This window comes from Coregonus clupeaformis, chromosome 14 (assembly GCF_020615455.1).
Source record: "Coregonus clupeaformis isolate EN_2021a chromosome 14, ASM2061545v1, whole genome shotgun sequence".
NCBI lineage: Eukaryota > Metazoa > Chordata > Actinopteri > Salmoniformes > Salmonidae > Coregonus > Coregonus clupeaformis.
In genome coordinates, this window is record NC_059205.1 from 23,586,653 (window position 1) to 23,658,741 (window position 72,089).

General features: G+C 43.1%; 3 protein-coding genes across 8 annotated transcripts; 1 reads left to right on the plus strand and 2 right to left on the minus strand.

The window, feature by feature from the left end:
• Positions 1–24,436: 24,436 nt before the first annotated feature.
• LOC121581252 (cysteine-rich with EGF-like domain protein 2) lies at positions 24,437–31,223 on the minus strand. 4 transcript variants are annotated; one of them, XM_041896751.2, is made up of 11 exons: positions 31,124–31,223; positions 30,271–30,353; positions 29,978–30,088; positions 29,654–29,745; positions 29,390–29,566; positions 29,131–29,229; positions 28,934–29,017; positions 28,670–28,765; positions 25,414–25,554; positions 25,074–25,145; positions 24,437–24,868 (listed from the first exon to the last, which is right to left on the minus strand). In XM_041896751.2, the coding sequence occupies exons 1-11, from the start codon at positions 31,184–31,186 to the stop codon at positions 24,810–24,812; spliced, it is 1,077 nt and encodes a 358-aa protein (XP_041752685.1). In that variant the 5' UTR covers positions 31,187–31,223; the 3' UTR covers positions 24,437–24,809. The 4 variants fall into 4 exon arrangements, with proteins under 4 accessions (XP_041752685.1, XP_041752684.2, XP_041752686.2 ...); XM_041896750.2 differs by lacking the exon at positions 31,124–31,223 and adding an exon at positions 30,778–31,111; XM_041896752.2 differs by lacking the exons at positions 25,074–25,145; positions 31,124–31,223 and adding an exon at positions 30,778–31,111.
• A 65-nt stretch (positions 31,224–31,288) lies between these two features.
• Positions 31,289–36,743, plus strand: LOC121581251 (dol-P-Man:Man(7)GlcNAc(2)-PP-Dol alpha-1,6-mannosyltransferase-like). Of its 3 annotated transcripts, none has more exons than XM_041896746.1 (9): positions 31,289–31,473; positions 31,716–31,848; positions 32,052–32,225; positions 33,907–34,101; positions 34,382–34,485; positions 34,723–34,946; positions 35,180–35,349; positions 35,651–35,726; positions 35,818–36,743. In XM_041896746.1, the coding sequence occupies exons 1-9, from the start codon at positions 31,315–31,317 to the stop codon at positions 36,056–36,058; spliced, it is 1,476 nt and encodes a 491-aa protein (XP_041752680.1). In that variant the 5' UTR covers positions 31,289–31,314; the 3' UTR covers positions 36,059–36,743. The 3 variants fall into 3 exon arrangements, with proteins under 3 accessions (XP_041752680.1, XP_041752681.1, XP_041752683.1); XM_041896747.1 differs by having other exon boundaries at positions 33,907–34,086; XM_041896749.1 differs by lacking the exon at positions 32,052–32,225.
• Positions 36,744–36,945: 202 nt separating this feature from the next.
• On the minus strand, positions 36,946–43,682 carry LOC121581253 (zinc finger BED domain-containing protein 4-like). The gene is made up of 2 exons (XM_041896754.2): positions 43,423–43,682; positions 36,946–41,763 (listed from the first exon to the last, which is right to left on the minus strand). The coding sequence occupies exon 2, from the start codon at positions 41,565–41,567 to the stop codon at positions 37,743–37,745; it is 3,825 nt and encodes a 1,274-aa protein (XP_041752688.2). The 5' UTR covers positions 41,568–41,763; positions 43,423–43,682; the 3' UTR covers positions 36,946–37,742.
• Positions 43,683–72,089: the final 28,407 nt, after the last annotated feature.

Genomic DNA, 72,089 nt, shown 5'->3' on the forward strand with positions numbered 1-72,089 from the left:
GCCTCTTACAACGCATGCCTCAACATGTGTTAATGAGCCACAACAATACCATATACCCACAAAAAAAAATTTGGGCACTCCAAAATTACAGTATGGTACTGAATTACAGTAAATTACTGGCAGTACAGTAGCCAGTAAGTTACTGTCGATTTACAGGATAAATATAAATACCTGAAGATTTACAGGAAAAGGTTTGTAGATTCCAAAAATACAGTATGGTGCTGTATTCTGGTGCTGATTTACAGTAAATTACTGGCAGTACAGTAGCCAGTAAGTTTCTGTCAATTTACAGGACAAATATACGGTACGGTACTGTACTCTGTGGGGTACAGCATTCTCACTAATGGGTGCAACAAATATAGCCTCTTACAAGGCACGCCTCAAAATATGTTAATGAGACAGAGATGCTTTCCCCCCACAACCCTAATTCACAGTATGCTGCTGTAAATATAGAGCAAAACCGGTAATACAGTACTTTACTGTAAAATGGTTTTCATTTTACAGCAGTGTAGCAGAATGCCATTGAGCCCCCATAATGCATTGCTCTTTACAGTACTGTACTGTAACACATAATTACAGTAGCTAACTGTAAAAGTTTTGCTGTGAATTTACAGCAATTTGTAGTATGTTTTCCACCCATTCTTCTTCTGAAGTTTTAATGAGTCATGCGCTCCCTGAGTGTTTTTTATATGACACTATAAATAAACCCAAACGTATCTGCTCTGTTCATGTGTGCATGCGAGTGCTCACTGAACTGCACTGCTCACCAAGTGCTTAATTATTCAAGACGTGGAAAAGGCTGTGTTTTCTTAGAGGGGAGAGTGCCTGCGTCATCTCTGAGTGCGTGTCACTGTGTCATTCGTTCATACGTGCCTCTGCCGGGTGATAATAATAGAAAGGATCGTGGCACTTGTCGTTGTCACAAAGCGTGTGTGTTTGTGTGAGTGTGTGTCATCTGAAAAACAACCAGTGTGACTCAGAGCTAGAAGCCAGGGTCGTGGTCAGGATGAAGAGACCTTCTGCGTGACACAAACACACACATACTGCGAAATCCGCCCCACCGCCTCAATGTGACTGCATGGGGCTGAATCGTTCAAACACCATATAGTCTCTATAGCTCTGGACCCGGTTTCCAATAGCGATGGAATTTAGCCTTACCAGAGTTTTAACGATGCATCGTAAAAAAAATTACGGCCGAAGATGTCACACCGGATTCCCAAAACACCACACAGTGCACTCGTTACGAAGTGTCATTACAGGAGCTGTCTCGTGCTGAAAATAATTCCAGAATAGGCTAAAGAGCTCAATGGAGATCTTACATGATTTATGGCTATTCAGTCACCTTTCTTTTTTATTTATGTTTTACACAATACAGTTTTCCCATCAAGAGAATAAATGTTCTGTAGCCTAGTATGTATGTAGGTTTAAGTCTTTTCTATTAGCCTATGATTGCCATGTGTTATGCATTCAGTTTTCTCATGCTATTTTGTATGCAATGTATGATTATGTAAATTCTGCATTTCTTCAGTTTGTGTAAACTGTGAGCAAGACTGAATAAAGCCAAAGTCAAAGTCGTTCGATCCTTTGTTTGCTATTGAAAATATCAAGGTAACCTAAAAATAGGATATGATGATAATTGTTTTCATAATTCCTGAACAAATCATTGTAGTCTAATGGCACATTTCCTCATCTGCTTGCATATATCAAGGTGTTTTGGTACTACCTTTATGCACTAAGCTTTTCCATGTGGTAACTCTTACTATACCACAGGTCAGTATAGTCTACCAGTCTAAAGGTCTATCCTGCCTGCTATCGACCATTCATGGTGACAATAGTGGCAGGTGGATCGTTTGTCCAGCTCTGCAATAGGCTAACTAGCAATCACACCACATATATGAATTGACAATAACAAATAGGAATAGCTGATAGGCAGCGGACAGGCCAGGTGCATCATTACACATGAAAGCACAGTGCAAAAGCCTGTCCTATAATAATGTGGCCACATTATGCTACCTCCTGGCAGGCCCAGTTATTCAGGAAAGCTTAACACGCGCTCTGCCTCCTCTCCAATCCCAGCAGCTATTCTTCGCGCACCTAGAACCTAATGCTTCAATAGTGCCTAAATATGTATCATTTAACTTCTAAAATGTATTACCTTCTATATGTGGCAGAAACACAACCAGTCACAATGTTTTAATCTGATTCGGCTTCTTCAAAAGCCTCCTGTAGGTATGCGCACGTTCATCCAAAATACAATTCCAGCATCATCAAAATGGCTTGACATTAACCAGGTTTCCATCCAACCTTTTTATGCAGTAAAGTAGCCTACATGTCGGGTAAAAAATTTAATGACATCATGGGAAAGCAAGCAGTTTATTAGGCTACAGATGAAATAAGTTATGATGAACTTCACAGGGTGGTGAAAGTGCACAGTGATCAGGTTGATGCTCCTTTCAATAAATAAGGAGGGTCTTATTCTTGTCACATGATGATCGATGCTTGGCTGCCATTTGACAAATAAAAATAATATCATACTTTTGTCCATAATAGTCTCATCATGTACAGTTGAAGTAAGGAATTTTACATACACTTAGGTTGGAGTCATTAAAACTCGTTTTTCAACCACGCCACAAATTGTTTTCGTAAGTCGGTTAGGACATCTACTTTGTGCATGACACAAGTAATTTTTCCAACAATTGTTTACAGACAGAATATTTCACTTATAATTCACTGTATCACAATTCCAGTGGGTCAGAAGTTTACATACACTAAGTTGACTGTACCTTTAAACAGCTTGGAAAATTCCAGAAAATGATGTCATGGCTTTAGAAGCTTCTGATAGGCTAATTGACATCATTTGAATCAATTGGAGGTGTACCTGTGGAAGTATTTCAAGGCCTACCTTCAAACTCAGTGCCACCTTGCTTGACATCATGGGAAAATCAGAAATCAGCCAAGACCTCAGAAAAAGGATTGTAGACCTCCACAAGTCTGGTCCATCCTTGGGAGCAATTTCCAAATGCCTGAAGGTACCACGTTCATCTGTTCAAACAATAGTACGCAAGTATAAACACCATGGGACCACGCAGCCGTCATACCGCTCAGGAAGGAGACCCGTTCTGTCTCCTAGAGATGAACGTACTTTGGCGCGAAAAGTGCAAATCAATCCCAGAACAACAGCAAAGGACCTTGTGAAGATGCTGGAGGAAACAGGTACAAAAGTATCTATATCCACAGTAAAACGAGTCCTGTATCGACATAACCTGAAAGGCTGCTCAGCAAGAAAGAAGCCACTGCTCCAAAACCACCATAAAAAAGCCAGACTACGGTTTGCAACTGCACATGGGGACAAAGATCGTACTTTTTGGAGAAATGTCCTCTGGTCTGATGAAACAAAAATAGAACTGTTTGGCCATAATGACCATCGTTATGTTTGGAGGAAAAAGCGGGTCGCTTGCAAGCCGAAGAACACCATCCCAACCGTGAAGCACGGGGGTGGCAGCATCATGCTGTGGGGGTGCTTTGCTGCAGGTGGGACTGGTGCACTTCACAAAATAGATGGCATCATGAGGAAGGAGAATTTTGTGGATATATTGAAGCAACATCTCAAGACATCAGTCAGGAAGTTAAAGCTTGGTCACAAATGGGTCTTCCAAATGGACAATGACCCCAAACATACTTCCAAAGTTGTGGCAAAATGGCTTAAGGACAACAAGGTAAAGGTATTGGAGTGGCCATCACAAAGCCCTGACCTCAATCCTATAGAAAATGTGTGGGCAGAACTGAAAAAGCGTGTGCGAGCAAGGAGGCCTACAAACCTGACTCAGTTACACCAGCTCTGTCAGGAGGAATGGGCCAGAATTCACCCAACTTATTGTGGGAAGCTTGTGGAAGACTACCCGTTTGACCCAAGTTAAACAATTTAAAGGCAATGCTACCAAATACTTATTGAGTGTATGTAAACTTCTGACCCACTGGGAATGTGATGAAAGAAATACAAGCTTAAATAAATTATTCTCTCTACTATTATTCTGACATTTCACATTCTTAAAATAAAGTGGTGATCCTAACTGACCTAAGACAGGGAATTTTTACTAGGATTAAATGTCAGGAATTGTGAAAAACTGAGTTTCAATGGGTTTGGCTATGATGTATGTAAACTTCCGACTTCCATAGAACTGAGACATGATTGTGTCAAGGCACAAATCTGGGGAAGGGTACCAAAACATTTCTGCAGTATTGAAGGTCCCCAAGAACATAGTGGCCTCCATCATTCTTAAATGGAAGAAGTTTGGAACCACCAAGACTCTTCCTAGAGCTGGCCGCCCAGCCAAACTGAGCAATCGGGGGAGAAGGGCCTTGGTCAGTGAGGTGACCAAGAACCCGATGGTCACTCTGACAGAGCTCCAGAGTTCCTCTGTGGAGATGGGAGAACCTTCCAGAAAGATAACCATCTCTGCAGCACTCTACCAATCGGGCCTTTACGGTAGAGTGGCCAGACGGAAGCCACGCCACCAGTAAAAGGTACATGACAGCCCACTTTGAGTTTTCCAAAAGGCACCTAAAGGACTCTCAGACCAGGAGAAACAAGATTCTCTGTTCTGATGAAACCAAGATTGAACTCTTTGTCTTGAATGCCAAGCATCACATCTGGAGGAAACCTGGCACCATCATTACGGTGAAGCATGGTGGTGGCAGCATCATACTGTGTAATCGCTGCCAAAGGTGAAAGTACTGAGTAAAGGGTCTGAATACTTATGTAAATGTGTTATTTCAGGGTTTTTTTTATATATAGATTAGCACAAATTTCTACAAACTTGTTTTTACTTCGTCATTATGGGGTACTGTCAGTGGTGTAAAGTACTTAAGTAAAAACAATTTAAAGTACTACTTATGTAGTTTTGGGGGGTATCTGTACTTTACTATTTACTTTTACTTTTACTAAATTCTAAAGAAAATCTTGTACTTTTTTACTTCATACATTTTCCTTGACACCCAAAACTACTCGTTACATTTTGAATGCTTAGCAGGACAGGAAAATGGTCCAATTCACGCACTTGTCAAGAGAAGGTTGAGTGTGTTACCTGTGTTTGATCTATTTTAAATCATTTCTAAAGATTGGACATAAATTAAAGTAGACATCAGAAGTAAATCCGTTAAAGTTTATTAATTATGTTGGTAGTCTAAAGCAGTACTTAAATGTTTGTGTGAGATCTGTCTTGTAGCATGTGGAGGGGCGTGGCCACCAAGTGCACAGGTGACCATGGTCTGCTCATTAAGAAGGGACACACCATTACTAATTGGGGGGAAAGAGTTTCTGCTCTAGTCCAGCTCTTTAAAAGTATTCTATATATTTCTGTATCGTACAGGTTATAGTATCTAAACTGTTCTTGTAGAGTTGTTTACTTTGCTAAGTGTTTAATGGCTTAGTTTGACAAAGTGCCTTCAATTACAAGTGTTTCCTGTCACCTGGTCTCTGCCACGTTATAAATGTTCAGGCGTAGAGCTTTATGGGGGATTAAAATGGCAGCCTGTCTCTGAAGGGGTTTGTTAGAGTTGTTCTGAGCCCTAGGGGCTAGTCAGACTGACTTTGTATGTATTGTAAATACCTGTACCTGCTTCAAGAGCCTTAAAGTAAAAACCTTGCACTGGATCTTCTACTTCCTGCCTCTCTTTGCTCACCAACACCAGCCAGAACCATCCAGTCAGGTTTGTAGGCCTCCTTGCTCGCACACGCCTTTTCAGTTCTGCCCACACATTTTCTATAGGATTGATGTCAGGGCTTTGTGATGGCCACTCCAATACCTTTACCTTGTTGTCCTTAAACCATTTTGCCACAACTTTGGAAGTATGCTTGGGGTCATTGTCCATTTGGAAGACCCATTTGCGACCCAGCTTTAACTTCCTGATGATGTCTTGAGATGTTGCTTCAATATATCCACATAATTTTCCTTCCTCATAATGCCATCTATTTTGTGAAGTGCACCAGTCCCACCTGCAGCAAAGCACCCCCACAGCATGATGCTGCCACCGCCGTGCTTCACGGTTGGGATGGTGATCTTCGGCTTGCAAGCGACCCCCTTTTTCCTTCAAACATAACGATGGTCATTATGGCCAAACAGTTCTATTTTTGTTTCATCAGACCAGAGGACATTTCTCCAAAAAGTACGATCTTTGTCCCCATGTGCAGTTGCAAACCGTAGTCTGGCGGTTTTGGAGCAGTGGCTTCTTCCTTGCTGAGCGGCCTTTCAGGTTATGTCGATATAGGACTCGTTTTACTGTGGATATAGATACTTTTGTAGCTGTTTCCTCCAGCATCTTCACAAGGTCCTTTGCTGTTGTTCTGGGATTGATTTGCACTTTTCACAACAAAGTACATTCATCTCTAGGAGACAGAACGCGTCTCCTTCCTGAGCGGTATGACGGCTGCGTGGTCCCGTGATGTTTATACTTGCGTACTATTGTTTGTACAGATGAATGTGGTACCTTCAGGCGTTTGGAAATTGCTCCCAAGGATGAACCAGACTTGTGGAGGTCTACAATCCTTTTTCTGAGGTCTTGGCTGATTTCTTTTGATTTTCCCATGATTTCAAACAAAGAGGCGCTGAGTTTGAAGGTAGGCCTTGAAATACATCCACAGGTACACCGCCAATTGACTCAAATGATGTCAATTAGCCTATCAGAAGCTTCTAAAGCTATGACATCATTTTCTGGAATTTTCCAAGCTGTTTAAAGGCACAGTCAACTTAGTGTATGTAAACTTCTGACCCACTGGAATTGTGATACAGTGAATTATAAGTGAAATAATCTGTCTGTAAACAATTGTTGGAAAAATTACTTGTGTCATGCACAAAGTGGATGTCCTAACCGACTTGCCAAAACTATAGTTTGTTAACAAGAAATGTGTGGAATGGTTGAAAAATGAGTTTTAATGACTCCAACCTAAGTGTATGTAAACTTCCGACTTCAACTGTGTAATCAAATGGTTGAAAGGTCAATGCTGCTGAAGACAAATTCATTGGTGTTACTTTAGAAATACTAAAAAGAGACAATGTCAAAGACCTTGAAGAGGAGACATTGTAAAGTGTTGACAATCTCTGTCACCGGTGCTCAACACATTTTCAAGGTGAGATGCCATTGTCTGAGAGTCGGCTGTGTGTGTCTTTGTGTGTGTATGCGCTCGTGTGTCTTTCTGTCTGTGTGTGCGTTTGTACACTATTAGGAAAAAATGGGCTATCTAGAACCAAAAAGGATTCTTTGGCTGTTCCCATAGGATAACCCTTTGAATAAACCCTTTTGGTTCCAGGTAGAACCCTTTTGGGTTTTAGGTAGAACCCTTCCCACAGAGGGTTCTACCTGGAACCCAATAGAGTTCTACCTTGAACCAAAAAGGGTTCTACCTGGAACCAAAAATTATTCTCCTATGGGGACAGCCACAGAACCTTTTTGGAATCCTTTTTTCTAATAGTGTATGTGCGTACGTTTGTGTGTGTCCTCAAAGTGTATGACTGAGAGGGTGGTCGTGCATCACACTCTCATCAAACTCTCGTCTCTATGACGAGGCTGAGTCATAAAGGCCATAGCCTGTGTCACATCTCTGTCTCTCTCCTATCACAACACAAGCTGCTTCAACGTCAGACCGGCTGCCAGCCATCGCAGCCACACACATCACTGTCAGAGACACAGAAACACACAGAAATAAAGGCGGGTTGAACTCACACAAAGCATCATATCCGGAAGTCTCTGTTTTCAAGAAGTAAAAAGAATAGTCTGATAATTTACACATCAAAGAAAAGTGTCTCAGCTAAACAAAATCTTCTTTACAAAGGCTTAAATGCATAAACATCTTGACAGCTTTACGAAATGAAATATTAAAGCCACACAATATAGGCTTTCAATCCACACCAAAGACCATAACTATACTGAACAAAAATATATACGCAACATGTAAAGTATTGGTCCCATGTTTCATGAGCTGAAATAAAAGTTCACAAATGGTCATACTGTATGCACAAAAAGCTTATTTCTCTCAAATTTTGTGCACAAATTTGTTTACATCCCTGTTAGTGAGCATTTCTCCTTTGCCAAGATAATCCATCCACCTGACCGGTGTGACATCAAGAAGCTGATTAAACAGCATTACCTTGTGCTGGGGACAATAAAAGGCCACTCTAAAATGTGCAGTTTTGTCACACAACATAATGCCACAGATGTCTCAAGTTTGGAGGGAGCGTGCAATTGACATGCTGTCTGCAGGAATGTCCACCAGAACTGTTGCCAGAGAATATAATGTTCATTTCTCTACCATAAGCTGCCTCCAACGTCGTTGTAGAGAATATGTCCAACCGGCCTCACAACCACAGACCACGTGTAACCACGCCAGCCCAGGACCTCCACATTCGGCTTCATCACCTGCGGGATCGTCTGAGACCAGCCACCAGACATCTGATGAAACTGAGGAGTATTTCTGTCTGTAACAAAGCTCTTTTGTGTGGAAAAACTAATTCTGATTGGCTGGGCCTGGCTCCCCAGTGGGTAGGCCTGGTTCCCAAGCCAACCCATAGCTGTGCCCCTGCCCAGTCATGTGAAATCCATAGATTAGGGACTCATTTATTTATTTAAATTGACTGATTTCCTTATATGAACTGTAACTCAGTAAAATTCTTTAAATTGTTGCATGTTGAGTTTTTATTTTTGTTCAGTATATATTGACAAATGATACATAGCCTAACTATAAAACATGGGCGAGCATCCACGCTGGAGGAAAGTTTATCGTTCTACATCTGTCAGTCAACTGATGTCCCAAATCAGCCAGCGAAACAGAAGCCTATTATCGGTTTTCACACATTTTACATTTTAGTAGACGCTCTTATCCAGAGCAACTTACATGAGCAATTGGGGTTAAGTGCCTTGCTCAAGGGCACATCGACAGATGTTTCACCTAGTCGGCTCAGGGATTAGAACCAGCAACCTTTCGGTTACTGGCACAACGCTCTTACCCACTAAGCTACCTACCGCACATCTTACATTATGTGATAATGGATAGGCTAACGGGTAGCCTACAGAGTCTATTGGAATATAATCAAATAACAAGGGGCCTAGAGTAACCATCAATGGCACTAGATTATCACCAGCTGATGTCTCCTTAAACCATCAATAACGCTAAATTCACCCGTACAGCTGATCTCAATTGCAAACATTATTGGTCACCTCAACTCATTACCGCTCCCTAAAAGATGATTTCGGTTTTAAAGCCGATTTATGGTCATTCCAGTATCTGCATTGGCAGTACAGCACTTACTGCGATGCGGCTTCTGCAGAAGTCAGGGCATTTATACTTCATGCGCTTCGCAGAGCAGAGCTGTTGTGAAAGAAGTTGTCAAGGAAGTGAGTTTGTTTTATACAGGACGTACTGCTCACACCTACCGTCAACCAATCATATATGGAGCTATATGGAGCACTCCACATTGTTACAAAATTTGGGAGGCACACAGCAATGCGGTATGGAGCTCGATTTGGCCTCCGGAGGCGCCGCAATGGTGTCACACCCTTCCTACGGAGCCTGCGGTCCACATTTCCAGATCAAGCATAAAACCGAGTTTTACCTTAGCGTTAGTCCTGCTTACAACCAAAGTCTTTCAAGATCTGGTTGGTGTTGTATTCGGAACAACTTAGTCCTTTTTTAACAGACTAAGGGCGATTTATCTATTTGACAAGCACATCGTGCAATATTTCCTCGTCTACCACGGTAAATCTACTGTGGCAATTTACTCGACATTTTGTATGAATGGAAACTAATGTTGGTGTAGCCCAGGTTCCCCAACTGGTGGCCCGCAGCCCTCATTTGGCCCACGGGTGGTTTTATTTGGACCCCAAGTTCTGAGCCCCCCATAAAAAATAAATAAAATAAAACATTTTGAGGGGGTCATAGCAGACTGTAAAAACACCAGGAAATCAGTTCCAAGTGATTTTAAATTTGGAAATCTGTTCCCAAATATTCCCATGCATAATAGAGAGAATGTGATCGTATACAAATGTAAGCAAGGTTTGAAATGATTATGTTTCCCGGTAGGCCCGGTAGGCCTTTATGTGCATGCTGAAGTCAGTGACCCTAACCACTAGACCACTCCAGGCCAAGATTTAACTGAATTTTGACCTTAGGATACACTTGATACTTGCATGCCGTAACCTAGTGGCTATATAAAATGACGGTTGTTGATGTGTATGGCTGCATTTCAGATACATTTTTGTACATTTGAATGATGCAGTAATAGGGCCTAGGCCTAACGATTGAGCGAGCAAGAGTGAAAGTTATTTTGATGAGAGCAAGCCATGATCCCAATGAATCGACTGCCCACGCATGGAGAGAAAGAGAACTGCTCATTTTCAGGGACTCACCAGGCTCATTTGAATTTCCTATGCAGCAGGTAAATTCTCAGCAAAAAAATAGTGATCAAGTTAAGATCTGTACTAAGCAGGATCAATGAGTTAGCCAACTAACTTTGCTAAACAACCAAAAATATCTACTGATTTTCAGGAACACTTTCAACTCCATTGTGTTCTCCTCCCAGAGTGCAAAGAACCTTGGCGTGACCCTGGACAACACCCTGTCGTTCTCCGCTAACATCAAAGCGGTGACCCGATCCTGCAGGTTCATGCTCTACAACATTCGCAGAGTACGACCCTACCTTACCAGAAGCGGCACAGGTCCTAATCCAGGCACTTGTAATCTCCCGTCTGGATTACTGCAACTCGCTGTTGGCTGGGCTCACTGCCTGTGCCATTAAACCCCTACAACTTATCCAGAACGCTGCAGCCCGTCTGGTGTTCGACCTTCCCAAGTTCTCTCATGTCACCCCGCTCCTCTGCACACTCCACTGGCTTCCAGTTGAGGCTCGCATCTACTACAAGACCATGGTGCTTGCCTACGGAGCTGTGAGGGGAACGGCACCTCCTTACCTTCAGGCTCTGATCAGACCCTACACCCAAACGAGGGCACTATGTTCATCCACCTCTGGCCTGCTAGCTCCCCTACCTCTACGGAAGCACAGTTCCCGCTCAGCCCAGTCAAAGATATTCGCTGCTCTGGCACGCCAATGGTGGAACAAGTTCCCCCACGACGCCAGGACAGCGGAGTCACTGACCACCTTCCGGAGACACTTGAAACCCTACCTCTTTAAGGAATACCTGGAATAGTATAAAGTAATCCTTCTACCTCCACCCCCCCATAAAAGAAAAAAGTGGTTGTCCCACTGGCTATCATAAGTTGAATGCACCAATTTGTAAGTCGCTCTGGATAAGAGCGTCTGCTAAATGATGTAAATGTAAATGTAAAGCCAAACTTCAATATGTGTTTTTGGTTGTTGAGTCAATTAGACAATGCTCATTTCAAGCTATCCTTTCAAAAAAATAAAAAAAATATTTCAGAATATTTAGGCAAGTTAGCTGGCTAACTCATTGATTCTGCTTTGTACTATACCCCTCAGATGTTGCGCCCCTATCTTGTTGTGTGCCTGTTTTATTTTTGTTGTTATACCTGCCAACTGACCAGGTGTGGAGTGGGGGAGGGGAGAAGAGGGGAGGACAGAGATCCGACTCTCGAACACTTGGTGCCCTGTGGTGAGGAAGTTCATGTTCTATCATAGACTCTGGGTCAATGAGGGCACCAAAGGATTCTTCTCTCTGTATAACCTTGTTTTACCTCACTTGCTGTCCGCAGTCAAAGAGCAAATGTACTGTAAGGCCCATGACAGAATGACATATAGGACTATAGTACCTAATAACCGAGAGCTTTTTCTGATCAGGAACATCTCCAGTCCCTGATAATAAGAGGTGAGAATTGGTGAGAGCTGGTTGTCAATAGAGATGCAATACTTTATTATAAGGACAATGTAAAGAGGCCTGGTGTAAAGAGGTCATTCAGGTAATCTACTGTCACCCAGGGTGTCACACAGAGCTGGCCCTGTCCCCACCTCGGCAGGAATGCTAAGAATGGACATTTACATTCACAGTTGTGAATGGTGTTTTTGTCTATTTGTTTGTTTTATCAATTGGACTCAGGCCAAGACCTGCAGAGGGTCTTTGTCATTGGTCAACACCAGCAGGCAACCTTTGTCATTGGTCAGAGCATGTTCTGTGAACTGTGAAAGAACATATGACCATCAGCAACATCATCAGCAGCTCTGCCATTATACTGGGCCAGGGCTACATTTCCTGCAACATGGCAGCTGCATTATCATACTCTACAATACCACAACACAGGGACATGAGCAGATAATCCATCAAATACAACCCTTCTCTTTCATACCAGACAGTACCATACCATACTAACCTACCTTCAATAGGTACACTACAGTCTTTCTGTTTCACTGAAAACCATGCCGTTCACCTTTGGTTCACCCACCAACCACTGAGTGTGTTTCCTGCTATATTAAAAACAGATGTTTGAAGCAGAGGTACACTAGAAACACATAGCCTACAGTTCTTGACCAGGGGAGGGATGGATAAATGACTGAAAGAACAAGAGCTCTGCTTCAGTTTTCAGCAGCAGCACCTTCAACAAGCCAATTACTGCCCCATGTGTTCCTCTTTGTATGACAAGATCGACCAGATGGAGATGTTTGTGTGAGAGGGGGGTATTTTGTGTAAGAGGTGGGTATTCCACTTCAGTTAAAACAAAGAAGTTCCCTTCACAAAGACAGATCTTTGATTTATATTTTGTGCTTGACCTGGATGCCCCCCTGGCAGTGGCGATTTTAGCATGTAAATCTTGGTGGGGAAAACAAAACAACAAAATGTGCGGATGCATGCCAGCAAAGCCACTACACAACACAACACTAAACAATACATTAATTGCACTATAACAGTGACAAACGGTGCCCACAAACTGTTAGGGCCTACATAAAGCTGTCCCAACAGCAGAGCTTTCTTTTCAGCACCATGGAGTGAATCCTTACCATTGCTACACCTGGCTATCAGCGGAGCCTTGTCTGGCAGTGAAACAGTTCATTCAGCTTCATTTACTGCCTTTAAAAAAAACATTGCTGATATGGCTGACTTGCTTAAACAAATGTGGTTTCTACTGACAATTGAGATGTACAAACTATGGCATAAGGGGATGACGAGCAGATAAGATGCAATCCGAGCTAGGACGGACTTAGTCAATATAACTATTTGTTCAGCACTTTTGAAATGTACAGCGACAGAATTCAGAACAAGGGCCGTTCTTACAGTATTCTCCCTGAACACCAAGTCAGAACCGTAGGATAAATAAAGGGGGTATATAAGCAGACAATGAAAGCTCTTACAATATTCGATGATGACATTTCTTTAAAACAGGCTATAGGCTACATGTGCACCACCAAGTCAGAACAGTAGGCTGTTATGGAACCAAATTATTGGAGTGAGGCACATGGGCTACTAACAGCTTACTACACAACATACACTTATTACTTTCTTAGCTACAGTATACATATCTCCCTGGCATATTACATAATGTATGCAGCAGCATACAATACATTTTTGGACTCACCTTGTTGTGCTGTGCTCACTTGAACAGGAAGGTGGCGCGGCGGTCCATCTTGTGGGCAAATTTTGTCATCAAACTTTGTCATCAAAGTCTGTCATTCTCTGTGAACTCTGAAAAAAACAAGGTTGAATGATGACGTCAGTGATCTTCAGGTCAGAGCTCTAGAAAGAGGCCCGAGTTCCCGACTTGGAATTCCAAGATGGATGACTGTTCAACATGTATTTGCCCAGTCAGAGCTAATTTATTTTTGAGTTCCCAGTTTTCTTGAACTCACTGAAGTCTGAGATTTCCCAGTTCTGAGTTTCCAGTTCTTTTGATCGCGGCAGAAGTCATGCTGGATTGACTGCATGGCCAATGTATTCAAAGTTTTCTGGCCCATGGTGTTGAATGTTTATCCTTTTAAGCTTGGAAAAGAGACCCTTGAACTCAGACATGGACCACACCCACTCCACTGAATAGCAGGCTAGTGATGGCTTTGCAACGCTTGCAGTTAGCCACTGATTCCTTTCAAACCACTTTTGTTGAATTTGCGATTTCCAACTTGTGTAATGTTTATGTCCAATGGCTGATGAGCACTGATACGTTTTATCTATAATTTCTCTTTTTTTTTTACAAGGATTGAAAAGGATTTGGCAGTAGATTGTCGATGTGATTTATGATGATGACTGCTTGTCTAGCTTGCTAGCTAAGATTTTGAAAGTGTGATGTTGACATGATCAGTCCAATCTAAGCTACGGTAGATATAACGTGATTTGATGTCATTTTATCTGTGGCCAATGACCTTGAGCCTTCTTGGATGTGCACTTCTAATGTAACTCTATGGCAGCACCCAAGGGGCTTGCATTTTCGAGCTCTCCCTGTAGATTTTGCAGTGACGTAGTGTCCCCATGAGTGACAGTACACTGACCCAATCACGGCACAAGTAGAGAACATTACCAACCCCTACGCTCCATATTTTCCGCTAGCTGCCACACCACCACAGAAAGCACTGAGCTAGGCTGAAACACCTGCATTTTGGAGCTGCCTTACTCAATAATGCAAAAAAGAAACCATGTTTGTATGCGGCTTTATTAACTCAAATATTTACATTGTTTGCAAACTGATATGTGACACACATATTAATGCCAAAATAACATGCAAAACAGGCAACAAAACAAAATATATATACACTACAAGTCAAATGTTTGGACACACCTACTCATTCAAGGGTTTTTCTTTATTTTTACTATTTTTTACATTGTAGAATAATAGTGAAGACATCAAAACTATGAAATAACACATATGGAATAATGTAGTAACCAAAAAAGTGTTAAACAAATCAAAACATATTTTATATTTGAGATTATTCAAATAGCCACCCTTTGCCTTGATGACAGTTTTGTACACTCTTGTCATTCTCTCAACCAGCTTCATGAGGTAGTCACCTGGAATGCATTTCAATGAACAGGTGTGCCTTCTTAAAAGTTAATTTGTGGAATTTATGGCAAGAAAAGCTCAAATAAGCAAAGAGAAACGACAGTCCATCATTACTTTAAGACATGAAGGTCAGTCAATACTGAACATTTCAATAACTTTTTCAAGTGCAGTCGCAAAAACCATCAAGCGCTATGATGAAACTTGCTCTCATGAGGACCACCACAGGAATGGAAGACCCGGAGTTACCTCTGCTGCAGAGGATAAGTTCATTAGAGTTACCAGCTTCAGAAATTGCAGCCCAAATAAATGCTTCACAGAGTTCAAGTAACAGACACATCTCAACATCAACTGTTCAGAGGGGACTATGTGAATCAGGCCTTCATGGTCGAATTGTTGCAAAGAAACCACTACTAAAGGACACCAACAAGAAGAAACACGACCAATGGACATTAAACCGGTGGCAATGTGTCCTTTGGTCTGGAGTCCAAATTGGAGATTTTTGGTTCAAACCGCCGTGTCTTGATGATCTCCGCATGTGTAGTTCCCACCATGAAGCATGGAGGAGGAGGTGTTATGGTGTGGAGGTGCTTTGCTGGTGACACTGTCTGTGATTTATTTAGAATTCAAGGCACACTTAACCAGCATGGCTACCACAGCATTCTGCAGCGATACGCCATCCCATCTGGTTTGGGCTTAGTGGGACTATCATTTGTTTTTCAACAGGACAATGACCTAACACACCTCCAGGCTGTGTAAGGGCTATTTTACCAAGAAGGAGAGTGATGGAGTGCTGCATCAGATGACCTGGCCTCCACAATCCCCCGACCTCAACCCCTTCAATGCTGCAGAAATCCCAGATCTGTACCTTGACACAATCCTGTCTCTAAGACCAATTCCTTCGACCTCATGGCTTGGTTTTTGCTCTGACGTGCACTGTCAACTGTGGGACCTTATATAGACAGGTGTGTGCCTTTCCAAATCATGTACAATCAATTGAATTTACCACAGGTGGACTCCAATCAAGTTGTAGAAACAGCTCAAGGATGATCAATGAAAACAGGATGCACCTGAGCTTAAGCTTAATTTCGAGTCTCATAGCAAAGGGTCTCAATACTTACACTACCAGTCAAAGGTTTGGACACACCAACTCATTCAAGGGTTTTTTATTTATTATTGAGATGGTTTGGGATGAGTCGGACGGCAGAGTGAAGGAAAAGCAGCCAACAAGTGCTAAGCATATGTGGGAACTCCTTCAAGACGGTTGGAAAAGCATTCCAGGTGAAGCTGGTTGAGAGAATGCCAAGAGTGTGCAAAGCTGTCATCAAGGCAAAGGGTGGCTATTTGAAGAATCTCAAATGTAAATATATTTTGATTTGTTTAACTATTTTTTGTTCACTACATGATTCCATATGTGTTATTTCATAGTTTTAATGTGTTCACTATTATTCTACAATGTAAAAAAATAGAAAAAATAAAGAAAAACCCTTGAATGAGTAGGTGTGTCCAAACTTTTGACTGGTACTGTATATATATATATATTTTAGAATTTTTAATTTTTTAATTTTTTATTTTGCTAAACAGGTGGGGATCAAAACAGGTGGGGCAGAGCGGGTCGCCATTGCCCCCTGGCTGCAAGCAGGTATATGTTTGTGAGGGAGAGATGCTCGGTTCTCTCTGGTCAAGGTCATTATGTCTACTCCATGTCTCCACCAGGCGTATATCTCTTATTTATATTTATGTAATGTATGTGTGTGAGAGTATCCATGACCGAGTGAAAGAGAAAATGTTGTATTTTAGGTTTGGGAGGTTTAACCTCAGCTCTCACACAGGCTCCCTCACTTGGCTCTGTGTTTCCAGGCCAGGCAGGCCAGGGGAACAGCCCAGGGAACAGGTCTGGGGCTCTGTGTGTGGAAACTGGGGCCTGGTGCAAAAGAGCAAGGTGACGCCAGGCACCACAGAGAGCCTGTTGTTAGACTCGCGTAGCGCTGGGGAGAGCAGGGCTGCATCCCAAATGGTCCCCTATTCCCAGGGCTCTGGTCAAAAGTAGTGCACTACAGGGAACAGGGTGCAATTTGGGATGCAAACCAGGGAGAGCTGGGGGCATAGCTGTGTGTGGCGGGAGCCTCTACATCTGGTTCTAGTTAGGAACTCTTTCAGTGGACTTGGGTTGCATTTCAAAACAAGCGGCCTGCGTGAACGCAGCAGACACACAGGAGCAGGGAGGAATGGCACATATAGGCACACACACAGGCACAAGAACACTCTCTTTCTCCCTCTCTCTATCATCTCCACCCACTAACTAAATGGTCACATTCTGCGAGCAGTGTGAGCTACAGGGGAGGCAGAGAGGGGAGGCAGGGAAGAGAAGGGAGGCAGAAATGGCAGGCAGGAGGAGGAGGGGAGGTGGAAAAGGGGCCAAAAGCCGGCTCTTTGACTGACTTTCTCTCTCACAAAATGAATATTGAAAGATACATTTCTGTCCCCATGCATTTTGGATAAGAAAGTGTTCTCATCCATGCTTTGCCACCAAGTTTTACTCTAAGTTTGAAAATTGGCCTGAAATGTTAGTGCTGCTTTGTTACATAATGTCAATTCTGATTCCGAAAGCATCCATCTGGGCTCCAGTGTGTTCCAGTGTGTTCCAGTGTGTGTGTGTGTGTGTGTGTGTGTGTGTGTGTGTGTGTGTGTGTGTGTGTGTGTGTGTGTGTGTGTGTGTGTGTGTGTGTGTGTGTGTGTGTGTGCATACTTGTGTGTGTGTGTTGGTTCCTTTTGGCTTGGGTGCAAGTGTGTACAAGTGTGTGTGGGCAAGAGCCGGATGGAGAGAGTGGGAAGTAAAAGAAAGCACCATTCAGTTCCACAGTCAGTAACACACAGACAGAGAGCCATAGTGCTCCACCAGTACCGGCTGCAATGACACACTCATTGTTGAATCAATGCGGAGCCAGAAACAAACCAAATCTTGGCCAAGCAAACAAGCACAAATGCCATAAACAATTATATAAATATCTGTGATCAAGCTGACTGCTTATTGGCCACACAGACACTCCATTCAGGCATTTCTCTACAGATGATTAGAGGTAGTAACAAAAGTATTCTGACCCCCCTGATGCATGCTTTACCCTGAGGTCAGAGTGCAGGGAAAGGCTAAGAGGGTGTTGTGAAAATAATCACGGTGCCTCACCAATTATTCTCAACATCTTAGCTATTTCATTCACCGTCGGCCAATCGCTGAGCCATTTTCAAGTTGTCAATCGGACCATTGAGAAGGGTTTAGAGTTTAGGCAATAACATGTAACCACACAAAGGAGAAGAGGGAATGGAGTAGACATGTGGAAAGGAAAAGCACTTGTTGACCGGACTGGAGGGAGGGGAGAGAGGGAGGGATGGAGGGGGAAGCCGCTGGATGGCTTGTTATTCTCCTACGAATTAGGCCTGTGTACACAGACAGCAGCAGTAGGCCAGGCTTGTCCTGTCTCTCCTCTGAGGATTGTGGACTCACAGGGCCCACCTCCTACCACTTTACTACTGGCTGGACACGATACACAGGCCAGGCACATAACCATCCTACTCAGGTAGAGGAGATGAGAGGATGAAAGGAGGAAAGAGGGAAAGGAGAACATGAGAGGGTAGAGGGGAAGAGGGGGGAAAGAGGCATAAAAGAAGAGCAAAGAGGGAGAGGAGGATAGGGGGAAATGAAATTAGGAGGGAGGGAGGAGAGGGTAAGAGGAGAGCGGTGGAGGGGAGAGAAGGACAGGAGGAGAGAGGTGGGGAGGGGGAAAGGATGTTAACCCCGGGGGCAAAGATATGGACTGATACAGGTGTCTGAATGGGGGCTCAGCAGGGAGGAAATGAGGGGGTGTTGGTGACACACATCTCCCATTCGATCTTAGACACTGGTCAGTTTTGCATTTTTTCTTCTAATGGTTTTGGTTAGTATTGGGGGAGGGTAAGCTGATTCTAGATCTTTGCCTAGAGGCAAAGTCTACCTGGAGCGTTCCTAAAGGGAAGCTCCCTTGTCGCATACATAAGAGCAGCTAGATCAATGGCTATAAGCTGGGCCACAAACCAAAGTGTTTGGTCCTGAGGTTAAAGCCCAACAGTAAAAAAAGAATCTTCTGAGTCTGACTAGGAAACGGTCCTTAAAGCGGCAATCAGAAGCTTAAAGCTGAGGGATGGAGCTGGAGAAATGTAACCACTCTAAGATTCACAGCGCTATGGCAGCAAGGACTTATCGTCCATGGTATCAAAATATAGTTTTAACCATGTTTCGATGGTATCTAGAGTTTGTTTACATGAACTTTGTTTACAAATATCGGAGTGAAACAAGCTTATATTTTGGGTTCTGATGAGGTAGGATAATTTCACAAAGCTCAACAAGTTTTATTAGTCAAGAATCAATTATATTTACGTCATTTAGCAGACGCTCTTATCCAGAGCGACTTACATGAGCAATTAGGGTTAAGTGCCTTGCTCAAGGGCACATCGACAGATTTTTCACCTAGTCGGCTTGGGGACTAGAACCAGCGACCTTTCGGTTACTGGCACAACACTCTTAACCACTAAGCTACCTGCCGCCCTATGTGGGTACATATCAGTGGAGGCTGCTGAGGGGAGGACGGCTCATAATAATGGCTGGAACTGAGTCTTTTTGGCTGGAATGGAGTGAATGGAATGGTATCAAGCACATTCATGGCTGGAATGGAGTGAATGGCCATTCCAGCCATTATTATGAGTGGTCCTACCCTCAGCAGTCTCCACTGGTACATATAATTTATTTATTTAAAAAAATATTTATGTATGTAACGACTGCAGATTGCCCCTTTAAGACGACTGCGGTATATGGCTGGTTTGGCTTTGAATTGTTAATGTGGCCAGATTATATTAGTGACACTGACATTTAATTCACTGGGTTACAGTATGTTTGTCTAAACAAGTTCGCCACCTAGTGGAGAATAGGCACTTGAACAGGATCAATGCCAGCGTCAAATTAGTCTCGTCCACCAGCCGGATACTGTATCTCGCTGCCGAGAGTAATTAGCCTGGGCACAAGGTTAGGATCAAATAACCATAGAGAGAGAGAGAGTATAAGGATGATACTCAGATTAGCAATAGGTTGACATGTGTAAACAAGTGTGCCCAAAAGAGCTGCTGATATATGCCCCAAATTGCTGACCTGTTAGAAGGCAGCTAGCTGACCCAGCACTGCTCCCTGCCTCCCTCTCTATCACTGTCTTTCTCTCTCTCTGCCCCCCACCCCACCCAACACCACTCTCTAATACACACATGCGCATAAACACGTGTACATGCTCACAAAATGTGATTATTTCGAACATCACTTTCATTACAGCTGCTGATTAATTTGCAAGGGCAATACACACACATGCATGGTGACATAACTGTCTGACAAGTGGTAGATGTACTGTACATTCACATAGCAGTATGAAAAGTACCCTGAACTCTTGATGTACTCTTCTGAAGGGAGAGGTAAGGTACACATGACATGGTGGAGTGGCTATCCACTGTACTATGTGACTAACAGCAACACAATACAAACCTACATACTATTTTCACAGGATTTCATGACAGTGCGTTGTCATAAACACAGTCCTTTGAAATCTCATTCAATGTTTTGGTATTTCAATTTCATCTTCTTTAAAAAATGTAAACAGTCAAACGTTATGTGCTCATGTTACGTAACATCCAGTAGTAGATCAAGGTGGTCAGAATGACGATAAAGTGTGAATTACTCTGCTGAGCCCTCATAACATTTTCAAAGAGGAACTGATCTTATTCTCAATCCCACTCAGGGTCACCATCGAGATCAAACAGAACCAGATGATATCGATATTGGTCAGGAAATGAAAGAGAAGGGATAACGCAAAGCAAAAACCAACGTCCCAAATGGCACCCTATTCCCTATGTAGTGCACCACTTTTGATCAGAGCCCCAAGTAATGCACTATATAGGGAATAGGGTGCCGGCAGGCCCTGGTCAAAAGTAGTGCACTATATAGGGAATAGGGTGCCATTTGGGACACATACACAAGATCTGGATCACTATAAAGCCTGTTTTAATAAGCAGCATAAGAGCTGGTACCTGCTTTGAAACTGTTGTGGCTATGGCTTTCTTTGATGTGGTGACTGGGGTTATTACAAACAGACTTTACTCAAAAGTCCAAACTAATTTCCCTGCTTATACAGTCTCAATAGTATGAAGTGATGTAATCAACAACAACAAAATCAAAAAAGCATAACAGGTTATGATTAAAGAATGTCGTCATGGCATAATTTAGATCATAACATGATAATGCTGATGTTTCAATGTTATGATTCGATGGCTCAATGTTATGCTGACTAAACATTATGATTGATTTTATATTGAAGGACTGCGCATCCAACACACCATTCCATAAAGTAGACATGTACAATTTTGCCCAAATGCCTAAAACAGACTGATGGCCAGTCTCGAGAAAATGCTTCAAACATTTCGTGAAAATGTCTGAAAGATACTGAAGGCCAGAAAGTAGCTCTTCAAACATCCTCCTATTCCCTCCTAGTGCCTCATGGACTGGATACATCATCTCATCTCACACAGCTTCCTTGTTCCTACTCCTCCATGTTTGTTTACATCCTCCATCATCATAAACATGGCCCAGACACCACGCCAACACTAATAAACGCTGAAGCCATGGCACCTCTCTTCTTCGACCAACCAATGCAGTCGATGATGACTGACCGCACTGAGCTGAGGCTGGCGTGCAGCTCTCGTCTAGAGGTGGAAACAAGACAAAGCCTTCCTGAGAGATCAAAGTCAAAGTCCTTTAATTCCTGATGTGTGTGTGGGTTAGAGATCAGAGCGGTGACACTCACGCAAACATGTAAGGGTGTGTGCACACACACACACACACACACACACACACACACTGGCTCAGAGATCAGAGAGAGGGGCAACATCAAGTCCATCTGACCAGTCTGTCCGCAGAGTCTCTCGGTAGCGTTGCGCAGCAGAAGTGTGTGTGCCAACACCACTCCCTTCAGTCTCCTGAGAAATGTGCTGCTGTCTGCCTCTGACTCAGGTCTGGCTCAGGTCTGCATCAGACTGCAGCAGACAGCACTGGTTACATTCAGACTCACTCCTAGGAGCAGAGCACAAGTCTCAAATGACTTTATATGCCCTGCATAGTGCAATACTTTTCAACAGAGTAATACATCATATAGTGCACTACTTATGACCAAAGAAAGCAGCTGTGAATAAGTGAAAAGATTATGGATATTTGTGATAGGTCTTTTCAGTGGCCTTGATGTATCACCTTAATTTAGCTAGAAGGGAGGGTGAGTGACTCATAATTGGGTCATGATGGAAAGGCAGAAGGGTTGGTAGTCCACTGTATAAACAGGCTGTGCTCAGCTGCTCGCGGGTGTATATGAGCAGCATTCAAATTATAACACAGAGCTCCCTGTATCTCAACAATAGGGGTCAGCCATGTTACAGAGGTCACAGGGAAGGGGAGTCAGTCAGGCCAGGACATTAATTCACTTCACACAACAATACAATTTCCCAGCAAGCAGCTCCTCTACTCTGCCTCAGGCCACAATACAGGCCCCAGCTGGTTTCTCCTCTACTCAAACTCAGGGCCCGTCCCAAAGGCACTCTATTCCCTATGTAGTGCATTACTTTTGACCAGGGCCCATAGGGCAGTAATGCACTATATAGGGAATAGGATGCCATTTGGGATACAACCAGATACATCCAAGACTGTATCCATTCTCAAACTGTGTCTGCAGGGCTTTAAATTTGTCCAGGCTTTATTGATGGACGGCGGTTTCTCAGTCCAGCTGTGTGTAGAAAAAGCAGACCTGACCACATCAGAAGAGTACAGAGGAAAGAAGCGAGCCACATCACAGGCAGTAGCTTGAGCGAAAGCACATGGTACAACTGCTTCACTGCTTTGCAGCATTCCGAACCCCAAACCACAGTTGGAGGAGGAGGGGTGAGAGGAGAGGGGGAACGAGTATCCTGCATTGCACTGCCGTGGCCCATCATTGACCCTACATCCATGGGCACACTGCCCTCTGAGAAGTTAATTCAGATCATAGCATGACATTCATTAAGGTCAGGCCCATCCAAAACTCCACAACCAAAGAGTCATCATCATGCCCAACCAGCTGGTCAGCCTAGAGATGCATGTACAAAGTATCAATGGATGACACCTGTCTGTCTTGAACTCATGAATACATTTCTGAAAGAAAATATAAACATTTTCAGCGTCCCCAGCTCATGCTCCCAATTTCATCATGCCTTGGGAAGTCTGTCTGTACTCCCTGTCCTTGTGATCACCCTGAGTACAACCGGACCATGTGGACCACAGCTGGCCTTTACTGGCAGCACACAACCACAACAGAGAGGTGGAAGAGAGCCTAGCACCCCTTCAACCAACCCACACACACACACACTTGTGGACTTCTGAGGCCATTTGACAGTTCAGGCAGGGATTTACTCCACAAAAGGGTTAGAATGCATGCTAAAAATAACATCTGAATGGAGTGTACTAGTTCCTTTTGAAGTGCCTTGGTCTGGGAAAGTCAGCTGCAAAGACTTCCATGTCAATCTTCACAGTTTATTGTTGTTTCCGAGCTTGAGAGAGCGAGCGAGAGAGAAATGCTGAAAAAGAGCAAAGTTGAAGGACTACTCATGGCATCACTAAGTCTCCACAGCAACCTGTTGTGACACAAACACATACTTTCCTCACTGACTGCAATATACTGTTGAGTTGGTGGAGTGTTGCAAGTGGAGCTTTCCTTGTGTTTCCGAGCACTATTAGGGCATCACAAAAACGACTACTACTCCCCCTAACCTATCTACTACTTATCTATACAAACCTGAATTGCATTTGTTGTATTCCACTGTGTGTAGGCCTATTTAGCACAAGTAGAGAGATCTTGGTCCATCTAACTTTACAATGCTGACATAACATCTTGCATCTGGGTGCAAAGAAACAATTGTCTTCAGTGGAAAGCACCAGCCAGGACAGGTTTCAACTGGATCCTCTTTCAGCTCTACGGCTGCAAAGACAGTCAAAACAACTTACATCATCCCTGAAGGTGGTGAGAAGCAGGTTAGTGGGATATGCTGCCTTTGATCAGGAGCAGAAAACAGTTGAAAGATGATTATTTAGGATCAGGGTCATACAAACACATACACATTTCACTAGTTGATCCACAAGACATGGTCGTCAAGCTTTTCAATTGCCTAACCCTAAAATAATACCATATTTGATCAATTTTATATCAAACAAAACAAAAACAGTACATTTCATTCTGACTATTCATCCAACCAACAGCTGATTTGAGATGTATTCTTTGTGGTTAGGGTGCCACTCTGTGTTCAACTTTGGAAACTACAACAGTATTTAAATTGCATTGACTGCACCCAAGAAGATGTCATAGGCACTGCTAATCCAGAAAGATCCATAATCAGACATATGCACCATCATTTCTGTTCTCAAACTTTATTAGAATTATGATCAAAATCCTGCATACATTTAAAAACCAGACAACAATAGACAACACTTGTTGGGTTAACCACAGCAACAACAAGAACCAGAGTATTTGGGGGTTGAACCTTTATTTTCTCAGCCATTCTGTTGGCTGTCCATCCATGATCCACAGGTATAAAAAGTCTGTAAAGACTGCAGTATGCATGTCGAGTGTTCAATAAATGCCATGTAGTCCCAATGCTTTAAAAGGAGTGGCCTCAAGATATTCTGATGCTGTGAGCTATAGGGGTGTAGTCTCACGGGTGACACCCACTTCTTAATACTCCAAATGCTCTTCCTGGTTTGTTCCTATTGGTTCATTTCCTGAGGTTAAAGGTCCTCGTGCTCTTCTGGACGTTTCACTGTTTCAGCTACTTCCTCATTCTCCTCTGAAGTTAACAAAGACAAAACCACAAGCACTTGAAAATAAGAACTGACCAGGGCTGGAAGTCCCACACCCCTCAACTCATCTGCTGTACAAGGCAACACAATATCCTTTCCTTATGTGTTTATTTTGTCTTTATGTATAGTGTATGCTGCAAAAGGAATGACCTCATTGAGGACATTGAAGTTTCTCTAATTCTAAACACATACTTGCTTGATCATGCACTGATGTCAAATACAGCTTCAACCAAGAGAACCAAGAGTCATCTGATACAACTGCACCTGCAGTATTTCATAGAGAGTATACTGTTACTGTAGTAGTAACTACAGTGTACTTAACCTGCCAAGTCAGAGTGATTTGATTTGGATTTAACTACATTCATGGTTGTGGTCGACAATACTTATTATGCAGAATGCAGTTACATAAAAAAAAACAATATTTCAATAACACAAGATAACTAACTACACTCAATTAAAGTCTGTTGTCATCATGTATAAAATGCATTTTAAAATCATAAATCAACTAGTTCAGATTGTTATTATTGATTACCTGGCTCTGGTATTTTGACACAGACTCCGTCCTGTTCCTCGTACCTGCTGGCACAGATACAGATGTAGCTTCCTTTGTTGTTCACACACTCCTGGTTCTCCGCAGTACACACAGCGTCAGGCTGCTCACACTCGTTCACATCTGTACAGAGAACAGATCAACAATCAAATTGGTTTTCAGCACTGTCTTTTTTTACATTTATTGAAAGCATTAACTCTCCTCAGTGTACTCATTTCATGACTCTAGAACCAAGATAATGTATTCAAAATAGCTTCTGAAGTTTTATAATTGTATGTTCGTTAATGGGAAAATATGGTGATTTTTGTCAATTGCATGAAAAGTTTTTGTTTTGGAGATAAGAGGTTTTCATCAGACAGCGATGTTTTATAAAGCCCTTTTACATCAGTACTTTTATAGTAACAAACAGGACCCTCCTCCTCAGTGAATTTCATAAAAAAGTGAAACATTAAAACAAGTTATCCTTTTTAGATAAAACTATACTAAATATATTCACGTCACCAAATAATTGATTTAAAAAAAAACACTGTTTTGAAATGAAGGTCTACTGTAGCCTCAACAGCACTCTGTCGGGTAGCACGATGGTGTAGCCGGAGGTCAGCTAGTTTCCGTCCTCCTCTGGGTACACTGACTTCAATACAAAACTTAGTAGGCTCATGGTTCTCATCCCATTCCAAAGACTTCCACAGTAATTATGACAACTTCCGGAGGATGTCCTCCAACCTATCAGAGCTCTTGCAGCATGAACTGACATGTTGTCCATCCAATTAAAGGATCAGAAAATGAATCTAGTACTGAAAGCATACGCTACAGCTAGCTAGCAATGCAGTGCATAAAATGTGGTGAGTAGTTGACTCAAAGAGAGAAAGACAATAGTTGAACAGTTTTGAACAAAGTTATTTATTTAAAAATGGAGAAACAAGAGAGAGAGAGAGAGCTAGCTATATTTAGTTGTATTTCTTTCATTTTCACTTAGCTAGCAAATGCAGCTAGCTAGTTTAGCCTACTTAAACAGAGAGGAATGCTATGTAACAAGCTAGTTATGGCTATCCAACACTGGAACTCTTCAAAGTCAAGGTAAGCTTTTGGTTTTATTAATTTATTGCCACCAGGGCCCACCGGTGCAACTGCTAAACTGCTTGCTGACTGTACACTGTACTGCATGATTGTAGCGGGTTTACTAATGTGTTGGTTCTAGTAGCTATGTTGGCAATGACGTTAGCTAATATGGTGACAACAATGTAGGCTGTGTGTAGCGGTTATGATATGAAGGTTTAGCTTGGAAAGTTTTATTTTCGCCTAGTCACAGACAGCTGATGTGTTGTGCACTGAAGTCCACAAGTGAAGGGAAAAAGTGAGGAAGAGAGTGCGTAGATGCGAGAAGGAATTATACAACGAGCAAAATTATCATGCTGTTCGTATGTGGCTGCTATGAAAGTGAACTGTGTTTGCGTGTGATCAGGGGTGTATTCATTCCGGCAATTCAGTTGAAAAACGTTTCTTAAACGGAAGCAATCGGAATGGGGATAAACATACCTGAGTTTGTCCAATAGAAACTCTCGTTTGCAACTGTTGGACTAATGATTACACCATAGATCAGCTAGATGAAGGCAAGAGTGTGCAAGGCAGTATTGAATGTGTCACGGTCTGTCACCTTGATTACTTTAATTTCTCTCGACCTCTGTACCTACGTTGTAAACTTTCATTCGTAGACTAGGTTGTAGCAACCTCATGATGGGTATAGGGAACATGTGAGTATTATCTATTAGCCTAAACCTATCGATGTTACATTGAGCTGGGTGAATAGAATATGAATGACAGTCATCCAATATGCTGTAATAGAAATAAGGCCATGCTCTTAAAACAAATAATCGTCCTCCCTCATCATAAACATCACCGACCGCCAAGGAGTTACAAGCACGTCAATAAGCATTCAACAACATCCATGTCATTCCCATTTCATTTAAAGCTGCAATTTGTAACTACTTGGTCGACCCAACCAAATTCATATAAAAATGTGAGTTACAGATCTGTCATTCTCATTGAAAACAAGTCTACGAAGCGGTAGATCTGTTCTATGTGTGCTATTTCTATGCTTCCCATTTTTAAGTATTTTACTTTCGGTTTTGTACACCAGCTTCAAACAGCTGAAAATACAATATTTTTGGTTATGGAAAATATATTTCACAGCAGTTTAGATGGTACAATGATTCTCTACACTATACTTGCTTGTTTTGTCACAAACTGAAATTATGCAAGCCATTAGAATTTCAGCAACCAGGCAATGGTGGAGCGATTTCTGCATAGTGCATCTTTAAAGCATAAAAAGGATATTTAAGCAAAGTATCTGACTGTCTGTTAAAACATGGATCTTGGTTTAGCATGTAGAGAAATGTAGGGATAGCATTGCAGTGCGAGGGGTAATGTACTGTATCGTCCTGCCTTTAAGGTAGTGTCCAGACTATGGACATACCTCCATTGTGGACGAGTTACTCTATGTCCAAGACTACTGCCTCTCTGTTACTGGCCAACAGGGTACACAGGCTGGACAACTGACAGTGGCTACATCAGGGAGGGAAAGAAGGAAGGATAAAATAATGAATAAATATAGTCCCCTGTAGCTTAGTTGGTAGAGCATGGCACTTGCAACGCCAGGGTTGTGGGTTCGTTTCCCACAGGGGGCCAGTATGAAAAATGTATGCACTAACTGTAAGTCGCTCTAGATAAGAGCATCTGCTAAATGACTAAATGTAAATGACAGAAAGGATGAAGGAAGGAAGGAAGGAAGGAAGGAAGGAAGGAAGGAAGACAGATACTTCCTTAGTATTCCACCAGGGCCATGCTGCAAGGTGAGATGTCCTAGTTGCAAGTATGAGTAACTGTATTTGGAATGTGGGCGTGTGGGTGTGTCGAAACCTAACAGCTAATTGGGCAGATTGGTTGCCACTCAAGACTTTTGGCTGCTTCCTTGTAGCATTTTAGCTAAGCCAGTTAGGCACGTTAGGAGAACTAACGTGGCACGTTAGGAGAATGAGGTTAAGGTTAGGAAAAGGGTTAGGCTTAGCAAAAATGCTACAAGGAAGCAGCAAGCAGCCACGCAAAACGGTCTTGAGTGGCAACCAATCTGCCCAATTAGCTGTTACTTTTCGATACACCCACTTGTGTTGATCCTCCCACTTGTTTTGCAAAGCTCACTTTCAGACACACCCCACGTATGCAGTTACCTATGTCTCCCTACCTGTGCAGGTGCCCTCTGAGTCCTGGTACCCAGGAGCACAGCTCTGGCACTTATCAGGCCCTGCCCCAGTACAGCCTGAACACACCTTGTCACAGCCTGCCAGAGAGGAGAACACAGAGGTCAAATGTTAATACTTGTTTAAAGTTTATTACAAATAGCTTAGTCATGTTTATATTTTCAGTCCCTAATACAATAGCTGTATCCATCCAACAACATAGTAAATATGGTCCTCTCACTAAGTAGTAGACCACAGTTTTACAGTACCTTTACAGGAGAACGAGCCATCTGTGTTCAGACAGTACTGATCCTCTTTGCAGAGAGGAGGGTTGTTCAAGCACTCGTTCACATCTAGGGTCACACAATGAGAAGCAACAGGAAAAGTGAGTTTGATCTTGATGTCAAATTCATGACAGGAAAAGTACTTATTATGCCATGGAAAAGTATCAAAATGTCTCTCTCACCAAGACAGGTCCCCTCGTCATCCTCCCCCCAGCCCGTCTTGCACTCCTCACAGTCCTCATTGGTTAGACCAGTGCAGGTCTTGCAGGAGGCGTGACACTCTGTAGTGTAGGGGATTGAGTGGGAAAGGTGGTCTGAGATGCATGCCCTGCTCCAAATAGACCCCTAGACTGTCCCCTATGCACATTGCTTAGATCTAAAAGGACTGGATTTGTGTAAACCATTGTTAAAAATAACATGCAAACATAATAAACCAAGTACCTGTGCATAGTGAAAACGTGTCGTTCCTAATTTCATTGAAGTATCCGTCGATGCAGTCCAGACAGAACTCCCCCTTGTAACCATGGTCACAGTTGCACCTGCCGTTACCCCCTCGTGTTCCATCACCGTCACACACACCGTTGCCATGGCAAGGCCTCTCGGAACCCCCCACACAGGCTGTCAGAAGGAAAAGTTGGTTCTCATTCACCCATGGCTGGTTGGTATTAGTCAAATAAATGTGGTTTTGGAGGACTATGTCTTTACCATTGCAATCAGGGCCAAATGTTCCCTTCGAACAGCACACCTTGATGGTATCAATGCAGAACCACTTATACAGATCAGGATGCTTCTTTTGCCTGGATTGGAAGAGGGTGAGGTCAAAAATCACAATACACATTTGAATTGTAGCCTGGAAGTTCAGAGATTCCACAAGGACAAAGACAGTGATAAGGGGTCTTGAAATTGATGTCAATGGCCTATACTCCAGGAGAAGTAAAAGGCCTAAGTAAGTAAGTAGTAAGGGGTTTTGTGCTGATGGGACATGTGCTGCCCTCTTGTTCTAGCTGAGCAGTCAGGTCAAGTACTCACCTCTTGAACCACCAGGTCTCAAAGTGGTCCTCCTGCTCCTCTACCATGTGGTTACATTCAAAGCTGCTGCTGTCACACAGATTCTCCAGAATCTCAACTAGGCGGATCTCACTGAGTGGGAGGAGGGAAAGGGAAGAGGAGACAGAGAAATCAGCTTCTATTGTGCCACTGGGTCAACAGAGAATACGTGGTCTGGGTCAGCATGACAAATAGGTTTAGCAATCACTGATCAGAGCAAACAGATAGGTGATAAGCACAGCAACATGATGATGAGTGGTGTATAGGAATCTTACCTCGTCTCATATTTGGAAAGTGCCCTCTCCTCCCAAGCGGTGTTTCCTCCACCAAAGTTCTGCTTTTTCGTTCGGTCCAATCCCTGTTGGAACAGTAGTGTGAGGATGAAGACTAGCTAACCAGACACAGATTATGGCAGTCATTTGATCAATGGTGAAAATGTACTACAGCACTGTGTCTGATAATCTGGGTGTAAACAGCACACATATGTAAGCTAGTTATTAGGTCTGACTCCCACATTATAAACTGGTCTAACGTTAACTGACTAGCTGACTGACTAGTATACTGGTGTTGTGATGCTCAGTCACATTACATTGCCTACATCAAGGTCAGAAGAGGAAGGCTTAGTTACATGAATGTATTACAAGAACAATACACCATCATTGGTTGCCCACTGGTAAATAAAAGCACATCAATTGGTTGTGGTTTGAATCAGACCAATTGATAGTCCAGTCCAGCCCAGCTAGCCAAGGCAAATTATACATAGAAGAACATTTCAAACTTACCTTACTGAAGTTATCAGCTATCTGTTTGCATGTATTACATGGGCTTTTTAAGTCTTTTGCATATGTGCATTGTGATAGTAAAATAAAAGCTAGGCTACAAAATAGCCACAATAATTGACTGAACGATAGCATTTTGGCTAGCTACAGTAGCTGGATAGCAGTTGAATGACTCGAAGTTTCATATCATAGCTAACGTTACACCTTAGCCACTTGCCAGCAAGCTTCCTATCCCTAAAAACTTGCAGCACTAGCCACATATACAACACTTTATTGGAAGTTAGCTAGCGTTATCTATGCAAAGCGTACGAAAGTAATATTTACATGCAGGTAGAAAAAAAAGAGCTACCTTTTTTTTTGCGTCATCCTCTTGGTACGATTGTGGCTTGTCGTGATTTGCCATTTTGCCCATCAATCACTGTGAGTACCAATGATATTCCGCCACGAGCGGGACAACCGTCTTCTTTCTACCCACGCTGAAAAATATGTTAACGTTTCCAGATTTGTGCGCATGCGTCAACTTCCTATAAACTTCACGTCATGGCAGAGAAGAGGGCTGCGTCTGGGCAATCACTGTTGTTTTTACTAATTTCGGTGACTCTACTACATTTGTTTATTTGTCCTTTTACAAAAGTTGAAGAGAGTTTCAATTTACAGGCAGTGCATGATATTCTTTATCACAGACTTGATTTTGAAAAGGTAAGACTGAGAGCTACACATACATCAGCCAACTGACAGTAGCTAGCAAACAGTTAGCTAATCTTCTTTACACATGCATTGTGCAAATGCTGGTTGAGAGTGTTAATCTAGATCTTTTTCATCTCTTGATAAAGCCTTCTTCAACATTACCTGCCCGTAAATCATTTTGTGCCACCTAAACAATGACAAATGCCAGAACTCCATTGCTGATGTTAATAGTATCTTTCCCACTGTCTCACCAGTATGACCACCATGAATTCCCTGGTGTGGTGCCACGGACATTCCTTGGACCTGTGTTCCTATCAACGGTCTGTTCCCCACTGGTCTACCTGCTGTCACTACTGGAGGCTTCCAAATTCTACACACAGCTGATGGGTAAGTCTTGCTGCTATTATATGATACCCATGAACAACAGCAGTGCAATAGAGCAGACCTGGGTCCAATAGATTTTTCACTTTTGGGACTACTCAATTGTTTCCATAGTGCCAGACAATCTAAATCAGCTTGATAGGTAAATGACAGCTCTGTCACAAATCAGTCCACTCAAATGTATTGATGTGTACCTTTTTGCTGTCCAGTGCGAGGTTGCCTGGGAGTGTGTGTGACGTTAGCTCTATGGCGCATGCAGAGGGAGGTTCGGAGGCAGTTTGGGTCGACAGTTGCGGGACTGTTCTGTCTCACCTGCGCCTCACAGTTCCATCTCATGTTCTACAGCACGAGACCCCTCCCCAATGTATTTGCACTGCCAATAGGTAAGAGACACTGATCTATTGAAGACATGATTGTAGTATTAAACTATCTTGGATGAAAATCTTCCATACACATTTTTGCAGCATAACTTATGTATCAAAATACTGTTGGAGACAAGCCTCATGTAGGATAAAATCTATAATAAAAATGTCTACCAATGTGTTTAAGGTGCTACACAAATGATTTTTTTGCATTTTTGTATTGTAATTTCAGATAATGTCCATAATATATCTGCAGTAATAGTGGAATGATAGTGTTTCACAGTATTACTTACCCGCAGTGTTGTGATTGGCTGTGATATTCGCCTATTGATTTCTCCTGCCGGTGTGGCACCTGTTGTCAAAATAGGAAAGCTGTTTTGACTTTGTGGCTATGTTATGTAGTGGATATCGGATCAAGTGGCCAATGTAAAAATCGCTCTGCCATTTCTTGGTTGCTACAATTCTACACTGTTTGCTCAATTTCAGTGAGGAAACAAGCACTAAATATTAAATATTGTAGGGAATCATTGTACCATCTAAATCAATGTGAAATATATTTTCTATAACAAAAACTATTATTTGTACAGCTGTTTTAAAGCTGGTGGACCAAAACCAAAAGTAAGGCTCAATCGTGAATCTCTCCCATGTTACGGGAAAATGGGATGTGCTGAGGGGGGAGATTTGTTTTGAATGCAGCCTAGTGCTGTTGCAATTCACCTAGCTTACATATAGGTGAAAAATTATTGGTGTAGCACCTTTAAAATACACTACATGACCAAACGTATGTTGACACCTGCTCGTCGAACATCTCATTCTAAAATCATGGGCATTAATAAGGAGTTGGTCCCCCCTTTGCTGCTATAACAGCCTCATGAGCATTAGTGAGGTCAGGCACTGATGTTGGGCGATTACGCCTGGCTCGCAGTTGGTGTTCCAATTCATCCCAAAGTGTTCGATGGGGTTGAGGTCAGGGCTCTGTGCAGGCCAGTCAAGTTCTTCCACACCAATCTCGACAAACCCAGATTCGTCCCTCGGACTGCCAGATGATAAAGCGTGATTAATCACTCCAGAGAACGCATTTCCACTGCTCCAGAGTCCAATGGTGGCGAGCTTTACACCACTCCAGCCGACGTTTGGCATTGCACATGGTGATCTTAGGCTTGTGTGCGGCTGCTCGGCCATGGAAACCCATTTGATGAAGCTCCCGACAAACAGTTATTGTGCAGACGTTGCCTCCAGAGGCAGTGTATATGATTTCTACACGCTTCAGCACTCGGCGGTCCCGTTCTGTGAGCTTGTGTGACCTACCACTTCGTGGCTGAGCCGTTTGTTACTCCTAGACGTTTCCACTTCACAATAACAGCACTTACAGTTGACCGGGGCAGCTTTAGTAGGGCAGAAATTTGACGAACTGACTTGTTGGAAAGGTGGCATCCTATGACGGTGCCACGTTGAATGTCACTGAGCTCTTCAGTAAGGCCATCCTACTGCCAATGTTTGTCTATGGAGATTGCATGGCTGTGTGCTAAATTTTATACACCTGTCAGCGACGGGTGTGGCTGAAATAGCCGAATCCACTAATATGAAGGGGTGTCCACATACTTTTGTATATAGTGTATTTTAGGAGAGTCCTTTCTTCCAGCAGTTTCTCTGATGATGATAATGTTATGCAGTAAAACGGTCTGTTCTGTTTTCTTCCTAGTCCTGTTGGCGTTCACTGCATGGATGGGGCAGAGGTACGGGTCCTTCATCTGTCTCTCTGCTCTCGTCATCATCGTGTTTAGATCAGAACTGTCTCTCTACCTGGGTCTTATGCTGCTCATGTCACTACTGAGCAGGAGGCTGGGGATCCTCCAACTGCTCTACTATGCCATTCCTGCAGGTGCTCTGTCACTAGGTGAACGATAAGATATTGATACTGACTATAACCTAAATGTTGCTATTTTGTGTTCCCACTGTAAATCTGTTATCAGCAACATTAATTCTGGTCCTGGAGAACTACAGGGTGTGCAGGCTTTTGCTCCAGCCCAGCACTAACACAGCTGGCTAAGCTATAGTAGTTAGATGAGTTGGGTGTGCTGTAGCTTGCCTGGAACAAATACATACATACCCTGTAGTTTTTCAGGATTAGAAGTGTCTTTAGATGAACGTCTAATTTTATATTCTGTCTCTTTCAGCTTTGACTGTCGGCATTGACTCATTATTCTGGAATAAGCTGATTTGGCCCGAGGGCCAGGTACTCTGGTACAACACCATCCTGAACAAGAGCTCCAACTGGGGAATATCCTTCACTTCACTAAATGCTTGTTATAAACTCATAACAACAATGCCCACACAGTCAACTAATTAAATCATGCAACGCAGCTTTAGACACCTGCTTCTCCTTGATCGATTCTGAGTTAGTATAAACGTTTGTGATAATATTATGAAAGTAATGGGTTAATTTTCCACTCATCACGGCGAGCCCACTTATGAAAACAACAACTTGCTAGCTTTCCTTGACTTTCTCCCCCAGTAAACCTCCCCCTTTCTGTGGTACTTCTACTCTGCTCTGCCCCGTGCCCTGGGCTGCGCAGTGCTGTTCGTCCCCCTAGGCCTGCTGGACAGACGGACACGCATCCTGCTGCTGCCTACTGTAGGATTTATCCTGCTCTACTCTTTCCTGCCCCATAAGGAGCTACGCTTTATCCTCTACACCTTCCCTGTGCTGAATATAGTGGCCGCACGGGGCTGCTCCTTCATGTAAGGAGAGAAAGCCTGTTATTGACATGATTGTTGTCTGTTCAGGGAGGTCAATTTAGTATAATAATGTTGCAAAAACATGATTAGTGCTTATTTTGACCTTCAGGATGATGGAGTCACAGTTCAATTGTAACAATTGTCTTTCGGGGGACATACGGTATGGGCTTTAAGTGTGGACAGAGAAACCACATTATATAATAATGTTGAAAACCTTTTAATTCTCGGTCCGACAGTCTGAACAACTACCACAAATCTTGGATGTATAAACTTGGCTCCTTAATCGTGGTTGGCCAGTTGGTGACAAATGCTGCATACTCCAGCATATCTCTGTACGTGTCCCATCACAACTACCCTGGAGGCAGGGGGTTGCAGGTACTACATAAACTAGTACCGTCTACATCAGGTAAGAGCAATGATGTAGTGAAGGGTAAATGCACGTCAAGGCTATTTACACACCTTTCTTATCTTGAGGGAGTATTTAACCACCTTTTGCAGGAAAATGTATTGAAAGTATAGTAGGGAGTGTTAATTTACTCGCTATCAGTGTTTACCCACCTATTTTATTTTTTTACCACTATATCACTTGGTAAGAGGTTATACATTTTTAGTTATCATCTCAGTTATAAAATCAGACAGTGAGGAAAGTGTCATGGTTGCAAAAACACTGATTTAAAGGCTGTATGTAATCAATTGCTTCTCCTCAGATGTCTCGGTTCATATTGATGTATTTGCTGCCCAAACTGGAGTGTCACGTTTCTTAGAACTGAACAGAAACTGGAGGTTAGTTTGACTAGGTATTCTATTCTGGAATATAACTGTTTCCAACCTTCTAAAGGCATTCTAAGGATTCAGCTTTGTGTTATATTGTCAGGTATGACAAGAGAGAAGACATTGGCCCTGGACACCCTGATATGAAGACATACTCCCATGTTCTGATGGAGGCCAATGCCACCCAGATAGCACTACTCAAAGGCTCCCACATGCCTTTGGTCTTCATCCAAGGTTACAGCAACATGACGTTGAATGCCTTTCGGTTTCCTTTCTTCAGTATAAACCTGGGAGGCAAACTGGTGTTGCTAGAAAGAGTACCTGACCCTGAGCATCCCAGTTGAACTGAGGACAGTGATGGTAGTTTTTCAGGATTTAGTATTTTCTTATGACCAAATTGTAAATAACCTAAACTAAATTGCAGTGTATTGAGTGTTCTGTTGTTTTCAATCACTCTTTTGGGATATAAGTTGGTTGGAGCCAGGTATTGGTAGAATACACTGATCGGATCACCTGCTTTATTTTTTAATATGTGAATGACTAAAATGTGACTGGCCAGGCCAGCTTAGATCTCCATTCACATGCAAAGAAAGTGTATATAGGCCTTTCATTACTTCAACTGAAAATTATCCATGACAATGCACTTATCCTCCAATTTTACTCCACCAAACCAGGTAACTGGTTTACTGTCTTTAACACTTCCTTCAAACAAAGTGGTCAAATAACCACAGTTCAATAATTGCCATCCTTCAAAACTGCATTATTTTCTGAAATAGGTTCCAAGAACTCATTATGCTATTGCTCCATTTAATGTGTTTTGTATGTATTTATAATTTCCCATATGAACAAAACAGCTCATCGTGAGCTTTGGAATAAAACTGAAGAGGAAATGTGAAAAATACATTGTCTTGTTTGTTGACTTAGAAGGAAGTACTTGTGCCACTTGAGGCAATATTACATGCTTCTAGAGACCACTGTTTTCAGAAAGGTTACATTTAAATGTTGCAAATAAACAACATTCCCTGGTGACTCTGTGCCCATGACAGTGTGATGTATGGGTCATGTTTAGTAGGGAGAACACTAAGTGAAACTGGCAGGTAGTGCCTGAACTTTTCTAGTAAGAACATATTTTCTGTTGCCAAACATTTTGCTACAGTGTCCCCTACCAAACACGGCCATTTTTGTACACAAAACATTTAGAGAAAAAAAAAAGAAAAACAGGAACAAAGGATTACATAAGAAACCTTTATTTACAAATGACCACAATATTTGCATGGTTTCAGTGAATGCTTCCACATTCATCAAATTAAGTTCAGAAATCATTATTTATACAAATGTACAGTACATTTTACTTGACAACCCATAACTTAATCCCTTGAAAATAAACTTAATTGTGCTAAAGACTTTATTTCAAACAAATTGCTTCTGAAAAATACAGCAATTTCTTGCATAACATTAAAAAATATTTTAGCAAGTTAAAGTTATTTCTAATCGACAGTACCATGAGCCACATTCACAATGAAATAATTAAATAACAAACAACATCTTTCAGTCACAGCATTTATTTTTGGGCCGTGTTCATTTAGAAAAAAAACAACCCAGCATCTTGTTTCTAATATTTTAAGCCATCATTTAAATTGAAAGACTTGATTTGCGCATCAAAGTATTTACAGCATTTTGACCTGAATTAGTTTTGGATAAGGCACAAGAAGAGAGAAGACAAAACTTTGACATTTAAAAAAATTAAGACAGGAACAAATATTCACAACCCCTACCACTAAATACACCCCTCCCTCCCTGACACTTCACTGAGTCTCTGACTGATGCAAGTTCTAAAGTGTTGACAGTAGTACACAAAATGCAATTAAGAAAAACCTCTAACAATTCCAAATGCGCTCATGTTTTGAAAATGAACCTCAGTGTATTATTTATTCTCCTTTAGTTACCCCTGAATCTCAAAAAAGGGTCATTTCACAGTTCTATGAATTGGACCTTGATAAGGAGCTCCTCATAAACAATGGTTTTAAATCAGTGCTGATAATAAATTAAAGGTAGGTTGACCTTTAGAAAGAGAAGCCCCTCCATGTTTTCTAGCAATGGCATGGGCTGATTCAGAGTGCAGTTCACACTGGCTGTGCTGAACAGAATCTCTGCTGGGACAATGCTGGGAGGGCAGCCCACGTAGCGGACAGCGACCTTGGCAAGGTCAGGCCACAGTAACTTCTTCAGGTTCCAATAGTCCAGTGGATCACAGCTTTGATCAAGTATGTCCTCCTCCAAGTATTCCAGCACTGCCAGCTCTGACGATTTTGGTTTGTCCTCCTGTTTTATCTTGTGTCTGATGTCATCCATGAGCGCCCAGAGGTTGTCCTTGTTGTTTGAGGGAGAGCCGTTTGATGAAGCTGGGACCTCTCCACCACATCCGTTGGATAGTGAAGGCTTTGTCTCAATTGAGGTAGAAAGGGACACCTGAAGTTCACTGATAAGGTCTTGTTTGCATTGCTCCGCCTCTTCCTCTGTGAACAAGGAAATCTTGTACCGTGGGTCCAGCATTGTCGCCCAAGTGTACCTGGGGTCATGTAGGGTCGACGACATCCTGCTCACCATCGCTTCCTTCAGAGACTTGAGCATGTTGTCGATGCCCATCGTCTCGTCGAAGAGCATGTCTATCTTCCGGTTGAGGATGTGTATCAGTGGTATAACTTGGCCCAGAGTGGCGGTGCGATTGCTCATCTCCCTGCAGGCCACTTCGAAGGGCTTCAACGCATTACACACCGACTGCATCACTTCCCACTGGTCGCAACTGATCATTTCCCTGAAGTTGCACTCTATCGACATCTCGTCGACCGCTTTCTTTTGTTCTACCAAACGTTCAAGCATGAAGAAGGATGTCCTCCATTTTGAGGGAACGTCCTGGATGAGGCCATTTTCAGGTAGCTGGTAAACCTTCTGCAGTTCAGCCAACTTCTCCTTTGCTTTATCTGAGCGATACACGCGCTCAGAGATCTTCCGAGCGATGCTTAGAAGGTTCTGGACCATCCTCTGACTCTTTATGGCTTCGCTCACAATTAGGTCTATGGTGTGTCCGAAGCACTGCACAATGACATGGTCGTTGTCCTCCAGGACATTTGCAATGGCATTGTTGTCGGTTACAGTGAATCCTTTCTTCAGCCCTAAGGAGCTGATCCAGGTGTCCCAGAAGTATTCAAGCTGCTTCTGTATATTGAGCACGTCATGGTCACAGTCCATCTGTGACACACTGAGGAGAGCAGAGCAGTGGAAGTCCTCGCCCTGAGGTCTAACACATGATTCGTATGAAACCCAGTGGGCAGTAAGAGTCAGATATTCCCGAGTCTGGCTAGTGACCCAGATGCTTGTTGTGAAATGGACAATACCATTCTCAGCCTCTTTCAGGTGTGTTAAAACAACCTCCTTCACCCTCTCATACATGTCTGGTATGGCAGTGCTGGTGAAATACGAAGAGGAGGGTAGAGAATACTGAGGTTGAAGGTACTCCAGTAATCGGTTCAAACCAGTGTTCTCTACTAGGGCTGATGGCTGAAGATCCAGTGCAAGCATTTCGGCAACGAGTTTGGTAATTTTTTTGGCAACCGGGTGGTATTCATCAAATCTTTCACAGTTTTCGTCATACACAGAAGAAGTGTCCATGAGTTCGTGTTTAACGTGAATTTCAGCAGACGGCACATCACCTGAGATAGTACTGTTACTTTCAAGAACATTTCCATGAAATCTCTGCATGTGCCTGAATAAACAACTAGTTCCAAGGTTTGTCGTCTTTTTGCCCCGACTTATTGTGCGGCTACAGTGCAAACAAACCACCTTAGTGGGATCGGAATGGGAAATAGAAAAATGATTCCACAACTTTGATGTCTTTTTACTGAACACAGAGTTATGTGGCTTTTTCTCTTTGGCAGGGCTGTTAGTTAGTTTGGCTGGAACAGCCTCAGCGGCAGAGAGAGTAGCGTAGGGATGAGGTGAGGAGTCCTTATCATTTGTGCTTTTTGGGTTTTTGAGGACATCAGGGTGCCTTCTCATTAGATGCCTCATCAAACAGCTGGTTCCGAAGTCTCCCCGTTTCCCCCGGCTGATGACACAGGGGCAGTATCGGCAGAGGGCTTTAAGCTGATCCACTGGAGAGACGATGAAATGGTGCCACACTTCGGATTTCACCCGTTTCATGATTTTTTTGTTTTGTTGGAAAATTGAACTCGCCAGATCTTCTTTCAGGCCTGAGCCCTCTATTGACAGATCGCACAGTGAGGAACGTAAAGGATCATCCTCATCTCGGAGTCCAAAGCAGAGATTGAGGGAGGAATCCTGTTCTGATTGGTTTATTGTGTCATCAGAATCCTTCACATCCATGCTTTCATCTTTGTTATGGGGCACTTCGTCAGATATTGTTTTTGGGGAGGATGGAGCGAAGGGGGATTCTTTTTTAATGTCCACTACTGAGTCCTGATGCAGCTGAGAGCGAGACAATAGCGTTGGTGGGTTTGTATATGGTGGTGGGATGTTCGAGCCCTGTCCATTTTCTTCAATTACAATTTCTCTGTGGGCTCTCCACATATGGCGAATCAGACAGCTAGTGCCCAAGTCCTTTCCATTTTTACCCCTGCTAAATTCATTCATGCAGTGTATGCATACTGCTTTGGAACTGTCAGCAGGTGACAGGTAGAAATGCTTCCACACAGCTGATCTTCTACGAGAACTTGAGTTTTGGGGAGTTGCAGTGAGGCGCTCACACCCACCTCCATCCATCGCTTCTTCATGGTTGTTGTTGGAATGTGAGGATGAGACTGTACCAGTGTCATTTTTGGCACCCTTTTCTAGTTTTGGTTCGAGTTTTGGTAACACTTCTTTGGATGATGATATGTCAGAGCCCTCTGCTGAAGAGGTGGACGGTGAAGAGTTATTTTGTGAGGCAGGAGTAGTAATGCTAGCTGCCAGGCTTCCATTATTTGATGAATTTGAGGGGGGTATTACAGATGAGGCAACAGAAGCAGTCAGAGTATTTGAGGAGAGGTCGCCATCTTGTAAAAGCACAGTGGGGTGAGCCCTTCGTATGTGCCTCATTAAACAACTTGTACTGAGGTCCTTCTCGTTCTTACCTCGACTGAACTCCTTCATACAGTACATACAGATTGCTTTGGTACTATCACGTGGAGATATGCAGAAATGGTTCCAGGCAGGGGATTTCTTCCTGGGATTAGCGTTAGCGGGACTTCTCATGGATGACAATAGGCTTTGAGTGACAGCATCCATCGCAACATCATAAAGAGTGCTTGTGTACCCACTAAGCATACTACTGTAATCATCTGTATTGTCATCTGCATTGTCTCTAGCAACATAGGGGCCTACAGAACTATCATCCTCTTGGGTCCCCTCCTCCATACTGTTTGGATCCTCCTCTTCCTCAATGTGTTCAGATGTGTCATTTTCTATCTTGACCTCAGTGTTTAGACTTTTGTTTGAAATGGCTGGAGAAGTAGGCCTAAGAGAGTCCTCTTTGTCACATGCCTCATCTGCTTCATTGACAGACTCATTAATTGTTAATTGTCCATCAACCTGAGAAATAGATAAATTGTCTGGTTCCTCCTCGTGAATAGAAGCCACGGGGGAAGAGTCTTTAGCCAGTGTTTTAGACGGACAATAGGTTTCTGTGTCTGTAGTGTCATGGGGGGTGATGCTGTATGATTTAAACACGTAGCCATCTTGCCCCTCAATTTTTAGACATGTTCCTTTTGCCTCTCTTTTCTTGTTTTCTATACCATTAGTTTCTGAGTCTACTACATCTTCTTCACTCTTAAGAGAGAGGTCTTCCTCTCCATCCATGTTAGCCGACCAAAGTTCTGCGAGAAAATCAAATGTTCTTATCTAATGCAGCTTGCCAAAAGTTCATGAGTCATGGGTGTGTGAGCATTTCTCACGCCAACGTTTCAGTCTGTTTGTCCAGATCAGAAGGAGCAAGCTTGTAGTCCATTTTCTCCATTTGTGTGTCAAGAGAAGTTTCCACCTTTTCTAGTAGGATCTGGAATGAGATTCAATAAACATTGATGATATTTCAGCAAATAGCAGATAAAAACAAGTTGACAGACTAGAAACTGTTTAGAACATGTCAGGCTGCAATCCAAAGGACCTCACATTACCCCTAAAACATATATTGTGTTAGGTTGTAATATATATTAGCCATGCTTAGCAGTACGACAGTGTAGAGCAGGGGTATTCAACTCTTACCCTACGAGTTCCGGAGCCTGCTGGTTTTCTGTTCTACCTGATAATGAATTGCACTGATCTGGTGTACTAGATCTAAATCAGTCCCTGATTAGAGAGGCACAACAACAACAAAAATGCAGTGGAACTTCCTTCGAGATCCAGAGTTGAGTTTGAGGGGTGTAGAGCGATACTAGCCTGCCATTATTTAGGTGGTACCCCACCCAAAACATTTTAATTCAATTGGTTTCAATGTTGGTGCGCATTGCTTCCAGCAATGAATTTAACTTTGGGGTCCTTTAAGCCCCATATATGACAATGTATAGCCTAACATTCATTGGTGACATTTTATCAATATTCAAAGTAGGCATGTTGATATTTTAATGTAAATAAATCATGGGAGTATAACTATCCAATTTATGATTGAAATATAGCCTAGAACACAATACATTGTTATTGGTTATAAAATTACATTGGTTTCATGGTTGCCACACTAAGTAACCTACATGGTAGCCACAGTAAGTAAACCTTATTTTATTAGCAACAATGCCTTAATTTGCCTATAAATAAAACTGCTTATTACACAGATACATTGAGTGTTCTTTAAGATCAACTAACCCAGAACAAGAGACAAATGGGGAATTAATCGTTATTCATGCATGCAGCCAGTCAGCTACCAGCAAACCACCACGAATGTTATGTTTCACCAATACTGTAGCAACCACAGACATAGTCCGATCTCACAGGTGATCTGATCATAATTATGTCTGGAATGTAGACAAAACAGCTACAGTAGTATCATACTCCCTTTCTAACGAGAACGTTATCCAACTGTTAACTAGCTAGTTAGCGTAACAGCTAGTTAGCTTGACAGCTAGCTAGCTACAGTAGCCTTATTTCCTGATCCAAGCTAGCTGGCTAGTCTTTTCCGGGTAGAGTTAGCTAACGAGCAACATCCAGGATTAAGGTGTGACACATTGATTTGCTTTAAAATAGTAGCTATTTCACTCACAACTCATAATTTGGAGCCCATTGGTTAATGCTAAGTGCTAACCCTAACCTAGCTAGCCAGCCAAGTTAATAGCAGTGTCTGAGTGAGGCTAGCTAGGTATCACATTAAACCTAGCTAGCTAGCTATCTAGCTAGCTACACAAAAACAAACATGCATACACACACACTTCAGTCATATGGGTTTCTAAAACAGAAATCTGAAACCATAACTTCACAAACCGACTATCCTTTCAACTACATATATGAAGCAGCCTATTTATTAATTAGGGACAGTGTCCGATACAGTACGGACCCTGGTCGTGCCAGTTAGCTAGACCACACAGGGCATAACCTGCCTGGTGAGACAGAACCAGATCCTGCCCTGGTAATGGAACAGAAGAACCGAATCAGCCCAGCACATTACTCACGACGTTATTTAAAAAAAGAGACCCCTAGAAATAATTTTAGACCAAGATAGTATACATACCTTGAAATTTTGGTATATCATTCACTGGGTTTCAGTTACTAAACAGTTAAATACGACACATTTGATTGATCCAGAGTGAGAATTACTTCGTTGCTTTGTCTCCCAGCAGTTCACATTCAGCTGAAGCAAGTCCACACAGCGTCGGACAGAAGGCACACGCTTTATGATGTCACTGGGTTGAACGGTTTTCCAATATGGCGGCAGGGACAATAAAAAACTAATCATTCGTCGATAAAGCAACACTTCTTAATAGATCAATACGTGCATAATACTTCTTGACAGGCGTTATGATGCATTGTGTACATATGCCATCGCCAATACACTAACAATAATACATTTCCCCAACGGTGTTGTTTGTTTTCATGCTGTTATCACTGCTCTTAAATTTTAACCTTACCAACGGGGTTTCTTGACCTGAAGGGTCTCTCCCAGGGGCACTGAAACCATCACGGGTGGGCATATGGTTTACATAACAAAAGTCGATACATTTATGCATATGAACATATTTGGCTTGTCTTATTTCTAGAAGCACAGGCATAACACATTGTTATGAAAGGCTTGCTGTATAATAGTCATTGTTCACTAATCACTTCTGAGAACAATGTGAATGTGAAATTTAAATGTTACTATATGTGGAGTGAGTCTAAATTTAGACAGTCTGTCTCAGCCAGCATGAAACGCACATTAAATGAAAATTTGAATGTTAACACAGACTGAATTCTGAACAAATTACTAGGCTGCATGTATGTAAATCCTCATGCATGCTTTGAGGCTTCACAGGTAAGGGGGCAGATGGGCCCAAAGATAGTGGATAGTTTCCTCTGGCTGTTTATTGTGTAGGTGGGCGTTTCCTCTCTCGTGTGAGCCTGCTTTCCCATGTGAGCTTATGGTTACTCCATAATATCTGCAATGCTCATGCAAGAGAGGCAACAGCTGGTTCAGAGGTATTTTTGTTATTTTATTAGGATCCCCATTAGCTGTTGGGAAAGCAACAGCTACTTTTCCTGGGGTCCACACAAAACATGAAACATGACATATTACAGAACATTAATAGACCAGAACAGCTCAAGGACAGAACTACATACATTTAAAAATGGCACACATAGCCTACATATCAATACATACACACAAAATATCTAGGTAAAATAGGCGTTGTGCCGTGAGGTGTTGCTTTATCTGTGTTTTTTAAACCAGGTTTGCTGTTCATTTGAGCAATATGAGATGGAAGGGAGTTACATTTTACATTTACATTTACGTCATTTAGCAGACGCTCTTATCCAGAGCGACTTACAAATTGGTGCATTCACCTTATAGCCAGTGGGATATCCACTTTACAATATATATATATATATATATATATATATATATTTTTTTAAGGGGGGTGGGGTGGGGGTAAGGGGGGGTAGAAGGATTACTTTATCCTATCCCAGGTATTCCTTAAAGAGGTGGGGTTTCAAGTGTCTCCGGAAGGTGGTGAGTGACTCCGCTGTCCTGGTGTCGTGAGGGAGCTTGTTCCACCATTGGGGTGCATGCAATAATGGCTCTACATACAGTTGAAGTCGGAAGTTTACATACACCTTAGCCAAATACATTTAAACTCAGTTTTTCACAATTCCTGACATTTAATCCTAGTAAAAACTCCCTGTTTTAGGTCAGTTAGGATCCCCACTTTATTTTAAGAATGTGAAATGTCATAATAATAGTAGAAAGAATGATTTATTTCAGCTTTTATTTCTTTCATCACATTCCCAGTGGGTCAGAAGTTTACATACACTCAATTTGTATTTGGTAGCATTGCCTTTAAATTGTTTAACTTGGGTCAAACGTAGCCTTCCACAAGCTTCCCACAATAAGTTGGGTGACTTTTGGCCCATTCCTTCTGACAGAGCTGGTGTAACTGAGTCAGGTTTATAGGCCTCCTTGCTCTCATATGCTTTTTCAGTTCTGCCCACACATTTTCTATAGGATTGAGGTCAGGGCTTTGTGATGGCCACTTCAATACCTTGACCGTGTTGTCCTTAAGCCATTTTGTCACAACTTTGGAAGTATGCTTGGGGTCATTGGATTTGGAAGACCCATTTGCGACCAAGCTTTAACTTCCTGACTGATGTCTTGAGATGTTTCTTCAATATATCCACATAATTGTCCTTCCTCATGATGCCATCTATTTTGTGAAGTGCACCAGTCCCTCCTGCAGCAAAGCACCCCCACAGCATGATGCTGCCACCCCCGTGCTTCACGGTTGGGATGGTGTTCTTCGACTTGCAAGCCACCCCCTTTTTCCTCCAAACATAACGATGGTCATTATGGCCAAACAGTTCTATTTTTGTTTCATCAGACCAGAGGACATTTCTCCAAAAAGTACGATCTTTGTCCCCATGTGCAGTTGCAAACCGTAGTCTGGCTTCTTTATGGCGGTTTTGGAGCAGTGGCTTCTTCCTTGCTGAGCGGCCTTTCAGGTTATGTCGATATAGGACTCGTTTTACTGTGGATATAGATACTTTTGTACCTGTTTCCTCCAGCATCTTCACAAGGTCCTTTGCTGTTGTTCTGGGATTGATTTGCACTTTTCGCACCAAAGTACGTTCATCTCTAGGAGACAGAACGCGTCTCCTTCCTGAGCGGTATGACGGCTGTGTGGTCCCATGGTGTTTATACTTGCGTACTATTGTTTGTACAGATGAACGTGGTCGCGTCAGGCATTTTTAAAATTGCTCCCAAGGATGAACCAGAGGATGACCCTCAAATTAAAGTTGACAGTCTGCACTTTTACCTCAGTCATTGTTTGATTTCAAATCAACACTTTTGGAGTATAGAGCCAAAATAAATAAATACAAATCACTGTCCCAATAATTACGGAGGCCACTGTATATGTTTTGACCATGACAGTTTAAAATCTAAGGTAACACCAAGTAATTGAGTCTCCTCAACTTGTTCAACAGCCACACCATTCATTACCAGATTCAGCTGAGGTCTAGATTGAGAGAATGATTTGTACCAAATACAATGCTCTTAGTTTTAGAGATGTTCAGCACCAGTTTATTACTGGCCACGCATTCCACAACTGACTGCAACTCATTGTTAAGGGCTTCAGTGACTTCATTAGCTGTAGTTGCTGACACGTACAGGCTTTGTTTAATGCCAGCGGCAGGTCATTGGTAAAAATAGAAAAGAGTATTGGGTCTAGAGAGCTGCCCTGCGGTACACCACACCCTATATGTTTGACATTAGAGAAGCTTCCATTAAACAAAACCCTCTGAGTTCTATTAGATAGAGAGCTCTGAATCCACGATGACAAAGGTTGAAAAGCCATAACACACATTTTCTCAACAACAGGAGATGGTCAATAATATCGAAGGCTGCACTGAAATCTAACAGTACAGCTCCCATAATCTTCTCATTATCAATTTCTTTCAACCAATCATCAGTCATTTGTGTCAGTGTAGTACATGTTGAGTGCACTTCTTTATAAGCATGCTGAAAGTCTGTTGTCAATTTGTTTACAGAGAAATAGCGTTGTATTTGGTCAAACACAATTTTTTCCAACAGTTTGCTAAGAGCTGGCAGCAAGCTGAAAGGTCTGCTGTTAAAACCAGTAAAGGCTGCTTTGGTAGCGGAATTACTTTGGCTTCCCTCCAGGCCTGAGGACAAACACCTTCCTCTAGACTCAGATTCAAGAAATGACAGATAGGAGTGGCAATAGAGTCAGCTACCATCCTCAGTAGCTTTCCATCTACAGTACATTGTCTATGCCAGGAGGTTTTGTCACTATTGATGGATTACAATTGTTTTTCCACCTCTCCCACACTAACTTTACAAAATTAAAACGTTCAATGTTCGTTTTTTTAAATGCATGAATACGATGGCTCACTGTTCATTGTTGGCATTTCCTTCTTAAATTTGCCCACTTTGCCAATGAAGTATTCATTAAAATAATTGGCAACATCAAATGGTTTTGTGATGAATAAGCCATCTGATTCGATGAAAGATGGAGTTGAATTTGTCTTTTTGCTCATAATTTAATTTAAAGGAGTCCATCATTCTTTATATCATTGATCATTTTGTTGAGTTTAGTCACATAATTTCTCAATTTGCAGTAAACCAGCCAGTCAGATGTGCAGCCAGACTTATTAGCCACTCCTTTTGCCCCATCTATTTATACCAGGGGTGTCAAACTCATTTTAGCTCAGGGGCCACATGGAGGAAAATCTATTCCCAAGTGGGCCGGACCGGTAAAATCATGGTATATATAACTTAAAAACAACAACTTCAGATTGTTTTCTTTGTTTTAATACGATCAACATAAAACATAAAGCTGGAGCCTGAGGACAGTGTGTCCAAAATAGTACAAGCACAACATCACTATTAATCATAAAACACCTCAAGTTTATTTGAAAATTCTAAAGAAAAAGAACACACAAACACACAATGCCTCAGTGATTAACAGAACTGTTTCACAGATCACAGAACTATATCAGGGTGTCATTTCTCAGGCAGAAATGTAGATAAAAATAATGAAATCCTGTTCCCCAAACAAGTGCAAGAACCACAGAGTCAAGAATAGGTTAAATATACAAATAAAATAAAAACATTTAATAACAATAGCACATCAACATAAAAACATATAAACATAAAGCTGGAGCCTGAGGACAGTGTGTCCAAAAGCACAACATCACTATTATTCATAAAACACCTCAAGTTATTTGAAAGTTCTGAGGACAAAGAACACACAAACACACAATGCCTCAGTGATTCACAGAAGTATATCACAGATCACAGAACTATATCAGGGTGTCTCATGCAGCACTTTAAGTGGGGTTGCATAGTTTATTTGACTCCTGATACCTGGCATCTTTTACCTTTCACCAGCGCATCATTATCAGGCGTCACATCCTGAGTGGCAGCCAACTTCAGGATGTGATTCAAGTGCTTGTTCGTGAGCCTTGAGCGCAGCTTTGTTTTATTTATGCTCATTACAGAGAAAACTTGCTCACAAAGATATGTGGTTCCAAACATGCACAACAGTTTTGCAGCGAGGGCTGTCAAGTTGGGGTAACCTGGCAAGAGATTCTGATAAAATGTGTCCAAGCCAGCTGCGGCAAATTTGCCCTTCAAATCCGAGTCACACTGCAAGTCTATTATTTCAAGTTGGATGCTGACCGGCAGATCAGAGGGATTCACGGTGAATGGCGAGCAAAAAACGTTGAAGTCTTTCTCCAGTTCACCAAAAATCTGAAAGCGTTGCTCAAACTCCCGTAACAGTCCCGTTATTTTATCTTTGAACTGCTTCATGTCTGCCACATGTTGGGTCGCGCACACATTTTTCAGACAGGGGAAGTGAGCTGCATCACCACCGGCGAGTTGCGTCTCCCACAATGACAGCTTCAACTTGAAAGAACGTATGCTGTCATAATACTGCGTGACAACTTTGTTGTCCAGCGCGCCGACGAGTGCGGTGAAAATATCAGCTGCTGTCATTGTATCTGTCATCGGCACCAACTCCACGAACTCCTCGGTGACGGTCAATGTGTCATCAACACCGCGGATGAAAATTGCCAATTGTGCAACATCTGTAATGTCCGTGCTTTCATCAATTGCAACCGAAAACGCAATAAATGACTTTACTTTTTGCTTCAACTGGCTGTCCAAATCCACTGAAAGATCGGAAATCCTGTCTGCAACTGTGTTTCTTGTCAGGCTGATATTTACAAAAGCCTGACGCTTTTCAGGGCACACAATCTCCGCTGCCTTCATCATGCATGTTTTTACAAATTCACCCTCACTAAATGGTTTTGAAGCCACTGCGATTTCATTAGCAATGAGGTAGCTAGCTTTCACTGCAGCGTCACTGATGTCTCGGCTGTGAGTAAACACAGACTGCTGTTTCTTCAGACCCGCCAACAGTTCATTCACCTTCTCTCTTCTCCGCTGTCCTTGAAAGTTGTCATATTTGTCGGCATGAAGACTCACATAGTGGCGACGAAGGTTATATTCTTTCAGCACTGCAACATGCTGTGAACACACCAAACATACAGCTTTCCCATTCAATTCCGTGAATAAATAGGAGGATTACCATATTGGGGCAATGAGGGTGCCAAAGCACATAATGTTAAAAGTAGAAGCCGTAATAAATATTGCGGGCAAAACAAAGTAGCTCATCCGGACTGGCTGCACGTGCTTGACCTACTTGCTCTGCCCCGGTATAAACAGTTTGCTTGCTTAACACAATTGCCATTGCGCCATCCAGTGGACGCAATTGGAACAGCAGTTTATTTTATTGAAAAATTGCAGTGCATTTTTATACTTTACAAAATCATCTCGCGGGCCAGATTAAACCCGTTTGCAGACCTGATCCGGCCCGCAGGCCAGACGTTTGACACCCCTGATTTATACCATACAGTTTTTCAATTCCTCATCAATCCATGGAGCCTTAACAGTTCTAACAGTCAGTTTCTTAACAGGTGCATGTTTATCAATAATTGGAAGAAAGAATTTCATAAATGAATCAAGGGCAGAGTCTGGATGCTCCTTATTAATCACATCAGATCAACTAATATTTTGGGGTGTTGCTATAGGCCACCAAGTGCTAACAGTCAGTATCTAAATAATGTGTGTGAAATGCTTGATAGTGTATGTGATGTAAACAGAGGTCTACTTTCTTGGGGACCTGAGTATTGACTGGTTTTCATCAAGCTGTCCGCTCAAGAGGAAGTTTCTCACTGTAACCAGTGCCTGTAATCTGGTTCAGGTTATTAATCGACCTACCAGGGTATTTACAAACACATCAGGAACAAGATAATCATTTACATTTACATTTACATTTACAGTGGGGGAAAAAAGTATTTAGTCAGCCACCAATTGTGCAAGTTCTCCCACTTAAAAAGATGAGAGAGGCTTGCAATTTTCATCATAGGTACATGTCAATTATGACAGACAAAATGAGATTTTTTTTCTCCAGAAAATCACATTGTAGGATTTTTTATGAATTTATTTGCAAATTATGGTGGAAAAAAAGTATTTGGTCAATAACAAAAGTTTCTCAATACTTTGTTGTATACCCTTTGTTGGCAATGACACAGGTCAAACGTCTTCTGTAAGTCTTCACAAGGTTTTCACACACTGTTGCTGGTATTTTGGCCCATTCCTCCATGCAGATCTCCTCTAGAGCAGTGATGTTTTGGGGCTGTCGCTGGGCAACACAGACTTTCAACTCCCTCCAAAGATTTTCTATGGGGTTGAGATCTGGAGACTGGCTAGGCCACTCCAGGACCTTGAAATGCTTCTTATGAAGCCACTCCTTCGTTGCCCGGGCGGTGTGTTTGGGATCATTGTCATGCTGAAAGACCCAGCCACGTTTCATCTTCAATGCCCTTGCTGATGGAAGGAGGTTTTCACTCAAAATCTCACGATACATGGCCCCATTCATTCTTTCCTTTACACGGATCAGTCGTCCTGGTCCCTTTGCAGAAAAACAGCCCCAAAGCATGATGTTTCCACCCCCATGCTTCACACTAGGTATGGTGTTCTTTGGATGCAACTCAGCATTCTTTGTCCTCCAAACACTACAAGTTGGTTTGGTTTCATCTGACCATATGACATTCTCCCAATCCTCTTTTGGATCATCCAAATGCACTCTAGCAAACTTCAGACGGGCCTGGACATGTACTGGCTTAAGCAGGGGGACACGTCTGGCACTGCAGGATTTGAGTCCCTGGCGGCGTAGTGTGTTACTGATGGTAGGCTTTGTTACTTTGGTCCCAGCTCTCTGCAGGTCATTCACTAGGTCCCCCTGTGTGGTTCTGGGATTTTTGCTCACCGTTCTTGTGATCATTTTGACCCCACGGGGTGAGATCTTGCGTGGAGCCCCAGATCGAGGGAGATTATCAGTGGTCTTGTATGTCTTCCATTTCCTAATAATTGCTCCCACAGTTGATTTCTTCAAACCAAGCTGCTTACCTATTGCAGATTCAGTCTTCCCAGCCTGGTGTAGGTCTACAATTTTGTTTCTGGTGTCCTTTGACAGCTCTTTGGTCTTGGCCATAGTGGAGTTTGGAGTGTGACTGTTTGAGGTTGTGGACAGGTGTCTTTTATACTGATGACAAGTTCAAACAGGTGCCATTAATACAGGTAACAAGTGAAGGACAGAGGAGCCTCTTAAAAAGAAGTTACAGGTCTGTGAGAGCCAGAAATCTTGCTTGTTTGTAGGTGACCAAATACTTATTTTCCACCATAATTTGCAAATAAATTCATAAAAAATCCTACAATGTGATATTCTGGATTTTTGTTTCTCATTTTGTCTGTCATAGTTGATGTGTACCTATGATGAAAATTACAGGCCTCTCTCATCTTTTTAAGTGGGAGAACTTGCACAATTGGTGGCTGACTAAATACTTTTTTCCCCCACTGTACGTCATTTAGCAGACGGTCTTATCCAGAGCGACTTACAAATAGGTGCATTCACCTTATAGCCAGTGGGATAACCACTTTACAATGTTATTTTTTTTTTTTTTTGGGGGTGGGTTGGAGTAAAGGGGGGGGGGTGGGGGTAGAAGGATTACTTTATCCTATCCCAGGTATTCCTTAAAGAGGTGGGGTTTCAAATGTCTCCGGAAGGTGGTGAGTGACTCCGCTGTCCTGGCGTCGTGAGGGAGCTTGTTCCACCATTGGGGTGCCAGAGCAGCGAACAGTTTTGACTGGGCTGAGCGGAAAAAATGCTTCCGCAGAGGTAGGGGAGCCAGCAGGCCAGAGGTGGATGAACGCAGTGCCCTCGTTTGGGTGTAGGGACTGATCAGAGCCTGAAGGTACGGAGGTGCCGTTCACCTCACAGCTCCGTAGGCAAGCACCATGGTCTTGTAGCAGATGCAAGCTTCAACTGGAAGCCAGTGGATTGTGCGGAGGAGCGGGGTGACGTGAGAGAACTTGGGAAGGTTGAACACCAGACGGGCTGCGGCATTCTGGATGAGTTGTAGGGGTTTAATGGCACAGGCAGGGAGCCCAGCCAACAGCGAGTTGCAGTAATCAAGACGGGAGATGACAATTAGGACCTGTGCCGCCTGAATTAGGACCTGTGCCGCTTCCTGTGTAAGGCAGGGTCGTACTCTCCGAATGTTGTAGAGCATGAACCTTCAGGATCGGGTCACCGCCTTGATGTTAGCGGAGAACGACAGGGTGTTTGTTGTCCAGGGTCACGCCAAGGCTCTTCGCACTCTGGGAGGAGGACACAACGGAGTTGTCAACCGTGATGGCGAGATCATGGAACGGGCAGTCCTTCCCTGGGAGGAAGAGCAGCTCCGTCTTGCCGAGGTTCAGCTTGAGGTGGTGATCCGTCATCCATACTGATATGTCTGCCAGACATGCAGAGATGCGATTCGCCACCTGGTTATCAGAAGGGGGAAAGGAGAAGATTAGTTGTGTGTCATCAGCGTAGCAATGATAGGAGAGGCCATGTGAGGATATGACAGTGCCAAGTGACTTGGTGTATAGCGAGAATAGGAGAGGGCCTAGAACTGAGCCCTGGGGGACACCAGTGGTGAGAGCACGTGGTGCGGAGACAGCTTCTCGCCACGCCACTTGGTAGGAGCGACCGGTCAGGCAGGACGCAATCCAAGAGTGAGCCGCGCCGGAGATGCCCAGCTCGGAGAGGGTGGAGAGGAGGATCTGATGGTTCACAGTATCAAAGGCAGCAGACAGGTCTAGAAGGACAATAGCAGAGGAGAGAGAGTTAGCTTTAGCAGTGCAGAGAGCCTCCGTGACACAGAGAAGAGCAGTCTCAGTTGAATGACCAGTCTTGAAACCTGACTGGTTTGGATCAAGAAGGTCATTCTGAGAGAGATAGCAAGAGAGTTGGCTAAAGACGGCACGCTCAATAGTTTTGGAGAGAAAAGAAAGAAGGGATACTGGTCTGTAGTTGTTGACATCAGAGGGATCGAGTGTTGGTTTTTTGAGAAGGGGTGCAACTCTCGCTCTCTTGAAGACGGAAGGGACATAGCCAGCGGTCAAGGATGAGTTGATCAGCGAGGTGAGGTAAGGGAGAAGGTCACCGGAGATGGTCTGGAGAAGAGAGGAGGGGATAGGGTCAAGCGGGCAGATTGTTGGGCGGCCTGCCGTCACAAGTCGCAAGATTTTATCTGGAGAGAGAGGGGAGAAAGAAGTCAAAGCATAGGGTATGGCAGTGTGAGCAGGACCAGCAGTGTCATTTGACTTAACAAACGAGGATCGGATGTCGTCAACCTTCTTTTCAAAATGGTTGACGAAGTCATCCACAGAGAGGGAGGAGGAGGGGGGCGGATTCAGCAGGGAGGAGAATGTGGCAAAGAGCTTCCTAGGGTTAGAGGCGGATGCTTGGAATTTAGAGTGGTAGAAAGTGGCCTTAGCAGCAGAAACAGATGAAGAGAATGTAGAGAGGAGGGAGTGAAAAAATGCCAGGTCCGCAGGGAGTCTAGTTTTCTTCCATTTCCGCTCGGCTGCCCGGAGCCCTGTTCTGTGAGCTCGCAATGAGTCATCAAGCCACGGAGCTGGAGGGGAGGACCGAGCCGGCCGGGAGGATAGGGGACATAGAGAGTCAAAGGATGCAGAAAGGGAGGAGAGGAGGGTTGAGGAGGCAGAATCAGGAGATTGCAGGGAGAAGGATTGAGCAGAGGGAAGAGATGATAGGATGGAAGAGGAGAGAGTAGCGGGAGATAGAGAGCGAAGGTTGCGACGGCGCATTACCATCTGTGTAGGGGCAGAGTGAGTAGTGTTGGAGGAGAGGGAGAGAGAAAAGGATACAAAGTAGTGGTCGGAGACTTGGAGGGGAGTTGCAGTGAGATTAGTAGAAGAACAGCATCTAGTGAAGATGAGGTCAAGCGTATTGCCTGCCTTGTGAGTAGGGGGGGACGGTGAGAGGGTGAGGTCAAAAGAGGAGAGGAGTGGAAAGAAGGAGGCAGAGAGAAATGAGTCAAATGTAGACGTAGGGAGGTTGAAATCCCCCAGAACTGTGAGGGGTGAGCCATCCTCAGGAAAGGAACTTATCAAGGCGTCAAGCTCATTGATGAACTCTCCAAGGGAACCTGGAGGGCGATAGATGACAAGGATATTAAGCTTAAATGGGCTAGTGACTGTGAGAACATGGAATTCAAATGAGGAGATAGACAGATGGGTCAGGGGAAAAATTTAGAATGTCCACTTGGGAGAGATGAGGATTCCTGTGCCACCACCCCGCTGACCAGATGCTCTCGGGGTATGCGAGAACACATGGTCAGATGAGGAGAGAGCAGCAGGAGTAGCAGTGTTTTCAGTGGTAATCCATGTTTCCGTCAGCGCCAAGAAGTTGAGGGGCTGGAGGGTAGCATAGGCTGAGATGAACTCTACCTTGTTGACAGCAGAACGGCAGTTCCAGAGGCTGCCTGAGACCTGGAACTCCACTTGGGTCGTGCGTGCAGGGACCACCAGGTTTGAGAGGCAGCAGCCACGCGGTGTGAGGCGTTTGTGTAGCCTGTGCGGAGAGGAGAGAACAGGGATAGGCAGAGGCATAGTTGACAGGCTGCAGCAGATGGCTACAATAATGCAGAGGAGATCGGAATGAAATGAACTAAACATCTGGGAAAGGAGAGAGCGGGGCCTCCCTCACCACAACTCCCAAATATAACTCTCCCAACTTCCACCTCAGAAACTATAATTGTTGTAAACTACAGCGGTTCAATGTTTTCTATCAATAGACTAACTTAGTTTATTCAGCTAGCTAACTAGGTGCAGTATTATTCCGTGAAAAACATCCGGGCACCTCGTCATAAGACGCCACAGCCAGCTAGCATGCCGGTCTCCAACAACACGGTTTAGCGCCAATACTCAGCCACAACAAACCACCAGTGTATCAACACGCAAGCAGATCGTTCGTGTCCGTGTCTAACGTTGTGGGTTAGTCCCGACAGCTTGAGCGAGTCCGTCGTCAACTTATTCAGCCAGTTAGTTAGCTAGGATAGTTAGCAAACTAGCTAGCCATTGCTTTCAGACAAAGAAGAACCCCTCCTTTCACGGCACGAACACAAAGAGAGCCAAACTAACATTAACTAGTCACCCATGTCCCGAATTCCTTGAACGACTCGGGCCATCAATATGTAAAGAACAAAACACAAGTGTAGGTTATAACTTACCCCTAGCAGCTACTGTTAGCTAGCCAAGTGCAAAGCTAGCCACTGAATTGACTCAGCCAGTTCGCGTCTGTTCGCTCGGTCGTTCCAGCTATTGTTTACTAGTCGCTATCCAGGTAGCAACAAGCTAGCTAAATTTCAAGCACAGTAGCCACTTGCTACCTAATGTTAACGGTTCAGACAATGAGGTTAGAAAACAGCTGAATGGTAGGCAGTTCTTGTATGTAATTATTGTAGGCAGCCAGCTGGCGTAATTACAAGCACTCTCAGGCGTGAGACAACTATACCGTTGCTAGTAGCTACTCGCCAGCTAGTCCAGGTGGTGAGTTAGCTAGCTAGCTAACTTCGTGCTACACCCGGCACCGCCGAATACAGTACTAACCTACAATAATTACATACAACAACCCACGATACCTACCTACAATACCTAACTACAATCTAAATACATAGTTTAAGCCTTACTCGACAAAGCCCAAGCTATGTATAAAGCCAAACTTACCCGTCGCCAAGCTTACCCGACGACCTCCTCACAGCACAAACCAGAACAATCCACATGTATTGATAACATTTTTACTAATACTGTAGAACTTTGTTCTAAAGATGTATCCGTACCCATTGGATTTAGTGATCACAATATAGTGGCTATATCTAGGAGATCCAAAGTTCCAAAAGCTGGGCCTAGAATAGTGTATAAGAGATCATACAAAAGATTTAGCTATGACTCTTATGTGGCTGATGTCAGGTCGCTTAAATGTTTCCGTTCAATTGAAAGTTACAGAACGTAAAAACGTACTGAACGCAGCCCTGAGGTGCATTCAGTTCGCTTGAACGTTTGCTACATTGCAGAACGGTTTGTACTGAACGACACGTTTCCCCAAAATGTATGTCCTTGAACAGACTTTGAGGTACGTTTACTCTCGTTTTGTGGGTGTGGCGAGGTGTGGCTTAATGCCAATTTCAAAACTGCTGGGAACTCGGAAATCTCAGACTTCCGACTTCAGTGCGTTCAAGACAACTGGGAACTCGTAAAAAAAAAAACTAGATCCGACTGGGAAAAATAGTTTTGAACGGTCATCCACCTCGGAATTCCAAGTCAGGAACTCGGGCCTCTTTCTAGAGCTCCGACTTTCCGACCTGAAGATCACTGACTCCATGATTTGACATTGTTTTTTTCCTGAGTTCCCAGTTGTCTTGAAAGCACCATAAAGCAATGAGTGGTGTGTTTAAAGGGCAGTGGCCATACTGACAGCGTTCCCCAATCCACAACCCTTTTTTCAACTGTTCGTTCAGTACAGCACCGTTTCTGTTTAATTGAACGTTCCAAAATGTAAAAACTTACTGAACGCAGCCCTGGTCAATTTAGTGTCCCCTCAGTACTTATAAGGCACACTTGAGGACTTGAGTGGCCCCGTTACCATGGTAAGCTTAAAGGGGCAGCTGAACATGTTTGTCTCATCTGTAATATTTTGGCTAATGGACTCAGGTCACAAAATATTAAATTGAGCAATATACCACATTACTTCTTATTAGTCATACAATCCTTGTTTTATAAACATTACTAAGCATGCTCATCCATTTTGATTTGTGTTTTTTTGTGTATATAATGCAACAAAAAAAGATATATTTTGGCTTGTAAAAAATCTGAGTGGCTGATAGACAAATAAGTTAGTTGTAGGCCCTGGTAGCAAGGACTGAGAAGTGAGAATGAGATAGTCAGGTGTCATAAATACACTCACTGTCACTCAACAAGGCAGGATAGGAAGGGTATGTCATGAAAATTCTACACATGGGACACTCAAAGTCAATCTTAAATGAATCATTCTTTATTAACAGCAAGCTGGAGAGGTCACCGTCAAACTTAGATGCATAAATTACCGGTCTGAAGTGAGCTCCACCGGGGCAGTCCCGTTAGTTCTCTTATATAATGCTTGCACAGACAAGTTATATTTGCATGATTTAGCTTATTCATTATTCATAATTAATTAATTATTATCGTTTGGTTCATGCATGTGACCGACCAATACCTCACAAGGCTTCTTCTCTCCAAGCTAAGACCTTGAAACTGAGATATCCCTTTCGTTCTCAAAACAATGTTCTGGGCGTGAGGATTCCTCCCAGGCACGATCAATCAGTCACTTGCATGAACCCAGTCGAATTGGTTATTAGAAAAGCACAAACATAACATTTTCCATCACATTCCCTCCTCTTATCATTCACTCTGTGATAATTATTACATCAACTATCAAAAGGAGGTTCTATCAACATACATCATTATAATAAATCATAATAAAGGTTATACTTCTATTCATGGGAGTGAATCTAATTTCATTCAAATCTGCAAACAAAGTATTAAGTAAATAAAATCAACACATAAAACCACAGACACTTTCAAACCCTTCATTCTGGGTTGTACAATCATTCTGGGTTGTACTTTTAAAACCATTGCAGTAGAATGTTTTAACTTAAGACCTCTGGCAATGACATTTCAGCTGGAGCTTTTGTTGCGAGTGGCATGTTAATGACAGATCGGTATCTCAATGCATTTTTGGTCTAAATTACTATAAATTTCGCAGTGTGCTGACCTCCACAATCAACCTGATACCCCAAATAAACAATTTTGGACAAGCCTAAATCAATTACGGGCGTGGTTGACCACCCCCCTCCCTCCTGGCACTCATTATTTTGGCGTTTCTTCATTTTCTTCTTCAGATAGCTTTACAGTTCGTCCTCCCAATGGCACACATGTTCAAAGTGGATGGCCCTTGATAATGTCCCGATTCCAATATCTGGGGAATAATCTGATTTTCCCAAGCAGACTAATCTCTCACCTGAGCCGTCACTGTCCTTTACAGTCCATTATGTCTTGTCCATTTACCTACCAGTACACCAGCAGCATGAGAGAAGTTCGGACGGGATCTCACTCCATGATCACTCCACGTGGACTCCTGAGAGAAAAGGCATGAGAGAAAAGGCAGTTGATAGCTTCGACTTGATGCTGTGTACAGGTTGCTGGCTCAGACTCAGGTTTCAGGTAGAAGTGGTGAAGGACCACAGTGAACACCATTGTCGCTATTACTTCAACCGGTTAGAGGGGTTGAGGCTCACACTGTTTTCTGTAAAATTATCCCTTCCATGCATCTAGATTATTATTATGTTCAACAGCGCCGGAGAAGATGGCTGCCGTTTTACAGCCCTCTAACCAATTGTACTATTATGTGTGTTTTTCCGCGTTATTTGTAATTTATTTTGTACATAATGTTTCTGCCATCGTCTCTTATAACCAAAAAGAGCTTCTGGATATCAGGACAGCGATTACTCACCTCGTATTGGACGAAGATTTTTTCTTCAACGAGGCGGCCGCGAAGGATATCATACAGACACCCGACAAGGCCCAAATCCCCGTCATTTGCGTGAAGAAGAGACGGAGATATCGTGGACGCAGATCGGGGTGCCTTGTAAGGATCCGACGGCGAGCGAGTAAACTGCCTCTTCCATCAATCCTATTAGCCAACGTTCAATCTTTTGAAAATAAAGTGGACGATTTAAGATTACGGTTATCCTACCAACGGGACATTAAAAACTGTAATATATTATGTTTCACCGAGTCGTGGCTGAACGACGACAATGATAACATTCAGCTAGCAGGCTATACGCTACATCGGCAGGACAGAACGGCTGACTCCGGTAAGACAAGGGGTGGCGGTCTGTGTATATTTGTAAACAACAGCTGGTGCACAAAACCAAATACTAAGGAAGTCTCGAGGTTTTGCTCGCCTGAGGTAGAGTATCTTATGATAAGCTGTAGACCACACTATTTACCAAGAGAGTTTTCATCTATATTTTTCATAGCTGTCTATTTACCACCACAAACCAATGCTGGCATTAAGATTGCACTGAATGAGTTGTACAAGGCCATTAATCAACAGGAAAACGCTCATCCAGATGCAGCGCTCCTAGTGGCCGGGGACTTTAATGCAGGGAAACTTAAATCCGTTCTACCTAATTTCTACCAGCATGTTAAATGTGCAACCAGAGGGAAAAAAACTCTAGACCACCTTTACTCCACACACAGAGACGCATACAAAGCTCTCCCTCGCCCTCCATTTGGCAAATCTGACCATAACTCTATCCTCCTGATTCCTGCTTATAAGCAAAAACTAAAGCAGGAAGCACCAGTGACTCGACTAACAAAAAAGTGGTCAGATGACGCAGATGCTAAGCTACAGGACTGTTTTGCTAGCACAGACTGGAACATGTTCCGGGATTCTTCAGACAGCATTGAGGAGTACACCACATCAGTCACTGGCTTCATCAATAAGTGCATCGATGATGTCGTCCCCACAGTGACCGTACGTACATACCCCAACCAGAAGCTATGGATTACAGGAAACATCCGCACTGAGCTAAAGGGTAGAGCTGCCGCTTTCAAGGAACGGGACTCTAACCCGGACGCTTATAAGAAATCCCGCTATGACCTCCGACGAACCATCAAACAGGCAAAGAGTCAATACAGGTCTAAGATTGAATCGTACTACACTGGCTCTGACGCTCGTCGGATGTGGCAGGGCTTGAAAACTATTACAGACTACAAAGGGAAGCACAGCCGCGAGCTGCCCAGTGACACAAGCCTACCAGACGAGCTAAACCACTTCTATGCTCGCTTCGAGGCAAGCAACACTGAAGCATGCATGAGAGCACCAGCTGTTCCGGATGACTATGTGATCACGCTCTCCGTAGCCGATGTGAGTAAGACTTTTAAGCAGGTCAACATTCACAAGGCCGCAGGGCCAGACGGATTACCAGGACGTGTACTCCGAGCATGTGCTGACCAACTGGCAAGTGTCTTCACTGACATTTTCAACATGTCCCTGACTGAGTCTGTAATACCAACATGTTTCAAGCAGACCACCATAGTCCCCGTGCCCAAGGACTCTAAGATAACCTGCCTAAATGACTACCGACCCGTAGCACTGACGTCTGTAGCCATGAAGTGCTTTGAAAGGCTGGTCATGGCTCACATCAACAGCATTATCCCAGAAACCCTAGACCCACTCCAATTTGCATACCGCCCCAACAGATCCACAGATGATGCAATCTCTATTGCACTCCACACTGCCCTTTCCCACCTGGACAAGAGGAACACCTACGTGAGAATGCTATTCATTGACTACAGCTCAGCATTCAACACCATAGTGCCCTCTAAGCTCATCACTAAGCTAAGGATCCTGGGACTAAACACCTCCCTCTGCAACTGGATCCTGGACTTCCTTACCCCAGGTGGTAAGGGTAGGTAACAACACATCTGCCACACTGATCCTCAACACGGGGGCCCCTCAGGGGTGCGTGCTCAGTCCCCTCCTGTACTCTCTGTTCACCCATGACTGCATGGCCAGGCACGACTCCAACACCATCATTAAGTTTGCCGACGACACAACAGTGGTAGGCCTGATCACCGACAACGATGAGACAGCCTATAGGGAGGAGGTCAGAGATCTGGCCGTGTGGTGCCAGGACAACAACCTCTCCCTCAACGTGACCAAGACAAAGGAGATGATTGTGGACTACAGGGAAAAAAAAGAGGGACTGAGCACGCCCCCATTCTCATCGACGGGGCTGTAGTGGAACAGGTTGAGAGCTTCAAGTTCCTTGGTGTCCACATCACCAACGAACTATCATGGTCCAAACACACCAAGACAGTCGTGAAGAGGGCACGACAAAGCCTATTCCCCTCAGGAGACTAAAAGATTTGGCATGGGTCCTCAGATCCTCAAAAATTCTACAGCTGCACCATCGAGAGCATCCTGACTGGTTGCATCACCGCCTGGTATGGCAACTGCTTGGCCTCCGACCGCAAGGCACTACAGAGGGTAGTGCGTACGGCCCAGTACATCACTGGGGCAAAGCTTCCTGCCATCCAGGACCTCTATACCAGGCGGTGTCAGAGGAAGGCCCTCAAAATTGTCAAAGACTCCAGCCATCCTAGTCATAGACTGTTCTCTCTGCTACCGCACGGCAAGCGGTACCGGAGTGCCAAGTCTAGGTCCAAAAGACTTCTCAACAGCTTCTACCCCCAAGCCATAAGACTCCTGAACAGCTAATCATGGCTACCCGGACTATTTGCACTGCCCCCCACCCCATCCTTTTTACGCTGCTGCTACTCTGTTAAGTATTTATGCATAGTCACTTTAACTCTACCCACATGTACATATTACCTCAACTACCTCAACTAGCCGGTGCCCCCGCACATTGACTCTGCAACGGTACCCCCCTGTATATATAGCCTCCCTACTGTCACTTTATTTTACTTCTGCTCCTTTTTTTTTCTTAACACTTTTTTTTTTTATTTTTTACTTTTTTTGTTTAAAATAAATGCACTGTTGGTTAAGGGCTGTAAGTAAGCATTTCACTGTAATGTCTGCACCTGTTGTATTCGGCGCATGTGACCAATAACATTTGATTTGATTTGATTTGATACCATCTGTGATCACCTCTGCCATAACCTTGAGAGAGGACAGACCAGAACAACAGTTTAGTTTAGGGCATTTCTGATTCAGGAAATCCAGACTAACTATTTACTGTATGACAAATTATTACTTCTACCAATATTCTTAATACAAATGTCTAAGATAAATGTCAATGAGAATAACAAAACACAATTGAAACCATTTTCTTTTTCGAATTGGCTTATACTCCACAATCATCTTGGCGATCTCACAGCAGTGTTACAGGGTCAGGGAGTTAGAGGGCTAATCCTGAGGGAGAAATCCCGACCATCCAGCCGACCCAATCTGGTGAGATTTGTATTGAAGCAAGACAAAAACAAACAAAACAACACCAACAATACACACAAAACAAACAAAACATACACTTCTTCCCTTTTGACACATGACTCACATCGTGATTCATGCATCTCAAAAATACAACAACACTGCCGGTTAAATCAAAATAACAAATAAAATTAGAATTACAACTCTTGATAACTCCATAAGGAAATAATTGTATCCCATAAGGTAATAGTAAAATAGACTAGAAATAGGTTTCCCTCATTCAGGTGCAGCGCTCTCTCTCTCCCTCCTTCTCGTGGTCCGAATCACATATATAGGACAATTGATAAATTATAAACTTCTTCCTAATTATTAGTGTTTACATATTATATTTAAATCTCACCCAATGTCTCTAGCCTTTCTAGTGAGGGTGATCAGGCTTCACCAGAAAGTCAGAACAGAGGTCAGAGGTCATTGAACCCCATTAAGTGAGTGTTTCTTTCCCTTTTCTTTCCCTGTACCTCAGACATTATTTAAAGACATTATTTAAAGACAAGAAAATAGATACTTCAGAACATTTTATTTGTGTACTCTTTAAGGTACGTCCTTTCTAACCCATGAAAAATCCACTAAAATACAAAATAAAAAGACCCCACACAATAAATCAAACATAGTATTAACACCACTAACAACTATTCATAACAGGTGGGTTGTGTGTGGGTGCTGGCATGTGTGGTAATATGTAGGGTAAAACAAACAAAATGGCTAGGCCTTACTTAATTTGTGAGTTCCCTTAACAGCCGGATCCGGGTACCTTTATACTGTATAGGATGTAGTCTCATTAACTGCTCTCCTAAGTCACCTGCCTCAGGTAGCCTTTCAAAGGGAGAGATACAGAATCATTGGTAAACTTATCAGAAAACTTGGTAGTGGACATTCCATAAGTCCTGGAAGAAAGAAAATAAACATGTACTTAGTTTGCACATCTTAATCAATCCTAAAAATTCTTCATCTTAATCGAGTTTACTGCATCTTGGAAAGGAAGTCTTGATAAAACCATGCGTATACAGAATCATACTTCAGACAGATCTACTTCAATTCTGGACACAGCTCTGTGTAATGGAAACAGATTTTTGTTGTTGTTGATTACATTACATTCTTTATTTAATTTTTTTGTTGTAGGGGGTATATCAGCTTTAATATTGCAGATAGATTGTAACTTCCATCAATGTAATTGCCTGCATCACTTCCAATCCCCCATATGTTTTTTTTCGCATATATATATATATATATATATATATATATATATATATATATATATATATATATATATATATACACACATACATACATACATACATATAAATACACATACATACACATATACATATACATATCCTTTTTAAAAATATATTTCCCTTTATTACTTTCCTACCCCACCACCCCTTCCCTAATTGGAGTAAACTAGTGAACAAAAATGCTTAGGCCTCTACTTCCAGCTTATACATACTATATACATTTTATGGACACAGTCAATTTTACAATAATTATATTTTGTTTGTTTTTACTCCTGAACTTCCTCATTACATTCTTACTTAAATCATTTGTGTTACCCAAACTATAGAATTGAGTAATAATAATTGGAAATTGCCAAAAACGTCTCTTATTCAATTATTCATACCTCTGTCCCAAATTTCCCACTATTACCCTTACAGCCTGTTTGAGTTCAGTGAGTACTGGCGGCTATCTAGTTGTCCACAGGAAGCTTATCTCTAAGCCAAACACCAGATGGAGGCCTCTAATTTAATCAGTCCCAAGGCTCAATCCTTCTGTTCATCATGTGAGCTTGTATTGAAACATTGACTTCTTCAAATTACTAAGACATTGCATTATTAGAGTGCTATCTGAAAGCCACTAATATTACAATTCACTTTGTTACTTTCACTATTCTCCATATCTGTTTCCTTCAACTAGGACCTTCTTCCCAATACGAAGACCTTCTCAATCACTACTGCTAATACACACGGATCACTCTCAAACAATGTTCTGCTTTCACCGCTATTGTAAGGTTTAAAACTAAACAAACATGATAACTTTCTCCATATTGGAAGGCATTGTTTTAATTTTAGTCTACCCTAACAATGTTACTCTATATATTTATGATCAATGTTTGTTGGATATTCACTTTCTGCTTCACACTTATTAAATGTATATTATTTTGAGATTCATATGTAAAGCGCCAAAATTATAAAATACATCGGCCAATACAGAAGGGAAGAGATAAACTTTGGAGGGATCATCATGTATTAAAACTGGGCTGGCACTGTCTATCAGTCCCCTGTAGATGGCATGCTCTGTCCATAATAAGTCGCAGATGATGTGTCTCCTCCTGGGCAGCTCACAGTAAGGGTCTGGTTTGGTCGGGCCGTCGTCGTCTTTTGGTCAGACGGGAATTTTCCTCACGCTTCTTAAAATGCGCCACCGGTTTTCCTCACAGACCCTCACTGGAATGCTCCGCAGCCAGAATCAATCATAATTTTCGTGACGCCAAATTGTCATGGAAATTCTACACATCGGACACTCTAAGTAAATCTTAAATTAATCATTCTTTATTAACAGCAAGCTGGAGAGGTCTCCGTCAAACTTAGATGCATAAATTACCGGTCTGAAGTGAGCTCCACCGGGGCAGTCCCGTTAGTTCTCTTATATACTGCTTACAGAGACAAGTTATATTTGCATGATTAGCTTATTCATTATTCATAATTAATTAATCATTAACGTTTGGTTCATTCATGTGACTGACCAATACCTCATGAGGCTTCTTCTCTCCAAGCTGAGACCTTGAAACTGAGATATCCTTTTCATTCTCAAAACATGGTTCTGGGCGTACTGCCAAATTGCAGATACTAGTGAGGATTCCTCCCAGGCATGATCAATCAGTCACTTGCATGAACCCAGTCGAATTGGTTATTAGAAAAGCACAAACATAACATTTTCCATCACAAGTATACGCTACATTTTGCCCAAACTACCTTTAGAGGTTCCAGAACAACTGTTGCAGCACTAGGAGATATCCAAATATTGCTGTTGCAAACTTCTATGGAAGCAGGAATAACAACAATCAAGTTAGGAGGGGTTCACTGTAAATAGAGAAACACTTCCAGAGCCATTCTAATAGTGACAGCATCAACACACAGGTTAAATATGTCACAACTCACTGAAAAACGTGATATTACAAAAATAATACAATTTAGACTGAATAGAATTGCTTGAATTAATGTTTATATAGCGTACATCATAGTATACCCCTCAGGAAAACTCTGGGCTCTGGTTATATCCTATAGCTAGGGCCAGGAGTTTTGAGGCACATTTTGAGGTACTTTTACCGGTATTTCCAGAATTGTCAGGGGTGAAAGTAAGGCAGTACAGTCAGGTAAGGCATCCCGCCAATATAAATAGTGGGGGTACGCCATACCGGTAAAACGTGAGCCTATCACAATTAATACAAAATGCCCAAAAAACTATAGGCTATTACACGATTATGAAACATTTGCAAATTGACTGGAAATCGGGTGGTGTACACTCGAATTTGCATTGTGGTTTGAGGAGAACACTTACATTTTGTCAAGGCAGAGATGAGTGGCCGTGACGCTCGCGGACAAGGCAGAGATGACGCGTGGACAACAGTGGATGCATCAATTCTGTGATGGGTGAGTTGAAGGAGTCAGGCGCAGGAGGGTAAATCACAGAATAACAGGATTTATTCCAGAAAACAGAGTTACGCAGTAATGCATCAAAACAGTCCAGTGCTCAAAACAGGCGCACTGGAACCATCAAAGCACACAGGGAAAATAACCCACCGATACAAAATACAAGGAGCTCCACCGAGCATCCCTAACCTCACAATAAACAATCACACACAAAGAAAAGGGGGCAGAGGGAACACTTATACAGGTACTGATGAGGGGATATGAACCAGGTGTGTGTAATAAACAAGACAAAACAAATGGAATGATGAGATGAGGAGCGGCAGTGGCTAGAAGGCCGGTGATGACGAACGCCGAAGCCTGCCCGAACAAGGAGAGGAGGCAGCTTCGGAGGAAGTCGTGACAAATTCAGGCTACAAGTCCAGGCCTAACAGGGTTGCTATGTTCGCGGTTTTCCCGAAAATTGGGCTACTTTGAAAACGATATTGAGGGTGAAAATGTATTGGTTGCGGGTTGCAGGTTTTTGAGCTACTTCTAAGTTGCACCGCGGCCGCCATGGAATTTCTCTTTTTAAAACATATTTCACTGTGACCTGCTGCTGGTGACTATACGGCAGTGAGGCAGGCTGTTGCTGAATGAGTGAGTGGTGGGGAGGACCGGAGGGTGTGTATGATTCATGCCAGAATTAAGCCTCGTGAAGCTACTGATACCTCTCACCAAGTCACCTAAGGTCTTCCTAGCGCCATAAAATATCGCCATGAATTAACATGGACTGTCAATGGAGACACATTTTTTTCTAAGGCTTCAAACTGCCGACGCGTTCATGTGGCGTGACACGTACACATCATTTAGAAGTAGTGTACAAGTCACGTGTCAGTTTGCTTGTAAGTTTATTACGTAAGATCTCACTATGAACGCCTTAAAAACATATACATGACATCTACGTGTACATAATGCGTTCACGCCATGTACACGCGACACTTATGCGTCACGTGTTTGTTTTTTTTAGGGGGTAGATCAGCTTTAATATTGCAGATATTATTCCGGAGCCAGAGCAGTCCGCTCCACTGGTTTCCAGTCCAGCTCTGGTCAGCGGCTCCACTCCGGAGCCAGAGCAGTCCGCTCCACCGGTGGCCAATCCAGCCCCGGTCAGCGGATCCATTCCGGAGCCAGAGTAGTCCGCTCCACCGGGGTCCAGTTCAGCTCCGGTCAGCAGCTCCACTTCAGACCCAGAAGTCAGCCCCTCTCCAGGGTCGGGGCCTCCCACACCAGGGTCCAGACAGGGCTTGGTGCATCGCGGGAGGATTGCCGATCCAGGCCCAGATGTCAGCCCCTCTCCAGGTTCGGGGTCTCCCACACCAGGGTCCAGACAGGGCTTGGTGCATCGTGGGAGGAAGGAGAGGGGAAGCATCGCGCCGAGGTCCAGACCAGACCAGGGGCGCAACGGGGAGGCAGAGAGGGAGAGGTCGTCACGCCCGGAGCCGGATCCGCCTCCGAGGCTGAATGCCTACCCGGACCCTCCCCTAATGAGTCAGGTTGGTGCGGCTGCTCCACTCCGGAGTCAGAGCAGTCCGCTCCACCGGTGCCCAATCCAGCTCCGGTCAGCGGCTCCACTCCGGAGCCAGAGCAGGCCACTCCACCGGTGCCCAATCCAGCCCCGGTCAGCGGATCCATTCCGGAGCTAGAGCAGTCCGCTCCACCGGTTTTCAGTCCTGCTCTTGTCAGCGGCTCCACTCCGGAGCCAGAGCAGTCCGCTCCACCGGTGGCCAATCCAGCCCTGGTCAGCGGATCCATTCCGGAGCCATAGCAGTCCGCTCCACCGGTTTCTATTCCAGCTCCGGTCAGCGGTTCCACTCCAGAGCCAGAGCAGTCCGCTCCACCGGGGTCCAGTTCAGCTCCGGTCAGCAGCTCCACTTCAGACCCAGAAGTCAGCCCCTCTCCAGGGTCGGGGTCTCCCACACCAGGGTCCAGACAGGGCTTGTTGCATCGTGGGAGGATTGCCGATCCAGGCCCAGATGTCAGCCCCTCTCCAGGTCCGGGGTCTCCCACACCAGGGTCCAGACAGGGCTTGGTGCATCGTGGGACGAAGGAGAGGGGAAGCATCGCGCCGAGGTCCAGACTAGACCAGGGGCGCAACGGGGAGGCAGAGAGGGAGAGGTCGTCACGCCCGGAGCCGGATCCGCCTCCGAGGCTGAATGCCCACCCGGACCCTCCCCTAATGAGTCAGGTTGGTGCGGCCGGAGTACGCACCTTTGGGGGGGGTACTGTCACGCCCTGGCCTTGAGGCCGGTCGTCTTTAGTTGGTTTGGTCAGGGCGTGAGAATCTATGCTATGTTTATGTTCTAGGTATTGTATTTCTATGTTTGGCCGGGTGTGATTCCCAATCAGAGACAGCTGTCGCTCGTTGTCTCTGATTGGGGATCATACTTAAGTAGCCTGTTTGCCTACCTTAGTTGTGGGATCTTGTTCCGTTTGTAGGCTTGTAGTTGTATAGCCTGAGGACTTCACGTTACGTTGTTTCTTGTTTTTGTACGTTTATTCTATAAAATAAACATGTTCGCATTCCACGCTGCACCTTGGTCTGACCCGTGTCTCAAAGATCGTGACAGTAATAATGAAATCAGACATTCTTCTTGAGTGTCTGATAATCTACCATTTACATAGGAGTGGTTAAAACATGCTAATAACAGTTCTCTGAGTACATCACGTGTTAGTTTAAGTGTCTGTTTAGTTTAATATTAAAGATCTCACCATGAAAGCCTTGCAAACATCTACATGACGTCTACATGTACATGATTTTGTAAAAAAAAAAATCATTGCCAGAGTAATTGAATCAATTTCATTTGTCGATTTAGCTAAAATAGGCATATCACCTCAATACAAAAATTAATAGACTAGTTGATTTGCAGCCAGCCACCATTACAGTGTAGATATGCCTATTTCACAAATTAATACAGACACAAGGGCTTCTTTTTTGGAGGTAGCCCTATTCAGAAATAAGAGGTAGCCTAGGTCTCTAGTGGTGCATTCAAAACCACTTGGAACTCGGCAATCTCTGACTTCCGACTTCAGTGCGTTCAAGACAACTGGGAACTCGAGAAAAGAAACGAGCATAGAATGGGAAAAATCCAACTCGGATTTCCAAATCAGAAACTCCGGCATCTTTCTCTGATGTCATGATTTGACCTTGTTTTCCCCCAGAGTTCCCACTTTACCACATATGTACCGTTTTAACAGACTCAATCACTGTCACCATGCAATCCTTAGGCTATACATTTCTATGGATATGTCTTATGGTTAAAAGCAGGTCTTGAATTGAGGGGGTATGTGAGGATATAGGCCAAACCCTTGTTATTTAGATGGGCAAAAAGCATATGCTACCCCTTGTTTGCTTAGCCTCAGAAAAAACAGTGGTCAAGATTATATAAAGTAATCTAGGCTATAACAATGATTAACGCCACGATTATTTCCGCATAGTCTACTAGCCTATCGAAGGTCTTGCTCAGCCTCAACATCACAGGAAAATGTGGTTGTTTTTAACTGCACCCTAATTTAGAATATTAGTGGTAGGCTATGCATACAGCAAAAGACCAAAAAGATAGAATCGTATGGGTCTATCCATAGACCAAACAGCTTAACAGATACACTTTTTTATTCAGGAGAATCGCATTGAATCAGGCTATTCATTTCAATGCAGTTGCGTTCTTACGCATAACCTTAGCCTAAACGGAACCGAAAACACCCCAACCTGTTTTGATCACAGATCATGATGAAGCCTGAACATTTCAGCAGTTTGTCATTGATTTAGCCCACAATCGCCTACAGATTTGATACAAATGAAGACCTTATTTAATCTGGATTCGACAAATAGCCTGACTAGGATCCTTTGACTTTCCCCGATGTTATATTTGTTCCCAATTAGGCTAAATGTAGTTATATTAATACGCTATTAATGTTTTCCTATTAATTTGCATAGGCTAACCATAGTGAATAATTATATTTACTATCTTCTGCTTTTTATGAATAAACAGGCATTGGGGTAAAACAATTATAATAATTTGTTTCGATGCCCCCCCAAACACATTAATGTTACTTACCTTACAGATGACAAAGTAAGCTATTTTCCACTCCATTCATATGCAAATACATTTGATTCATACACTGGCTTGTCTGGCTGGCATGTTTTCATTTTAAACTGGCCTTCCCTTATCTACACTGAAATAATATTATATCAGTAGTCCTCTATTATGGATTTAAAAACTTCATACCTCATTAATAAGCCTTTGTGGTTGAATATATATATATTGTAGGTCCTAGGATACAACAATGAATAATGTTGAACTAACAAATACCATCAAGGGATAAGTTAAAATTTACAGTAATGAACACCTTGTGAATTAGCAATGAAAACCAATCTGGCAATATTTCAGATTTAAACGTTTATATTTTTTTGGTGCAAATGTGTCAATTTACTTTCACAGATTTGTTGTACACTCACATGGCAATCATAGACTGAAATACTGAATTCTGGTGTGTGGAATAGAGAGGGGGTGGGTGCTATGTGGGTGGGAGGTTCTGCCTGTCACTTGTTCCCAACAGACACTCAGACTCGGAAGGGGGACTCAAAGAGGCAGACTGCGTATCCAGGCACTGATGCTCTCTTTGCTCAGAGTGTTTGCAGTGCTAGTGTTTTTTGCTAATCTGTGTATCTCACATTATGTGCCCAGTATGATAGTTTTCTTGCTCTTTCTTAGCAGATAATGACAACATGACAATAACAGTAGCTGTAGATGATGTAATGAAAAGTTGGAGGGTGGTTGGTAATGGAGGACATCAGGTGGATCCACATCTGGGTGTTGGGCAGAACCCCTAGGTCCTGGAGAACAGGAGCAGAGTCAAAGGGAACAGGGTAGGAGACAGGGATATAAACAAGCAAACATACAGGTTAAAGGTTGATCAGGTATGTAGAAATACAGTTATTGAATGATTTCATTTAAATGTTTGATTAACCATGCAATAATGTTAATGGCAGACAGAAAATAAAGGATACCTGTCTGTAATTTTTTATGTCAGTGGGGTTGATGAGGAGGGAAGGGATGGTCCCTGGAAAAGATAAGAGAGAGAGGTGGGTTGTGAGAGAAACTCCAGGGTGGTGTCATCACCCCTGGCTTCATGCACCTTAACAGTACCCCAGCTAGGAGCAAAAGAGCAGCAAGGTTTCAAAGGTCTCGCCTTCCTTTCGTCCTTCTTCCAAGCCAAGTCATTCACCCGGATGTTGAAGCGCTTGGTCCCCTTCTTGATTCTCCTCCGGTAGCTCTCCTTCTGTTTCTCCTGCGCATTGTCTCACCTTGATTGATAATATAAATAAATGCAATTATATTTCATATTATTACTAATACATCTCTTACATATCTCTTGGAGGGCCAGAAAATAAATTAACAGCAGACAATAATTTTTACCGGGTCAAAAACCTCCACATGCTTCTCAGCCCATGCCTGAAGGTGGTCCTCGAAGGCGTTCTGATCTGGTTCGACAACTTCCACCACATCAGGTGGAGTTTCAGTGATCTCAAAGTACGTTATAGACAAACAACACTAAGTCAATCACACATTTTTTATACTACAGTGTATGCTAAATGTTTATATAACATTGCATTGTTTACCTCAAACAGCTGCGGCTCCCGTCCGTACAGCAGGCGATAGGGTGAGTATTCTGGAGGCCTGGACGCTGCTGTTGTGTGCAAAGAGAATGACCTTCAGGTTGGGCTTCCACCATTCCTGCCCGTCAAGGGACTTGCCCATGGCAGTCTTGAGGGTCTGGTTGGTCCGTTCATCCAAACCTGGAGTCACCATACATCTACACATTCACATTATATATAACTCACTGTACAATCAGTGTCAATTTCGAAAAAGCTATAAATTACTGGAGGCCTTTGCGAAACAACTATTACATTATTAACCACTAACATGTAAGCTAACATTGACAGAATTATTGCCTAGAGCTAGCTAGCGCTTAGCCAAGCTACATTTGTTTAACATCAAGCTAGCGAACTGTTAAACAGTATTTTC

Bases quoted from the DNA above. Each gene is read 5' to 3' on its own strand.
- LOC121581252 (XM_041896750.2), bottom strand. From the start codon at position 30,909: ATGCTATCGTTCAGTCAATTATTGTGGCTATTTTGTAGCCTAGCTTTT. The intron at 29,230-29,389 runs GTACTTGGTTTA...CCTACACTACAG, and splicing joins CACGTTTTCACTATGCACAG to AGTGTCACGCCTCCTGCAAG. The intron at 29,018-29,130 runs GTGAGAGAGACA...GTGTGACCCTAG, and splicing joins TGACGAGGGGACCTGTCTTG to ATGTGAACGAGTGCTTGAAC.
- LOC121581251 (XM_041896746.1), top strand. From the start codon at position 31,315: ATGGCAGAGAAGAGGGCTGCGTCTGGGCAATCACTGTTGTTTTTACTA. The intron at 31,849-32,051 runs GTAAGTCTTGCT...TTTGCTGTCCAG, and splicing joins ATTCTACACACAGCTGATGG to TGCGAGGTTGCCTGGGAGTG. The intron at 35,350-35,650 runs GTAAGAGCAATG...GCTTCTCCTCAG, and splicing joins ACTAGTACCGTCTACATCAG to ATGTCTCGGTTCATATTGAT.
- LOC121581253 (XM_041896754.2), bottom strand. From the start codon at position 41,567: ATGGATGGAGAGGAAGACCTCTCTCTTAAGAGTGAAGAAGATGTAGTA.